The 54,102-nt window shown below is 50.8% G+C and overlaps 1 protein-coding gene and 1 long non-coding RNA gene across 4 annotated transcripts; both read left to right on the top strand.

Annotated features, from left to right (window-relative positions):
• Positions 1 to 524: 524 nt before the first annotated feature.
• On the top strand, positions 525 to 26,517 carry ATP8B2 (ATPase phospholipid transporting 8B2). Of its 3 annotated transcripts, none has more exons than XM_084769890.1 (28): positions 525 to 879; positions 3,435 to 3,502; positions 5,573 to 5,631; positions 6,015 to 6,128; positions 6,252 to 6,350; positions 6,776 to 6,837; positions 6,936 to 7,008; positions 7,453 to 7,523; positions 7,996 to 8,075; positions 9,834 to 9,992; positions 10,140 to 10,228; positions 11,834 to 12,030; positions 14,867 to 15,075; positions 15,862 to 15,905; positions 16,511 to 16,676; positions 16,785 to 16,973; positions 17,133 to 17,248; positions 18,467 to 18,631; positions 18,718 to 18,829; positions 19,233 to 19,338; positions 19,480 to 19,624; positions 19,892 to 20,075; positions 20,582 to 20,805; positions 22,014 to 22,097; positions 22,353 to 22,598; positions 22,713 to 22,851; positions 24,189 to 24,319; positions 24,566 to 26,517. In XM_084769890.1, the coding sequence occupies exons 2-28, from the start codon at positions 3,472 to 3,474 to the stop codon at positions 24,842 to 24,844; spliced, it is 3,573 nt and encodes a 1,190-aa protein (XP_084626016.1). In that variant the 5' UTR covers positions 525 to 879; positions 3,435 to 3,471; the 3' UTR covers positions 24,845 to 26,517. The 3 variants fall into 3 exon arrangements, with proteins under 3 accessions (XP_084626016.1, XP_084626015.1, XP_084626014.1); XM_084769889.1 differs by lacking the exon at positions 525 to 879 and adding an exon at positions 1,090 to 1,284; XM_084769888.1 differs by lacking the exons at positions 525 to 879; positions 3,435 to 3,502 and adding an exon at positions 3,531 to 4,309.
• Positions 26,518 to 39,259: 12,742 nt separating this feature from the next.
• On the top strand, positions 39,260 to 43,286 carry LOC311590694. Its single transcript, XR_014776959.1, has 2 exons — positions 39,260 to 41,988; positions 42,101 to 43,286. It is a non-coding gene; the product is annotated as an uncharacterized lncRNA (long non-coding RNA).
• Positions 43,287 to 54,102: the final 10,816 nt, after the last annotated feature.

The following is a 54,102-nucleotide window of genomic DNA, read 5'->3' as shown; positions in this document are numbered from 1 at the left end:
TCCTATCATCCTGAGGGGTAGGGCCCGGGAGCTTCTGGAGTGGCTTGGTTTCCACTGCTCTGACTCCTTTCTCCTCCCTCCCTCCCTCCCTTTTAACCCCTTAAGACAAGGTCCCTCCATGTAGCCCTGTAGCTTTCTAGGTAGACCAGAGTGGCCTTGACTTCAGCCAAGGGAGTACAGCCAGTGACCCAACACACTCAACAAGGATGATTCTTTTAAACAAACAAGCACAACAAAACCCAACAAAACCCAATTTCAGTTTTGAGTTGGGAGTGGAGGAGCACGCCTTTAATCCTAGCACTAGGCTCTCTGAGAGCTCCAGGCCTGTCAGAGCTACATAGTGAGACCCTGTCTCAAAACAACAATTACACGAAACACACCCAAACCACTTAAATTTGGCGGTGCTAGGGATATCAGGGCCTAGGGGAGTGCTCTGCCTCGGAGCTACCTCCCATCTGCTGGCTGCCAGCTCGCGCAATCTCAGGGCTTCCTACCTTTGGCCTGACAGGGGCGCCTCCCTTATACTCCAACGACCCCAGCTGGTTCTTCGAGGGTGTGTGTGTGTGTGTGCGCTTGTGTGCGTATTTGTATGTGTGTGTGTGCGCGCGCGCTTGTGTGCGTATTTGTATGTGTGTGCGCGCGCTTGTGTGCGTATTTGTATGTGTGTTTGTGTGCGCGCGCGGGTGTACCATCCAGGAGGCGTGGTAAGGGGGCAGAGCCATCTTCTCAGCGTCAGGAGAACGAAGCAGAGAAACTGAGGCACAAGCCAAAACCCACTCAATGCATAGCTGTGCCTTTTCAGGAGGGTGAAAAGCCATGAGATGAGCCAGAGCGAGGAGGGAAGGCAGAGCCGAGACTCGGGCTAGAGAGAGAAGCGAGGTATGGGGCTTCATCGCTTCTCCCGCATCAGGCTCCTCCCGCCAGATGGTCCCTCGGTTGCTGGCTTCCGAAATAAAGAAACAGCACCCCGGCGTTCTCCAGCCTCGCCGAACGCCTGCGTGCCCGGGGCTGGAGCGTGGGACCCTCCCCTCCGCACCAAGATGGCGCACGCCGCGCCCCTCACATCCCCAAAACCCCTCCCGCCCCCCGCCCGCGGCCGCCGCCGTCACTTCCGCCCCGCGGCCGAAACTGACACAAAGTAGCGGGCCGGGGCCCCGAGGGGGAGAACCCGGGTGCTGCTGGGGGGCGGGAGCCTGCGGGCAGCGGAGCCGAGCGCCCCCGCCCCAGCCCCCGGCATGGACCGGACGGGGCGGCCGGGCGGAGCACCGAGCGCCGCGCGCTAAGGTGAGGCGCCGTCGCGGGGCCGGGGGTGTGGACCGGGAGGGCCGGCTGTGGAAGGCTGGAAAGGTTCCCCAGGATGGAGAGAGTGGGTCGCTTGTGCGCAGGCCGGGAGGATGGGGTGCTGAAGAGGCGTGCGGAGAGTTGGGGTGCGAGGAGTAACCCCGGTCCCCAGCCTTCTTTGGGTGCCGGGAGAGGCAGTTTGGGGCGGATAGGATTTGTCCCGCGAAGGTGGAGGTCTCTGTGCCCCAGGAAAAGCAAGAATGCCAGGGCTGTGAGCTTTGGGAGCTCAGGGCTGTGCAGTGGATACTGTCCTTGGCGCGAGAAGGAAGGTGGCCCCGGGTGTTACTGTTTTCTCGTGTCTCGCCGACCTGCTAGCTTCCTATGTAAAGACTTTTGGTTGGAAAGGAGCGGAGGCCAGACTCAGAGGAGGAGCTCTTTTTCTCCGTGGAGCGTTGCCTCCTTCCCAGGGCTGGCTATTTTTATCCCAGATGTGGCTGCAGAGGGGGCTGGGGTAGGGTGACGGGGCAAGGCGACGTGGCTGATGGGCCTAACCGGTTTAGAAAACCCAGGATATCCTGAGAAGGACACCGTGTCGCCAGTGATTTCTATTACTGCGCCCCCCCCCACCCCCTCCTCCTCGAGGATTGGGGCCAAACTTGTTTTCAGACTCCTCGGGGTCTTAGAGGTAAACGAACTTTCCTGATCCGTGTCCAGACTTGACTTTGGATGGTCAGCTAGCTTCACTGCCAACTCTTTCAAAGGAGGACCCCGAACGTAGGGCTCCCGCTGGGGTGGGGCTGGGTAGGAGCCAGCACTGCCCACCCTGCATCCTCTCCTTTAACCTCTGGCTCCACACCCCACCCTCCCATGACTCACACTCTCTAGATTGGGTGGAGACCCTGGCTGGGGCCCTGGAAGAGGGTTTGGCATCGCCAAAATGTGCATGAGGTTTTCTTCCTGAGCCAAAGGGGGGGGGGCAGCGCTCTTGCTTGCCACACTTGTGAAGAGCCAGGCGCGAAAAGGACTTGTTCCCCTCAGGACTGTCTGCTCTGAGGTCAAGGAGGGAGTGTGTGTTGTTGAAGGGAGAATTGGTGTGGATGCCTGGGCCCGGACCAGAGTCAGTAATTATAGAGATTGAGCAGACAGGCAATTAGTGTCTCTTGGGGTTGACAGGCTGGAGGCAGGGGAACTCAGAGGGGGGGAAGGCTTTCCAGCTAAAGGAAGAGGAGTTTCCTGTGGCCTGGACTTACACCTTTTTAGGAGAAAGTACATGGGAAACAGGGGGAAGCAGATGCTCTCTGAGCCCGCACCTACTGTCTTTTTTGTTTGTTTTTTGTTTTTGTTTTTCAAGACAGGGTTTCTCTGTGTAGTCTTGGCTGTCCTGGACTAACTTTGTAGACCAGGCTGGCCTCGAACTCACAGCGATCTGCCTGCCTCTGCCTCCCGAGTGCTGGGATTAAAGGCATGAGCCACCTAGTGTCTTACTGACTGACTGCACTAGACTTAGGTGACAAAGACAGGTGACTCCACAGCAGGTTTGGGAAGACCTCTCTGATGGCCCCAGGGGGGTGGCTGGACAAGATTGAGAGGAAGTGGTTTGGGGACTGTCTGCAGGAAGTGGTGGCCTCCTTTCTGATGAGTGGCCCCCCACCTCCCTGCAGGGAGTGGGGTGGAGGTGGTAATGGAAGGCCCAGTAATGAAAGTGGGGGTGGGGGAATTATGGGCTTTTTAGAAGGGTGGAACATCCCCCCACCCTCTTTCCTGATGCCCTGCCAGGTGTTTCCTGGCCCATGAGATCTCCACCCAACCCTAGTAGGGGAAATGCTGCTTTCTAGTACAGGCAGGATCCATAGCGACCAGGAGGGCACGCAGACATCCACTGTTTCTCAGGTGGATGCCTTATCTGGTCTCTCCGAGGCCCTTCCCTGGAGGCTTTTGGCTTTTGTAAATTCTCAGCCCCCTCATGTGTCCCGGCCAGGGGGAAGACCCCACATTTCTCTCAGGTATCCATGTCAGGGCAGGAAGATGAGTGTTAGTGGAGTTGGAGGTGGTGGGGAGGGCAGGGGGCAGAGCTGGGATAATCTTCAGAAGGGGTCTGGTGAGGGGAAGGAGGAATTCTCAACAGCGCGCGTCTGTCTCTCGCTTTCTTGCAGGGTCTCCCATGGGATTGCTGGAACCTTGCTGGGTGAGATGGCACTGTGTGCAAAAAAGCGCCCCCCAGGTAAGAGAGGCAAGAAGTGGTTTTCTGGGACCATGATGAAAGTGGCTTTTGTTACGACTTAGGGAGCCTAGGGAAGAGGACCGACTAGTAAGGGTCTGAGAAAAAGGGGATTAAGGCCTCATGGCGTCCTGAGCGGGTAGCCTAAGAAACCAAATTCTTCCTTTCATCCTTGGGCTAGTTCCCAGCCCTGTTAATCACCAGCCCCTTACTCAGAAGCACCTGCAGGTCCTACTCTTTGCCCTGGGCTCTTGGGCTCTGGCCTCCTTTGCCTACCCACCCAAGTCCTCCTCAGTTTCCCGCGGAAGGAGGGGGGCGTGTGGGATGAAAGCCGTTGCCCTGGACAACGCGGGCGGTCGGCTCTCCCGCATTGGCTGGGGGAGGGGGCGGAGCCGTGCGCTGGCTTTCGCCTACGCGGCGCTGGCAGGCTTCGGCTCTGCAGTGGGAGCCGGTGGGGCGGAGCCTGGGGCGTGGGCACCGGGTCCCCGCCACTCGGAGCTCGACTGCCCGCCTCTGTCCTGAGATTCGAGAGTGGAGCTCCTGCAGAGCTGGTGGTCCCAGGCGCAGGTGGCCGTGAGGATGGCTTGGGCTGCGGGTGGCGCGCACGCCCAGCGGCCGGGGCTCCCCTCTGCACGGCCGCAGCTCTTGCGCCTCCCCGGGGGGCCGCCCCGTAGGCGCCGCTGAGGCCAAGGACAGACAGTGCGCCTTCTTAAAACGGGATCATGACGGTCCCCAAGGAGATGCCCGAAAAGTGGGCCCGGGCCGGGGCGCCTCCGTCTTGGAGCCAGAAGAAGCCCTCTTGGGGGACAGGTAACGAACGGGAGGCAGAGTCTAGCAGCTCTCAGTCATCCGTGATTTGCCCTCTCTGACCTCCGAGTTCCCTTGTCCTCAGCATCCCTCCCTCTCTAGGCTCTTGGGGGTGCGGTATGGGGTTTGGGACCCTTCTTCCTTTGCATGGTCCTTGGTGATTAGGGTCTCAGTAGGAAAGGGGACCCTCTGAGGGAAATTTCTGGGTGCCAAATAGGCTCATTTGTCTGGGGACTCTGTGCTTGGGGGTTTGTTAGTGCTTTGTGCTTGTTGGGGGAGGAGGTCTGGGATTCTGTCAGATGTAAGGTGGCAAGCTTACTGCGTAACCAAGTTACTACTCCCTTTTAAGTCTGAAGAGGGAAGCTTTCGTAGCATGCCTCATATATCCTTGGCCCTGGAGTTGGCACCTGCAGCCTGGAGTCTGCAGGGTTTAGGTTAAGTGCAGCTGGGTGAGAGTCATTAACCGTGACATTCCTTTTAAGGGAAATGTCTCTAACTGGTAGATATTGCAGTCTCGCCTCACCCTCTCTGCATTTCTGCTCAGTCTGCATGACCCACATCTCTGACACACCCCCACACTTGAGGATGAGCTTTGCAATAGGATGATGTCATTGTCCACCAGTCAGAAGCTGCTCTCGGTGACATGTGACAAGAGGCTCCTTTAGAGACACTGCACGTGGGCCTGGGATGCTGCCGCAGGGCGCTTCCAGGGCACTGTGACCCTCTGCCTTGGCACCGCCCACCATGCTCCTGTGTGAGATGAGGGTGAGAGCGGTGCCATGCGTAGGTTTGCAGTGGTCTCCACAAGCAAGGGAGCTTTGTGCCTTCAGCCACTACCTCTCGATTATGGTGATGGATGTGTTACTAACAACAGTAAAGGGACCTGGGGATGCAAGCGGTAGGGGAGGGACCTGAGAGCTTCCAGCGGGCACCTTGACTGTTGATAGTTAGAAACAGAGGACGCGTCCTGTGCTCAGGGTGTCACCTCCAAAAGTGGTAACACAGCCCTTGGAAAGCTGGGGAGGATGGAGGCTCAGCCTGCACCACACACTGAGACTTTGTCTCAAAAAGGGAAGTGGGAGAGTAGCGTGCAGGGCCATGCGGCCTAAGCGGTCGGCAACTGTGGGCTAGAGCGAAGAGTTTAATGACACCAGAGCTGTGATCTGTGGAAAGAAGCAGTTGCTGGGCGGGACCCTCACTCACAGAGGCTGACCTGACTTGGCTCACTCCTCCTGACCGGCTGTGCCTCCCCTTGTTCCATTGCAGAAGAAGAGCGGAGGGCACGGGCTAACGACCGTGACTACAACGAGAAATTCCAGTATGCTGTAAGTGTCGCCTCTAACAGAGCCGGAAGGGAAGAGCGTTGGAGGGTGCGGGCCTGAGGCTGGGGTGGCTGACCGGGAAAGGTGCTTGCGGGAGGCAGAACGACGTCTTTGGCCACTTTCCAGCTGCTGCTGGCCCGAACTTTTCAGACTTTCTGTCACCGAAGCAAAATGAATAGAGGACGAATGCATTGTCCTGGGAACGCTTTCTTCCCCTCCCCCCCGTGTCCCCCTCCCGTCCCACACCTCCGCTTGCTGGCAGGGGGTGGGGTGTATGCGAGAAGAAGGTTTGGGAAGGTACAAAGATGGAAGAGGGAGCCCCCCCCCACCCGCCTGTAGGTTGGGGTGACGGGCGCCTTGTTTACCCCCCCTTCCTGTTTCCGTAGAGTAACTGCATCAAGACCTCCAAGTACAATATTCTCACCTTCCTGCCTGTCAACCTCTTTGAGCAGTTCCAGGAAGTTGCCAACACCTACTTCCTGTTCCTTCTCATTCTGCAGGTAAGTGACCTCTCTCTTCTGCCTTCTGTAACTCACAAGGCTGAATAAAGCCAGAGAAGAGGAAGGGTCGGGGCGCCCCTGGCCTGGGGCCTCAGGAGCACGTCGCCTCTCTGCTCTTTTCAGTTGATCCCCCAGATCTCGTCCCTGTCTTGGTTCACCACCATCGTGCCTTTGGTCCTTGTCCTCACCATCACAGCAGTTAAGGATGCCACAGATGACTACGTGAGTTGTTTATCTTCTGCTTTCCCTGCCTGCTGCGGCCCCTCCCCGGGCCGCTTTATTCAGCACATGTCCTCAGTAACTTTGATTTTTGTTGTTGTTTGTTTGGTTGGTTGGTTAGTTGGTTTTTTGAGACAGGGTTTCTCTGTGTAGCCTTGGCTGTCCTGGACTCACTTTGTAGACCAGGCTGGCTTCAAACTCATAGAGATCCACCTGCCTCTGCCTCCTGAGCGTGCGTCACCAGTTGCCCGGCACGTTGATGTTCTTTATGGTCCAGCTAGATCTGTGTAGTCCCTAGGGTGAGGGCTAGGCAGGGCCATGGGGGTAGAGTTGGTCTGTGGACAGGTATATGCAGCGTGTTCCGAGGCTGCTCTGAGATCCACCGGTGCGTGTGGAGAGGTGTCTTACTTTTCTTAGTTCTCTTTCAGTTCCGCCACAAGAGTGATAACCAGGTGAATAACCGCCATTCTCAGGTGCTGATCAACGGAGTGTGAGTGACTGTTGGAACCAGGGCTCTGGGGAGGAAGGAGGTTCCCATGGGAATGCCTGTAGTTACTGACGGCCCCTACCGTCTTCTCTGTGCCACAGCCTCCAACAAGAGCAGTGGATGAATGTCTGCGTTGGTGATATTATCAAGCTAGAAAATAACCAGTTTGTGGCGGTAAGAGACGAGGTTCCTTCTCTGTCTGCAGTGTTCCTCTTTCGTAGAAAGGGCCAATTCCTCCCTGGCTTTCTGTTGCCTCTTAGCAATCATGAAAGAGACTCTCCCAGCCGGTGGGCTTCTGTGTCACGCTGACGTGGCCGGGACTAGTGTCTCATACTTTTCAAATTCAAAACAAAAAGAGTACACCTCTACGCCAACCATAGTGGCATGAGCCTTTAATCCCAGAACAGAGCGGAGGCCAAGGCAGGTAGACGTCTGAATTCAAGGCCAGCCTGGCCTCCATAATGAATTTCAGACCAAACAGGACTTTATAGTGGAGACCATCTCAGAACAGCCCCAAACAAAAGAAAACCTCGTCTGCTTTGCTGGAGGGTGACCCCACTAAGAGCCCACCAAGGCCAGGGTCTGTGGATGCGACTCCTTATTGGGCTTTCTGTGTAGGCGGACCTCCTCCTCCTTTCCAGCAGCGAGCCCCATGGCCTGTGTTACATAGAGACTGCGGAACTGGATGGGTGAGTGACGTGCTGGCAGCTTTCTGCGTGTATCTTCAGTGGAGAAAGGTTTTTGTTTTTTTTTTAAGGAGGTTCCCAGGACTGGGGTCTGCACCTTTTAGAAAATTGTGGAGTAAGAAAGATATGCTGGGGGCTCAGAGGTTGTGGAGTAAGAAAGATATATTGGGGGCTCAGAGGTTAAGAGCACTGTCTGATTTTCCAAAGGTCTTGAGTTTAGTTCCCAGCATCTACATGGTGGCTCACAACCATCTATAATGAGATCTGGTGCCCTCTTCTGGACTGAAGGCACACATGCTGGCAGAGCACTGTATAAATAATAAGTCTTCAAAGAAAAAGAAAGGAAAAAAAAAAAAAGGAAGAAAGACATGTCAAACTTTTGCTAGGCCAAGCTGTTGGGGGTCAGGTGCCCGAGGATTGATCCCAGCTGCTGGGGGAGAGGCCAGGACTCAAGGGCATTGGCTTGTTCTTCCAGAGAGACCAACATGAAGGTGCGCCAGGCAATTCCAGTTACCTCTGAGCTGGGGGACATCAGCAAGCTGGCCAAGTTTGATGGTGAGTGGTCCTGGCGCAGCTTGGGTGGAGAGGGCGCCCGGGCTTCAGGTCCAGACTGCGTCTTTTCTTTTGGCTTCCGGTTGTGATCATGCAGTTGGAAGGACAGGTCTGGAGCGCCCGGGGTGCCATTGGCTTTTGCACCTATGGTCATTTCAAGGGCGCCTGTGGCTTATCCACTCAGAACGTTGGCTTTGTTCCTCATGACAAACCAGCCTGTGTAGCTGTGTGTGTGAGAAGCCAGGGCGCTCTCTCTCCCTCTCCAGTTCCGCCCTCCTCCTGTAGCCGTGTTAGCTGACGGTTCCCACACGGATTCGTAAGCCTACGTGAGGGCTGTCTTAGTGCTTACCCTTTTTGCCTGTTAAATACATCCTAAGCTTTTTTCTTTTTTTGGTTTTTCTAGACAGGTTTTCTCTGTGTAGCCTTGGCTGTCCTGGACTCACTTTGTAGACCAGGCTGGCCTCGAACTCACAGCTATCCGCCTGCCTCTGCCTCTCAAGTGCTACATCCTAAGCTTTTTGTCTATGTATTTGTTTTGTGGTAGTCTCGCTGTGTAGTCCTGGTTGGCCTGGAACCCACAGAGATCTGCCAGCCTCTGCTCTAGGACTGCTGGGACTGTGGGTGTTACACTGGCACGCCCACTCATGAGGAGCAGCTTATCGCACGACATGCAAGGGTTTCGCCTTGTCCTCTTTACTGAGTGTGCCATAGGCTGGCGCTGTTCAGCCACCCCGAGGCCATTTGCCCTTCTGTTTCAGTGATGCTTATCGTAAAAGGGTTGCGACCTGTTCTGTGTGTGTGGCCTCAAGGTTGTGAGTTTTCAGAGCGGAGGAGATGGATCAGTTGTCCTTACAGGACAAGCCTGAGGGCCTGAGCCCAGGTACCCAGCACCCATGGAAAGCCATCCGGGGAAGCACAGCTGTAATCGCAGTGCCAGGAGGCAGGCACAGGAGGATTCTTAGGCGTTGCAGGGCATTTAGGTTGGCCAGTCTGTGAGCGCCAGGCTCAGTAAGAGCCCTATCCCAAACAATAAAGTAGAGGCTGGTTAGATGGCTCAGCCGATAAGGGCGTTTGCCTAACTACTTGAATTGAATCCCTGGGACTCATGACGTGGGAAGAAAATTCTGCAAAGTACCCTATGACCCCCACATGTGCACCCTGGCACATGCTTTACATGCATGTGTTTGTGCATGTACACAATGCACACATACACACAAGTGTAATAGAGAAATAAAGTGAGAATGATAGAGGAAAATGCCTTGTGGTGACTTCTGGCACCCACATGCATGTATCACTTGAAGTTTAAGTGTGTATACTTAAAAAAAAAAAAAGATTTATGCCGGGCGGTGGTGGTGCACTCCTTTAATCCCAGCACTCAGGAGGCAGAGGCATGTGGATCACTGTGAGTTCGAGGCCAGCCTGGTCTACAAAGCGAGTCCAGGACAGCCAAGGCTGCACAGAGAAACTCTGTCTCAAAAAACAAACCAACCAACCAAACAATCAAACAAAAAAATTTTTATTTATTTATTTATTATGTATACAGTGCTCTGCCTGCATGTACACCTCCACACAAGAAGAGGGCATCAGATCACATTATAAATGGTTGTGAGCCACCATGTGGTTGCTGGGAATTGAACTCAGGACCTCTGGAAGAGCAGCCAGTGCTCTTAACCGCTGAGCCATCTCTCCAGCCCTGTTCTGCAGTGTCTGTCTCCTTACGTGACTGAACCCTAAGCGGTGGCCCCTTTGTCTCTCTTCCAGGAGAAGTCATCTGCGAGCCCCCCAACAATAAGCTGGACAAGTTCAGCGGCACCCTATACTGGAAGGAGAACAAATTCCCCCTGAGCAACCAGAACATGCTGCTGCGCGGCTGTGTGCTGAGGAACACCGAGTGGTGCTTCGGGCTCGTCATCTTTGCCGGTGAGCCTCCTGGCGTCCCTCAGGTTCCGGACAGAACACGGGAGGCACTGCACCCCCGTCCCTGGGTACAGCCTCTTGCCCGCCGAGGGCCTCTGCTCTGACTGACGGCCCTCAGATTTGTTTATTTGGCTTCCCGTTGTTTTCGAGGTCCTGATACTAAGCTGATGCAGAACAGTGGCAGGACAAAGTTCAAGCGAACGAGCATCGACCGCCTGATGAACACGCTGGTCCTCTGGGTGAGCCCCCTGACGCTCTCCCTCAGGGCCCTCCGCCCCGTTGGCTCTTCTCCAGGCAGTGGCCAGGCTTGGCTGCTGGGGGGGGGGGTGGCGTAGGGGGGGCTGTGTTTATTTCAGACTTGCAGATACTGTTTTTTTTAAAGCCTTAGGGACGTGTATAAACCACCAACTTAAAGAAAGCTAAAATAGGGCTGGGCAGTGGTGGCGCACGCCTTTAATCCCAGCACTCGGGAGGCAGAGGCAGGCGGATTGCTGTGAGTTCAAGGCCAGCCTGGTCTATAAAGTGGTTCCAGGACAGCCAAGGCTACACAGAGAAACCCTGTCTCGAAAAACAAAACAAAACAAAACAAAAAAAAAAAAAAAAAAGAAAGCTAAAATAAACCACCACTTCTGTGCTCTCAGTTATGACGGCGTCTCAATATGCGTGTCATCTGTTAGCTTTTGCTGGGGACAAGGAGGCCCTTCTTAGAGATGGAGTCAGAGTTAAGGGGGAAATTTCCATGGGGAAGATAGTTAGCAGGGTCTTGCCCCAACTTCTAAGGATGAAGGATCCCAAGGGGAAAGTTGTGTGCCGCTCTGGTAGTCCCTGAGGCATCATCCTGTTTGTCTAGAATTGGATTTCCTTGTTGGGTTTTCCCCTCCCCTTTTTGTACCCCTTCTGAGTTTTCTACCTTAGCCTTACAGGGTTTGCAAAAACCCAGGCTGAAGAAGGGTAATTTTGCACTCAGATGCTCTTCTCGCCCCCTGGTGGCCGCTGAGCGGGATGGCGTCTGCTGTTCAGAGCCTCAGCCTCAGACTGTTCCGGAAGCAGTTGGTGGAGACCAGACAGTGGTCTCCATTGTTCCCGCCCTGCCCTCTTTCTGGCTCAGATAAAGTCTTGATCTGTGCCTTGACTGGCCTTGGACTCGGGATCCTCCCTGGTGGCTCATACCTATAATCTCAGAGTTTGGGAGGCCAGGCAGGATGATTGCTACAGGTTTGAAGTCAGCCTTGTCTCCAAACAAAAAAGTGAAGAAAGGCCTTAGGGTGTAACTCAGTAGTAGATTGCCTACCATGGAGGGGGCTCTGGGTTTAAATCCCAAGAGGGGGAAAAAAGGCATTCTGTACAATACGTACATTCTGTTGGCTTTCTGTGGGTTAGCACAGGCAGATAGATAGGTCAGTTACAGTAAGCTTCTAAAAAAAAAAAAAGATTTATTTATTTATTATTATGTACAGTTTCTGCCTGTGTGTACCCCTGCAGGCCACAAGAGGGCACCAGATCTCATTATAGATGGCTGTGAGCCACCAATGTGGTTGCTGGGAATTGAACTCAGGACCTCTGGAAGAGCAGCCAGTGCTCTTAACTGCTGAGCCATCTCTCCAGCCCTACAGTAAGCTTTTAATCGTGTCAGAAGTAGCTTACTCCAGCCTCACCCTCCCACTTCTCTGTCACAGGGGTGAGAACATGCACAGAGAGACGGCCGCACGCTACAGTGGCAGAGCTGCCACCCGTCCTGGTCCCTTTCAGTAGCAGAGTGTAGCAATGCTTGAGCCTTCAGGGAGCAGGAGGCCTTGAGAGCTCTCCAGGCCCCAGCCTCATCTGTGTGTTTCTTTCCTTCTCAGATTTTTGGGTTCCTGGTGTGCATGGGGGTGATCCTGGCCATTGGTAATGCCATCTGGGAGCACGAAGTGGGGACGCGCTTCCAGGTCTACCTGCCCTGGGATGAGGCTGTGGACAGTGCCTTCTTCTCCGGCTTCCTCTCCTTCTGGTCCTACATCATCATCCTCAACACCGTTGTGCCCATCTCACTGTACGTCAGGTGAGTGCGCTCTCTGCCTGCTCTTCCAGGAAGATGACTCCCTTGAAAGGGAATATGGGCGTTTTCCATACTGTGACTGTTTTATGTTACCTGTCTGTTTTTCTATCAAAGTCTCCTAGCATCTGGAGTATAGTAGATATTGTTGTCGGGTAGTGATGCACACCTGTAATCCCAGCACTTGGGAGGCAGAGGCAGGTGGATCTCTGTGAGTTTGAGGCCAGCCTGGTCTACAAAGTGAGCCCAGGACAGCCAAGGCTACACAGAGAGACCTTGTCTCAAAAAAACAAAAACAAAACAATCTCTTCTATAGTGAATATTGTGCATATATATAGTGGGTATAGATAGCGATAAATCTGTTGATTTATTCAGCACCACATGCTATTGCATGCCTGCTCTGGGAAGTGTGTGCAAAGATAGCCATTGGTTGCCTTAAGTCACAAAATACAAGTTGCTCTACCTTGAGTCTTCTGAATTATGTAGGTTGCCTCTGCCTTCAGAGTAGCAGGTTGGCTGAGGTGGCATGTGATAGGTGCCAGGTTCTCTGAGCAGTTAGTTAGGAAAACTTCTTAGATGAGGAGATGGCAGCGTGGGGTGGGTGAGGGTGGGGCCAGGGAGGAGGAGGGGGAGGAAGAGGAAGAGGAGGCCAGAAACAAGGACAGAGACCGCAGGCAGATGAGAAGCTGGGAATGATGTAGGGCCAGGGCCGGGGGGTGGGGTGGGGTGGGGGGCGGTCTGGGCTGCTAAGGGCCTTCGGTCTTTGTCTGTGGGCCTGCAGGAATGGTTCTCGCAACCACCTGAAGAACAGACAGTCTTTAGGAATGCTTCGGCGGTCGTTGGCCGGCTGTGGTGTGCAATACGCGCAGGACAAGCAGAGGCCAGTGAGGACAAAGGAAGGAGGGGACGGGAGAGCGGGGAGAGGGCCCAGAAGAGTTTCTAATCACAGCGCCTTGCACCTTGCGTTTGAGATAAGGGAGCCGGTGACTTCTTGCTTTTGACTCAGTCACTGAATCAATCTCCTGGCGCTGGCGCTCCTCCTGCCTCGGCCTCTCCAGTGCTGGGATTGCAGGTCTGTCAGCAGGCTTAGCCCGCAGCATCTGATGGAAGTCCTGACACAGCCCCAGAACTCCTTCTAGCCTTCATCGTTGGCTAATGGAAATGCCCCGGCTTGTGCTCAGCTCTCCTCACTAGTCCCGCCCTCCTGATGATGGCTGAGAAAGTGATGCGCTCTGCACGTACAGGTTGGGCTTCCAGAGCAGGAAGGAGGGCGTGGAGGTTCTGGGTGGACTGCTGCCTACTGTTAGCCACGTGACCTCAGGCTAGCCCACAGTCACCGAGGGTTTCACATGCTGTCTTCATATATGATCCCCGTGCCCCTTCCTTCGTAAGGAAAGCGCTGAATTAGAGAGTACATGTAAAACATTAAATTACCATGTCAGCCTGGCCCAGTACCTTTCGCCTGTATTCACAGTAGGGGAGAAAGCTGAGGTAGGCGGACTGCCACAAACTTGAGGTCAGCCTTGACCCCAAAACAAGGCTCTGCCCTCACCTCACCCAACCTCCAAAACCAACTGCAGCAGCACCAACGAATTCCCTTGCGAACATGGGGTACTGCGCCTAGCATTGTCTCAATCACTAGGCTGTTACTTAAATCTTTTCTTTTCTTTTCTTTCTTTCTTTCTTTCTTTCTTTCTTTCTTTCTTTCTTTCTTTCTTAAAAATGTTTATTTTATGTATATGAGTGCTCTATTTGCATGTACACCTGTAGGCCAGAAGAGGACATTACAGATGATTGTGAGCCACCATGTGGTTGCTGGGAATTGAACTCAGGACCTCTGGGAGAGCAGCCAGTGTTCTTAACCTCTGAGCCATCTCTCCAGCCCCTTGAATGCTTTCTTGATTACGACCTCATCTTGTTTTCCCACTTTTGTGCTTTACTGTACCTGCTCTGTCTTTAAGTTCACTTGGAGCCCTTGGGAGCTGCCTGAGAGCGATTTTTCCTGAGTTACATCAGCATTCACGTTTGGGGAAAGGGTGGGAGTGGGCTGATTGGCTGCCTGGGGAAAGGCTGTGACAGCATTCCTAGGTACCTCACTTTTCCACCTAGTGACAGGATCCTGATGGGGCCGCAGTCAAGTTGAAGTAGGCTTCCAGATGTGTGGCCCACAGCCTGGCCATCCTGGACCCAAAGGCAGGGTTGCTTTCTGGGAATGTTAACAGCCTAGGTCCTAAAGGCAACGGTTAGCTGAAAGCCCCATGCTCTTGTCATGTGGTGTCACTCCCACGTTCCCTAGGCCTCGGCTTCCCAGTGTGGAAGCAAAGCCTTCACCTGTGCTGGGCCATGAGGGATGACGGGGCCCCGGAGCCTCTTGGGCTTTTCCCCAGCGTGAGCATTTGGAGCTGGCTCTGTGTTGCTGCAACATGCACAGCACTCTCATTATTTTTCTCTTTTCTCTCCCTTCCCTCTTGCATTTTTTATTTTTCCTTATTTTTCTCTGCATGGTTTCTGTATCTAGTCCTGAGGTAAGAACTGGCCGAGTGCCTTGTGTGCGGCCCCTCTTCCTTCTCCACCTGTGCCTTCTGTCCTGCCTGCCCAGAGCCTTTGCGCCTTTCTGTGTGGAGAGCGTCAGGAGGGTCGGGTCGGGGAGCTCCTCTGTCGGTGGTACACGGAGCTGTGCCTGCAGGCTTCCCTGCCCCCTTCCCAGCCAGGCTCCTGTGTCCAGGCGTCTCCTCCATGTTCCTGTTTCTCCCCAGGCCACATGCCTGCAGCCAAGGCCCGCGTGGGTGGGACATCTCCCCTCCCTGCCGCCCGGGGCCTCAGCTCCTTCTACCTGTTGCAGTGTGGAAGTCATCCGTTTGGGCCACAGCTACTTTATCAACTGGGACAAGAAGATGTTCTGCATGAAGAAGCGGACGCCTGCCGAGGCCCGGACCACCACGCTGAACGAGGAGCTGGGCCAGGTGGAGTACATCTTCTCTGATAAGACAGGCACCCTCACGCAGAACATCATGGTGTTCAACAAGTGTTCCATCAACGGCCACAGCTATGGTGAGGCTGGCTGCTGGGGGCTGGGGCTTACACCTTGCCTGGAAGGACAGCGGAACTTAGTTGTCCGGACACTGGGTTTTGTGTCTTTCCTGTTGGGGTGTGAAGGGCCTTGGAAGGCTGTATCCGTGCCAGGGAGTGTTCTGAGAATCCTTTCCTTGCCGTGATCCCAGCTCTCGCTCCAGGGGAATGCCTCGGTTTTCTGAAGCGAGCCCCAGGGCACTGGCATCCCAGCCAGGCCGTACCTTGGCTGCCCAGTGAAGTACAGCTTTCCTTGTTGCTGCAAGGGGCCCTTGTGAGTCTCCAGAATGTACCTGCAGTCTTTCTGGTGTGGCCCTGTCATAGTGATCTTGACACTATGGGTTGGGGCCGGGTGTGTGACCCTGCAGTAACTGGGGTTTTTTGTTGTTTTTTGTTTTGTTTTTGTTTTTGTACTAACCTAGCCTTTATGGCCAGGGTGTAAGGCTTTATCTGCTTTCTGGGCCTGGAAGGTGCCAGGCGCCCAGCAGGTCTGGGGTGCTGGCAGAGGCAGGCAGAGAACTGCCCTTGTGGGGAGAGCTGGCAGGTGGCTGGGGTGACATGGTGAGCAATGGGCTCTAGGCCACTTGTGCCCAGGTTCCTGGATTCTGGGATCCCGGGTACCTGCAGGATGAACGTGGGTGGCATCTACAGGATGAGTAGGCCTGCGGGCACCACATACCTGTGGGGTCTGCACTAGAGGCTCTTCCTGTGCTGCTCTGGAGAGTCGAAGCGCTGACGTCATCTTTCCTTTTGTTTGGGTACATGTAGGTGATGTGTTTGACGTCTTGGGACACAAGGCTGAGTTGGGAGAGGTAAGATCCAGTCTCCTTGAATATTGTTTATGTCAGTCCGACACAGCCTGGGCACCTGGCCAGCAAAGGCTGGCATGGATGGGAACAGTGTGCCATCTGGGCAGGAAGTGGAAGATCTCGGAGAAGTGGGTGTTTAAAGGAGAACTGTAGAGGCAGGGGAATTGCTGGGTGAGGTTCGGTGTGCACCTGCAAGCTTGGCTTATATAGAGAATTCTAGATCATCCCAGGCTACATATTGAGGTCCTATTTCTTTTTTCTTTTCTTTTTTTTTTTTTTTTTGGTTTTTTGAGACAGGGTTTCTCTTTGTATCCTTGGCTGTCTTGGACTCGCTTTGTAGACCAGGCTGGCCTTGAACTCACAGCGATCCGCCTGCCTCTGCCTCCCGAGTGCTGGGATTAAAGGCGTGCGCCACCATGCCCGGCTGATGAGGTCCTATTTCAAAAATAAGGGAAAAAATAAATAAAAAATGTAAATAAAAAGCCTGGCTAGACTTTTGAGGCCCAAAGTGTTGGGGCTCCTACGAAGAGGTGGGAAGAGGCGGGCGGCTGGAGCGTGAACTTCCTGGGGTGTGGCCGGGCAGCTCACAGTCTCCTTGTCTGTTCCAGAGACCAGAGCCTGTTGACTTCTCCTTCAATCCTCTGGCTGACAAAAAGTTCTTGTTTTGGGACCCAAGCCTCTTAGAGGCTGTCAAGATGGGGGACCCTCACACACATGAGTTCTTCCGTCTCCTTTCCTTGTGTCACACTGTCATGTCCGAAGAAAAGAACGAAGGTGAGCTGAGGAGCTCCTGGGCACTGCTGCTCTGCCGTGCTGCCGCCCTGGGGCTTCACGGCGAGGCAGTGGCCACTGACTGCCCTGCACACTCCTTTTCCCCACCAGGAGAGCTGTTCTACAAAGCTCAGTCTCCAGATGAGGGGGCTCTGGTCACTGCAGCCAGGAACTTTGGTTTTGTGTTCCGCTCTCGTACCCCTAAGACAATCACTGTCCATGAGCTGGGCACGGCCATCACCTACCAGCTGCTGGCCATCCTGGACTTCAACAACATCCGCAAGCGGATGTCAGTCATAGGTGAGGCCAGTCCCGGGGAGCTGAGGAGACTTGGGGCCCTGGGTCCGGAAGGCGTGCTGGGGCGGTGGGGGGGGGGGGAGAGGGGGGCTCTGGTTGATATATTTAGTTTGGATTCCATCTGAAAATTTCTGGCACGTTCCTCCCTTTTGCCATTCACAGTGCGGAATCCTGAGGGGAAGATCCGGCTCTACTGCAAAGGGGCTGACACAATCCTGCTCGACAGACTCCACCCTTCTGCCCAGGAGCTGCTCAACAGCACCACTGACCACCTGAATGTAGGTGTGACGGCCTGGGGCATCCTGGCAGGGCAAGGGCATGTTGTCCTTTTTTTTTTTTAATGATTTATTCATCTTTATTTTATGTGCATTGGTGTTTTACGTGTATTCGTATCTGTGTGTGGATGTCAGATCCCCAGAACTGGAGTTACCGACAGTTGTGAACTTCTGTTGGGTTGCTGGGGATTGAACCCAGGTCCTCTGCAAGAGCATCTCTTAACTGCTGAGCCATCTCTCCAGCCCCATGTTATCCTTTTAAAAATAAAAGTGTAGCCAGGCGTGGTGGCGCACTCCTTTAATCCCAGCACTCGGGAGGCAGAGGCAGGCAGATCGCTGTGAGTTCGAGGCCAGTCTGGTCTACAAAGTGAGTCCAGGACAGCCAAGGCTTTTTGGTGGTTTTTTATTTTGTGCTATTGAATACATTTCAGATCTTTTGTTTTTGTTTTTGTCTTTTGAGACAGGGTTTCTCTGTGTAACAGCCTTGGCTGTCCTGGAATTAACTCTGTAGACCAGGCTGGCCTTAAACTTAGAGATCTGCCTGCCTTTGCCTCCCAAGTGCTGGGATTAAAGGTGTGCACTGCCACCGCCTGGCTTACATTTAAGGTCCCTGTAGTTTCTTTTTGTCTGTGGTGAGAACTACTAAATCAGCCAGGCCTGGTGTTGCATTATGCCTGTGATCTCAGTATTTGGCACATGGAATCAGGAAGATCAAGAGTGGGGCTAGTCTGAGCTGCATGAGACCTTGTCTCTACAGACCAGCCAGGACGGTCATCAAAATGGCTCATCACATAAAGGCGCTTGAGGCTGATCTTGATGACATTAGTTGGATCCCAGAGCCCATATGGTGGGAGGATATAGCCAACCCCCACGGTCCTCTGCATGTGTCACACATAACAAAGTAATGTTAAATGTTTTTTAAAAATGCAACCAAAGATTATTTGAGCTATCTGTTGAGATTTGAGTTGCAGTCCTCTTGCTATGTTTTGTTTTTGTTTTTGTGTTTGTTTTGTTTTGTTTGTTTGTTTTTCAAGACAAGGTCTCTGTGTAGCTGTCCTAGACTTGCTTTGTAGACCAGGCTGGCCTCCAACTCACGGCAATCCACCTGCCTCTGCCTCCCAAGTGCTGGGATTAAAGGCGTGCACCACCATGCATGGCGCTGTGTTTTCTAATATTTTAGAATTTCTAGAACTCATTTGATTTTCCCAACTCTTCTCCCAGGAGTACGCAGGGGACGGGCTGAGGACCCTGGTGCTGGCCTACAAAGACCTGGATGAAGACTACTACGAGGAGTGGGCCAGGAGACGCCTCCAGGCCAGCCTAGCCCAGGACAGCCGAGAGGACAGGCTGGCCAGCATCTACGAAGAGGCTGAAACAGATATGATGGTACGGACAGGGCAGGGCAGGCTGAGGGTGGGGCCCGAGGGTGTAGCGCCCACAGCTCTCCTCAGTAGCCCTGTTGGTATTTTCAGCTGCTGGGTGCCACAGCCATCGAGGATAAGCTTCAGCAGGGAGTTCCAGAGACCATTGCCCTCCTCACCCTGGCCAACATCAAGATCTGGGTGCTAACTGGAGATAAGCAAGGTGAGAGCGCCTAGCAAGGCAGGAGCGGTGGCACACGGGTAGGTGAGAGCGCCTGGCAAGGCAGGAGCGGTGGCACACGGGTAGGTGAGAGCGCCTAGCAAGGCAGGAGCAGTGGCACAGGGGTAGGTGAGAGCGCCTAGCAAGGCAGGAGCGGTGGCACACGGGTAGGTGAGAGCGCCTCGCAAGGCAGGAGCGGTGGCACACGGGTAGGTGAGAGCGCCTCGCAAGGCAGGAGCGGTGGCACACGGGTAGGTGAGAGCGCCTAGCAAGGCAGGAGCGGTGGCACAGGGGTAGGTGAGAGCGCCTCGCAGTGGCACATGGTGTGGCGCTGGGCCACCAGGTGGGAAAGCGCGCTGACCGACCCTGGTGGATCCCTGCCTCAGCACCTTTGCTCTCTTGGCAGAGACAGCTGTGAACATTGGCTACTCCTGTAAGATGCTGACTGATGACATGACGGAGGTGTTCATAGTCACAGGCCACACTGTCCTGGAGGTGCGAGAGGAACTCAGGTAAGCGAGGTGCAGATGCCCTGAACTGTGCCCAGGACTGGCAGGCTGGATCCTTCTTCCCTGCTGCAGTCCTGGGGCCCCTCCATCATCCCCCCACCCCGGCCCCCTGCACACAACATAGTTTCTTCCCTGCCCTCACAGGAAAGCACGAAAGAAGATGGTGGATTCATCCCACACTGTGGGCAACGGCTTCACCTACCAGGAGAACCTTTCTTCTTCAAAGCTCACATCTGTCCTGGAGGCTGTTGCTGGGGAGTACGCCCTGGTCATCAATGGCCACAGCCTGGTAATGCTTGCCGTCCCTAGCTCGGAGCAGGCTACCAGGCAGGGGGATGCTCAGGCCTTGTGGAGTGTTTGCCATAGCTCCTCTGTTCCCTGTTGGCAGAGGTACCTCTGGACACTGGTTATGCGTTCTCTCAGTGTGGCCTTGAGTCTTCTCTTGCTCTCAACATCCCTTGACTTGAGGGAGGGAGGGTCGTGAACATCAAGGGACCGGAAGAGCTGAGGCGGCTCCTGGGAAGACCGTGACTCTTCTTGTTTCTCTGTGATTCAGGCCCATGCCTTGGAGGCTGACATGGAGCTAGAGTTTCTGGAGACAGCATGTGCCTGCAAAGCTGTCATCTGCTGCCGGGTGACACCCTTGCAGAAGGCACAAGTGGTGGAACTAGTTAAGAAGTACAAGAAGGCAGTGACACTTGCCATTGGGGATGGGGCCAATGATGTCAGCATGATTAAAAGTGAGTGTGGACTGGGCAGCTGTGTTCTCAGGTGGCAGGACCAGGGAGGAGTGACACACGGGTGGGATCTGTAACTGGGTGGGAGGAGTGAGTGGGGCGGGGATGTACCTGGGTGGGAGGAGTGAGGGGCGGGGCTATACCTGGGTGGGAGGGGTGAGGGGCGGGGCTATAACTGGGTTGGAGAAATGAGGGGCGGGGCCATAACTGAGTGGGAGGAGCGAGGGGCGGGGCTATACTTGGGTGGGAGGGGCTATAACTGGGTTGGAGAAATGAGGGGCGGGGCTATAGCTGGGTGGGAGGAGTGAGTGGGGCGGGGCTGTACCTGGGTGGAAGGGGTGAGGGGCGGGGCTATACCGGTGGGAGGAGTGAGGGGTGGGGCTATACCCGGGTGGGAGGAGTGAGTGGGGCGGGGCTATAACTGGGTTGGAGGAATGAGCCAGGCTATAACTGGTAGGATCTGATGTATATGGTCGTCCTCACCTTCACGTCACCTTTTGTCTCTGCAGCTGCTCACATTGGTGTGGGCATCAGCGGGCAGGAAGGGATCCAGGCCGTCCTGGCTTCCGATTATTCCTTTTCCCAGTTCAAGTTTCTGCAACGCCTCCTGCTGGTGCACGGGCGCTGGTCCTACCTGCGCATGTGCAAGTTCCTCTGCTATTTCTTCTATAAGAACTTCGCGTTCACCATGGTCCACTTCTGGTTTGGCTTCTTCTGCGGCTTCTCAGCCCAGGTAGCAAGTGTTTCTACTCCTCTCTGTACATATCCAGAAACTCCGGAAGGGAGGTGGGGAGAGCCTGGTGCTTGTTGCATAATCGCGAAGGCTTGAGTTCAGATCCCTAGAGTCCGTGTAGAAGTCAGATGCAGCCTCTGCCTGTAGGAAGGCCCGACACCCAGTGTTGTTGTTTGATCTTCATGCACCCCAGCACACCGTGGCACACACGTGCCCCCAGACGGGCACATTCTCACACCTCACTCATAGACCTGATGAGACCTTATGTCTGTCTTGATGTTGGTATTTCTTTTTACTCTTTCTTTCTTATGGGGGGCAGGAGGGAGTTGTGGTTTCATGTAACACAGGCTGGCCTTTTTTAAAAAAATGGAAAAAATAAATCTTTTTTCAATTCTTTAGAAAATATTTATTTATTATGTATACAGTGCCCAGATCTCATTGTGGATGGTTGTGAGCCACCATGTGGTTGCTGGGGATTGAGCTCAGGACCTCTAGAAGAGCAGTCAGTGCTCTTAACCACTGAGCCATCTCTCCAGCCCCTTCTAATGTATTTTTTAAATATAGGAGTACTCTGCCTGCATGTACACCTACATACCAGAAGAGGGCATCAGATCCCTTTATAGGTGGTCCTGAGCTACTTACTATGTGGTTGCTGGGAATTGAACTCACGGCCTCTGAAAGAACAGCCAGTGTTCTTTGCAGCTGAGCCCTCTCCCCAGCCCCCAGGCTGACCTCTTATTTACTGTGTAGCAGCACTCGGCCTGCATCAGCCTTCACCACGCTGAATCTGGGCATTGGCTGTGCACACTCATCCCAATATTCAGGAAGTAGAGACAGGGGATTGAAAGTTTGACGTCAGGCTCACGCAATGGCACAGCCTTTAATCCCACCACTTGGGAGGCAGATCTCTGAGTTTGAGGCCAGCCTGTTCTGCAAAATGAGTTCAGGCCAGCTAAGAATACACAGTGAAACCTTATCTTGAAAAACAATACAAAACAAAAAATTCGAGGTCGGTTTGGGCCACATAGGGTCCACCCTAACTACATAGGAAACCGTGTCTTGATATAATAAACAACCTAAAAAGCAAGTGTTTGTTGGGAGAGTGTTGCTCTCAGGACCTGAGGGGGGCTGATAGGCCGCGTGGTGGCGTGACGCTCTCTTCCTGTGCCTGAAGGTTGATTCCCTCCTTCCTGCCTGTTCTCTTCCAGACTGTATACGACCAGTATTTTATCACCCTGTATAACATCGTGTACACGTCCCTCCCAGTCCTGGCCATGGGGGTCTTTGACCAGGTAGGCAGAAGGTCAGTGGTCAGCCCGGCAGGGGAGAATACTGCTGTGAAAGGTGGTGTGCCACCACAGCAGGGGTGGGACCGCGCCCCCATGCCGGGTGGCCCTGCACTGCTCAACACACATAGATCGGGAGAACCTAGCTCGAGCCTGGGTCTGTTTTCTAAGACATTAGAAAGGGAGAGCCAGGGAGCAGTGCCTGCCTGCCCTTGACTGAGGAGCATCAGTGTGGCAGCTTCTGGGGCCCCACCTCCACAGGATGTCCCGGAGCAGCGAAGCATGGAGTACCCTAAACTGTACGAGCCGGGCCAGTTGAACCTCCTATTCAACAAGCGAGAGTTCTTCATCTGCATTGCCCAGGGCATCTACACCTCCGTGCTCATGTTCTTTATCCCCTATGGGGTGTTCGCGGAGGCCACGCGCGACGATGGCACCCAGCTGGCAGACTACCAGTCCTTCGCAGTCACCGTGGCCACGTCGCTGGTCATTGTGGTCAGTGTACAGGTACGAGGCTGCCTCTCCGGAAGGAGGGAGTGTTCCATCCCCAGGGCTGCCTCAGCATCACATCTCTGTTTTGGGGGGTACTCCCACCTGCCATCACTACATTTTTTCTTGCAGATTGGGCTGGATACAGGCTATTGGACAGCCATCAACCACTTCTTCATCTGGGGCAGCCTCGCCGTTTACTTTGCCATCCTCTTTGCCATGCACAGTGACGGGCTCTTTGACATGTTCCCTAACCAGTTCCGGTTTGTGGGTAAGTATCTGTGGCATCTTTTTTAGTCAGCAATGAGCTGCATCTGCTCTAGCAACAACAGGGTAGATGGCTAGCACTTACCAACACTTTACGCGCCAGGTACTTTGCAAAGGTACATGTAATACGGAGGGGTAGCTGACCCAGGCCCTGCTGCCGAGGAGCGTCTGCGTCCGTGAGGGTAATGAATAAATAGCATCGCCTGGCTGTGGAAGGTCAGGATCCACGGGAATCAGAGGTGGCAGGCGTCACGGTCCCGTAGAGACTACTGTTAGTGAGCAAAGCCAGGGGTGTGTAGGAACCCTGGGCTCTTAGCTACTGTTGGGCAAGAGGCCTGGGGAAGTGGGAGGGGAGGTCGCCGACTGCCAGGCCACCAAGCGTGCCTTGCCAGATGTCTACACTTACTTCGGGAAAGGAATCACATGACATCAAACGGTTGTCTTCTTTTGCTTGTTAGTTGTTTTCGTCCTTTTCACAAGATTGCTTTAGAAAATACATAGGCGGCCACATGCCTCTAATCCCAGCACTCGACAGTTGGAGGCAGACGGGTCAGGAGCCCAAGGCCCTTCTGTGCTGCATAGTAGGTTTCTGAGTAGCCTGGACTACACAAGTGGCTGTCTCAAGGAAAAGGGGTGTGTAGAAAAGAGGATTATGTGTTTGGGGGCAAAACTCAGCAGAATGCTTGTTTACCATGCACAGAGGCCTTGGCTCCACTGGAGAGTTTGAGCAGGAAGTACATAAGCCAGTTTTTTTTTATTTTTTATTTTTTGGTTTTCCAAGACATGTCTTCCCTGTGTAGCCTTGGCTGTCCTGGGATCACTTTGTAGAACAGGCTGGCCTCAAACTCACAGAGATCTGTCTGCCTCTGAGTGCTGCGATCGCATCGTACCCAGCTGGTTTTTGTTTTTTAAAGGGCCAGTGTTACCGTATTTGGATTGTTTAGGACCTCAATCAGTGAGCTAAGTAGGACCGTGGGCTCTTGGAATTGTTTAGATTTTTAGAAAATGGAGCCAACAGATTAGATTGTGAGTGTGAAGAAGAGAAGGGAGTGAGGTGGGCGTTGTAGTTTCAGCCTAGTTGAGTGCTGGTACTTCCCTAGCTTGAAAAGGCACAGAGCACATCTGGGGTAGAGGAAACAGTTCATCACGTGGACCACATTAGCCTGGAGATTCTTTGAGACCACAGACAGATTTGGAGATAAGCATATTTGGGTGGCAGACAAAAAGAAAGAAGTTAAAGATGGCTTGGGTTTTGAGTTTGAGGACGTGGAACCATCAGAAAAGTAGCAGTGGGGAAGTGAGACGATCCCCTCTGTCAACTTCGTGACTCCTGTCCCCCAGGGAATGCCCAGAACACCCTGGCCCAGCCCACCGTGTGGCTCACCATCGTGCTCACCACGGCGGTCTGCATCATGCCTGTGGTTGCCTTCCGCTTCCTCAGGCTTAGCCTGAAGCCGGATCTCTCCGACACGGTGAGAAGCCCGGCAGAGCTGGCGGTAGGCCTTGGGGGGCAGCTGCAATGTGGCAGGAAAAGCCTCTTCTTGCTTGGGTGCTGTAGAGCTTTGTCTGGGCTGCGGGACTCTGGGGGCTCATGCGGCACAAGGCTACAGACAGTCCTGTGTTGACCCGCCATGGTACTCTGGGTCCTTGCACACCATGGCGGTGCCTGAGGTTGTGAGCGGACACTGAAGGACTCTCCTTCCCTGTGCCCTCCTCAGGTCCGCTACACCCAGCTGGTGAGGAAGAAGCAGAAGGCGCAACACCGCTGCATGCGGCGGGTGGGCCGCACCGGCTCCCGGCGCTCGGGCTATGCCTTCTCGCACCAGGAAGGGTTTGGGGAGCTCATTATGTCTGGCAAGAACATGCGCCTCAGCTCCCTGGCCCTCTCCAGCTTCAGCTCGCGCTCCAGCTCCAGCTGGATCGAGAGCCTGCGCAGGAAGAAAAGTGACAGTGCCAACAGCCCCAGTGCTGGAGCTGAGAAGCCCCTCAAGGCCTGAAGAGCTGGGCTGGGACCCCCCTCTGCCAGGGACCGGAGCTCACGGGGCCAGCCAGCGGCTGGAAACTGCTGGTCCTCCCTCCGTGCAGCCTGCCTCCTGCCTGGTGAACTGCCCTGCGGGTCTCACCAGTTTGTAGAAGTGGAGAGAGTGGGCCCCAGGGGCAGAGCAGGGGTTCGGGCCTCAGATAGGGGCCCCGCAGTGAGGGGCCGGATGTGGAACCAAAACACATGGAAAACCCCTATGAGATTGGGTCCACCCCTGCCCTGCCTGGAGTCCACAGGGAGACGGCAATCTCCGTATTTTTCTACTCCTATTCCCCAGCGGGGCCGTTGCGCCCCTGTTCCAGAATTACACAAGAATGTATCACGCCGGGAAGCCAGAGACCTGCTGGGGCCTACAAGCCCCTCACATCATCGCGTGCCCTCTTGGTTTATGTTTGTGTTGTTCGGTTCTGTCTTTTTTTTTTTTTTTTTTTTAACTTTGGTAAGTGGAGGAAGCTTTCGTGTGAGTTTATGTTGCGGTTAGTGTCTTAACTCTCCTGGGAAGAGGAGACTGGCACACACTGGGATGCCCTCCCTGGTGGAGCAGCCTGGGAGGGGCCACGTCTCATGCGTCACCTTTAGGGTACCAATGTCCTTACGGGGTATACAGAAGCTACCAGATAGGGAAGAACTGTGAGAGGAGGTTGGGAAAGTGGAAAGAAGAGTGGGCCTGGCTTCTTCCTCACCTGTGCTGTGGCCTCCCCAGGGCGCACATGCGGGTTCTCGGATTTCCTAAGTCCTGGTGCTGGGCTGGAGCCCGGATAGTGGCCCCATCATTCTCGGTGAGGTAAAGCTGAGTGTGAAGTGCTGAGACAGGGGATTTTTTGGGATTTTAAGTTGAGTCCCCAATTCCTTAGGATACTCGCTTCCCACTCCCTCACCCCCCCGCCCCCCCCCCCCAAATCCGGTGCTTTTTCTACCTACCCCGAGGTGGAACTGAAAGTGAAGCTAGCCACAGCTGCTTTGGCCCAGTAATAGGGCCCTCTCTCTTCTGGCTAAGCCTTCAGCAAGTGGTAGGAGGTGGGTGAAACCCGTTCAGCCGGGAGACCGCTTGCTTGGTCTGGACAGGACACCTCTGGGCTCTCTTCACGGCCTGGCTTCCTGAGTCGGGTACCGCTACCTTGTCAGCTTCCAGAAGAATCCCTTCCCCTTGTTTGGTAGCAGCAGAGTAAGGGGGTGGGGGTGGGGATAGTGTGGAGCTTGGAGTCGGGGCACAAGAAGCTGAATGTTCCATATAGGAGCCTCAAAAGAGCCGGAGGTGGGCTGCCAGTGTGGGGAGGAGGAGGTGGGAGACGTCGGGGAGCCCCTTTTGGCCACGCAGTTTACAAGCCCAGTATCATGTCTGTCTGTGTGTCTCTTAAGAGGAAAGTGATTTTTATACCAAAGAGGAAATGATTTTTTTCATATTTGGTTTGTCTATATTATATAAATACATATTATATATATATAGCTATATATATATTATTTTTTGGTTCTCTCTCATTTTTTTAGGGAGGGAGGAAAGTACCACGTTGCATTGAGCTGTAATTAAGGAACATTCTGTATAATTTATGACATTTCTATAATTGCAAAAATTATATCATTTTATGGATATAAAAGAAATGCCTTTTTATAAAATTCCAATTTCTGAGAGGTGGGTAATTTGTCTCTTTTTTGATGTTTAGACAAGACCAAGGGTAAAAGCACAGACACAGATCCGCCAGTGGGGTTTTGTGGGTGAATCTGGGTGGAGGCTGACCCTGTGGGGGCAGCAGCTCTGTACGCTCCAGTGTCCTCAGTTTCAGTGGACCGTGCACAGTGCTGAGACGGCAAACACGGGTCTGTGATTAGCCAGTGGCCACATGACACTTAGGACCTTGGCTTACTGCTGTTCTAAACACAGGCCAATGTGTTCTGTATGCGTGCCAGACATGTTACCTGCTTGACATTTTAAAGTGTTATTTCTCTTGTACCAAGGATGACTGAACCAAGGTTCTCAGCAAGGCAGGGAAGTGCTCACTTATTTTATTTATCTTTAAGAGAGGTCTAGCCGCGCGCACACGCCTTTAATCCCAGCACTCGGGAGGCAGAGGCAGGTGGATCACTGTGAGTTTGAGGCCAACCTGGTCTACAAACTGAGTCTAGGACAGCCAAGGCTACACAGAGAAACCCTGTCTGGGGGGGGGGGGAAGAGGTCTAAAATTTTATCTTGCACACATCCATATGAGCGCAAGGGCCTGGGGACTACAGAGACGTTGGATCTTCTGGGACTACAGTTAAGGTGACTGTGAGAGAGTGTGGGTGCAGGGAACTGAAATCAGATCCTCTGGAAGAGCAGCAGTAACCGCTGAGCCATCCCCCAGCCTAGATTCTTGGTTCTCTTTGCCCACCCTTCATGTTCCCTGAGGCCTGGAGGGGGTGATAACAGATGTCCTCCTTAGAGCCGTCCACCTGTCTGTCAGTCTTGACATGTTAGCCAATTGGGAGTTTCTGTATTAACCACCATATTTTAAAGAACAAACCCAACAGGATCTCACGTACCCAGCCTAGGGTATATGATGACACTGAACTTTGTCCTGCCTCTACTTCCCCAGTGCTAAAATATAGGCCATGCCACCATGACCGGTTAATGTGTGGGGACACCCAGGGCTTCGTGCCTGCTAGACAAGACAGTCAGCCAAGCCGAATCCACAGCCCCCAATCTTCCTTTTTACTTCTAAAACATTTTTATTTTGAGATAGAATCTTACCAAATTTCCCAGATAACCCTTATGCTTGCCTTGTGCTCACGTCTGTCTTGGACTGTCACTCTTCCTGCCTTGGCCTCAGAGTAGCCGGGATGGCAGGCATTCACAGACGTGTTCTCAAGGTTTTTATTTTTAATCTCCCCCTCCTTACGTTTCTCTTCCTCTGAGAGAATCTTGTAGCCTCATAGCTTCCTGGCTTCTCAAGTGAATATCAGTGACCCCAATGAAGCCTTCTAGACCATGACTTCAGACTGATGCGGTAGGCCAGGGGGCTGGGCACTCTGACCTGCCACAGGACCCAGCCCAGGTCAGTGCAAATCTATCTTTGCCCTGAGGCAGTGCTTATCTTCCTGCTCCTGCTACTCCTCCCCCTCCTCCTCCCTCTGCTCCTCCCCTGCTCCTCCTCCTGCACCTCTTCCCACTCCTGCTCCTCCTTCTGCTCCTCTTCCTCCCCCTGCTCCTCCCCCTGCTTCTCCTCCTCCCTTTGCTCCTCCTCTTCCTCCTTGCTCCTCCTCCCTGCTCCTCTTGCTCCTCAGGAGTTCCAAGCAAATGTTCCACCCAGAGGGAAGACATGAAGAGTACCCCCTCCCTCAAGAGGGGAAAGAAAGGCAGCTGAGGCAGGAGGAGTGCCTTGAGTTTGAGACCACTTTGGCAAAACAGAGAGATGTTACAAATAGTCCAGGGCAAGAAGAGCACCACAGACCTGGGAACTCCCTGGGTCCTTTGCTTTTTGTTTGTTTGTTTTGTTTTCAGCTATGGTGGTTTTATACAGACGGGCTGACCTTGAATTCAAGGACATCTAGCTACCTGTCTCTGCCTGCTGAGTGCTGGGATTAGAGACCCAGGCTGACCTTGAATTCAAGGACATCTAGCTACCTGCCTCTGCCTGCTGAGTGCTGGGATTAGAGACCTGTGCCTGCCTCCAAATGGGACCAGCCTACCCAGGCCCAAAGCTTTAGGTCGCTCAGAGGGCACCAGGCCTTATTCCCTCCCCTTCCTCTGTAACCCCTACCGCTAAGGCTAATACTCTTCCCATGACCAATGGGGGCCCTCACCTCTACCTATTCTTCCTGTCCCTTGAGGCCTCTTACCAACCTGTGGTGAGGTTTTCCAGGACAGAGGCGGGTCAGGCAGGCACGGAGAGAATCTTCCCCTTCCTTTTTTTTTCTCTTTTTTTGGTGAGGGTATCTAAGCTGATCTTGAATTTGTGACCCTCCCACTTGGCCTCCCAAGTACTGGGATTACAGGCATAAACCGCCATACCTGGCTTTTGTTTGTTGAGATAGGTTCCTACCATATAACCCAGGCTGCCCTGGAACTCCCTGAATAGACCAAGGTGACCTTGAACTGTGTACCTCAGCACCTGTTTTCCCTCCTTGGTGTAGGCTTGCTTCCTGTGAGCTGGCTCCAGGATGCTGCTGCCTTCTCTCCTTGCCTCAGCCGCACCGCGGTCTCCAGGTCCTTTGTGGAAGCTGATGTCCACCAGGTCCTTAGCGTCTTGTCCTGCCATGGCCTCAGAGCCAGTGGGTGCCTCCTTTGTGTGACCTGTGCACTGTTCTTCAGCGACAGCTGTGTAACTATTGGTCATTATTTTATTTTTGCGTATATATTTTTTGAGGGAGGGGGAGGGAGGGAGGGGAGAGGTGGGTCCTACCCTGTAGCGGAGGCTGGCCTCTCTGCAACATTCATCTCAAACAATCAAATGCGCACGCCTGCCTGGGCACCACCCTGCCCTAGAATGGTTTCCATCTCTGAAGTTTCAAGTCTAGAATGTGATTAGATTCTGTATCCTGTGGTTGCTCTGCTTTTTACTACTGTTCTCGGCGGACCTCCCCCTCCCCTCCCCCTTCCAAGCACTTCCTTTTATCTTCCTTATTTTGTTACACACACACACACACACACACACACACACACACACACACACACTTCTGTCAGTGCTGGGGATATAAACTCAGGCCCTCAAGCCTGCAGAACACAAACTCTGACCCAGGGAGCTCTCTGACGAGCGCCTTTGTTTTGAAAGGGTCTTACAGTGCTGCTGGGCTGGTCTTGACCTCATGGGCTGTAGCGTCCCTCCTCCTTCAGCCTTCAGTGCGTCAGTTATTTGCTTCTTTCCTCTGAGCCCTTCCCGCTTTCCCATCCCGCTTCTAAGGTGGGACCGTGCATTGTCAAAGGAGAGGCACCCCCCCACGGTGGGCAGAGGAAGCCCCGCCCCCCTGTGTTCGCGCACGCTTCCCCCCCCCCCCACGCAACAGTGGCGCTCATTCTCCGTTCTCCCGCTTCCTCCCCTCCTCCTCCTCACGCTTCCCACTCTCCCCTCAGCACTCCTGTCCCCTACTTTGCAGAAATCATTGTGACAATTCCTACACCACTATCTCATTGATACAGACCCACTAACACATTTCTGTCCTAAAGATGGCACTCTTAGGGCTGGAGAGATGGCTCAGCGGTTAAGAGCACTGGCTGCTCTTCCTGAGGTCAGGACTGAGTTCAATTCCCAGCAACCACATGGTGGCTCACAGCCATCTGTAATGAGATCTGGTGCCCTCTTCTGGCCTGCAGGCGTACATGCAGGCAGAGCACTATATACATAATAAATCTTAAGGGAAGCCGGGTGTGGTAGGTTAAGGTTAGGGTTAGCGTTAGGCTCCCAGTGTGATCGGCTGAATGCCGCACAAGTAGATACAAACCCTCGCATCAAGGCTGGCCGAGGCACCCCAGTAGGAAGAAAAGGGTCCCAAGAACAGGCTAAAGAGTATAGGACACCTCCACTCCCACAGTCGAGTCCCCCAAACCGTCAAACCGACAACCATAGCATATATGCAGTGGGCCTAACACAGCACCCTTCTTGGTGGCCACTTCAGCCTCTGGGAGGGCGCTCCTGTGAGCTCTGCTTTGTTGGTTCCCAGAGCCATGTCCCCCAGGTGTCCTCTACTCTTCTGGCTCCCATAATTATTCTTGTTTTCTGCATTCTTCCCTGAGGTCAGGGGGCGGGGGAGGAGCCGGTTGGGAACCTCCAACCTGGGCTCGCTCTCCGCTTTGGCTGTGGATCTGGCACCCACTCCCAAAAGCCTCTCTCAAGCTGATGCTGGGGAAAGCCAGAGAGGCTTGAGACCTTAGGAAAGGCCTCTCTTTTGTCTCCCAGGCCTCTGCAGGACAGAGATAAGGGGCAAAATTGCTAGGTTTACTCAATATCCCCGGAGGAGGTGAGATTAAGATCAGAAGGTGAAGAGGTGGCTGCTGGTGGAAGGAACCGACCTGTCCCTCCCTCTGCCACACTGCAGGGCTTCTGGGCAACCCCTAGGCAAGCCGTGGGCGGGGGGAGCTGCTGGCCTGGCGCCGGGTGGCTGGTGGAACAGGAAGAAGTGGGCAGCTGGTTGTCCACCTGCAGTGCTGCAGGGGTGGGAGGTCCGTGGCTCTGGTTTCCCCAGTTTGATTCCCGGACTCTTCTCATCCTCCCGCCCCCCCTCCCCCTCGCATGTGGCACTGCGAGGCAGCCCTGCCCCTGCACAGCCCCACCCTAGTCCGGAGGTTCAGGTCAGCCCCACTCAGAAGCATCTGTGTCTGACTCCTGTGGTTGCTACGCGTCCAGGCCGCAGAGGCCCTGAGCATGGGTACTGGCTGTCTGGGCACACAGTCTCAGAGTCTAGCCTTGGGTGAAGGCTGGCTGAGGTGTGGCAAAGAAGAGGCGCCATAGCTCCCTGGTAGAGCGCTTTTCTAATATGCACTAAGCCTAGAATTCCATTCTCAGCACTGAGGGAAGGGGAGAGGGAGAAGGAGGAGAAAGAAAAAAAGTTTCGCCAGCCTTGGTGGCGCACGCCTTTAATTCCAGCACGTGGGAGGCGGAGGCAGGCGGATCACTATGAGTTCGAGGCCAGCCTGGTCTACAAAGAGAGTCCAGGACAGCCAGCGTTACACAGAGAAACCCTGTCTCAAAACAACAACAACAACAAACAAAACAAAACAAAACGTTTCAGGTTGTGATGGGATGACGTAAAATGATTAAGAGAAATATATAACCATACCCCTCCCTGCAACACATAAACACTGGGCTTGTCACTGGTCTGTAATCCCAGAACTCAGGAGACAGAGGCAGGATCAGGAATACAAGGCTAGCCTGGTCTACATAGGGTGTTCTAAACCAGCCAGGGCTGCATAGTCAGACTCTGTCTCAAGAAACAAAACACCTCCCCCTCAAATAAAGTCTAGGGGGCCTGAGTTTGTGGCTCAGTGGTAAGGCACTTTCACAGCATACGCAAGGCCAAGGCCTCAGGTTCATTTCCCAGAGACCTAAACAACAAAACAAAACAACACCAGATTGGACTTGGGAGGGGCTTCCAATTTTGCCTAGTATAGCTTTGAGCTTTTTGTTTGTTTGTTTGTTTGTTTGTTTATCAAAACAGGGTTTCTCCGTGTTAGCCTTGGCTATCCTGAACTCATTTTTAGACCCGGCTGGCCTTCAACTCACAGCAATCTGCCTTCCTCTGCCTCCCTAGTGCTGGGATTAAAGGCATGCACCACCATGCCCTGCTGCCTTGGACTTGCTTTGTAGACCAGTCTGGTCTCAAACACACATCCATCTGCCTGCTTCTGCCTCCCGAGTGCTGGGATCACAGGCATGTGCCACTACCGCCTGGCTCATTAATAATAATAATAATAATAATAATAATAATAATAATAATAATAGTGATGATTGAGTTTATTTCACAAATGAAAGCGTCCCTGAACTTGCCCTTTCTCCCAACAGTGGAAGACAGTCCCGATGTAGGTTGGCACGGCAGATGCTCCCTGCGTAGGGGACGGGCGGTGTGCAGTGTGGGTGCATGTCGTACAGAACCAGCTACCGTGAGTCAGTGCATGCGCACCATTGTTTCACACCCAATCCAGTGCACCAGAGGATGCGCTCCTCTGAGAGCTTTAGGGTGTGGGCCTCTCTGCGGGTTTACCCTTCGAAGTGCAGCTGCACCTGGCCTCATCCTGGATACCCCGGACAGGCATAGCAGAGTAGTGGCTTTAAAAATATTGCTGGTGTGAGTGGCCACAGTGCAAGGTCACCTCTGAAAAGGTAACATCCCTTCCACTCTCCCCAGCAGTAGTGACTGGAGGGAGAAGAGACTCCCCGTTAACCTGGGCCACTTCTGGGGACAGCCTATACACGGGACACAAAAGGAGGAAACGTTGGCTCTCTGCCTGTTTGCTCTCAACCTCCAGGGCTAGCCCACCTCATCACTGGCATTGGAGCCTACGTCTTCAGGATACTGGCGTAGACCGTGGACTGAGAACTTACTGGACTCTCAGACTCTCTGCTGGCAGCGAGGCATTGTTGGCCTAGCTGGACTGCAGCCTGTAAGCCACTTGAGTAAATTCCCTTCCTATAACTGTATCTAGAGTCATTCTATCAGCTCTGTCCTCCTAGAGGCCCCTCATACAATGTCCCTGTCTACCTCCGGCTCCTTCCACCCTTCCCTGCTCCTTTCTCTTTATTCTAAGAACCACAGTCTTCCTCACGGTCAACGCTGACTGCCTGTTACCGTCAGCTCACACACTAGCCTTGCTTCCCTCTGGCTCATCGTGACATTCTTCTTGTGATAGTAGCGAAACTGGCTTCACCAGTGGGAAACCCTTAGGAGGGTCGCCCTGCGTCTCTCCATTGCTCCTGACAGTGAGAGATTAATAATTATAAAAAAAATGAAATGAAGCAATGAAAACATTATAGGTCGGGCGTGGTGGCACAAGCCTTTCATCTCAGCACTCGGCAGGCAGAGGCAGGGGGATTGCTGTGAGTTCAAGGCACTTGGAACCAAGGCAGGTGATTCTCTGTGTATTCCGGGCCAGCCTAGTCTGCATATTGAGTTCAGGCTAGCCAGGGAAACATTACAAGTCCCTGTCTCAAAACCAGCAAAAGCAGACAGCCTTGGTGGCCCAGGACTGTGATCCCAGCACTTGAGAGGCAGAGGCAGGTGGATCTCTTTAAATTTGAGTCCAGCGTAGTCTACAAAGCAAGTCCAGGACAGCCAAGGCTACACAGAGAAACCCTGTCTTGAAAAACCAAACCAACCAGCCAAACAAATAAACAAAACAAAAAGCAAAGGAAACCGTGGTTGTGGAAGACATTCTGATATCAGTCTTTGGTTTCCACATGTGCTTGACTGAGTGAATTGGTGGATTCATCTGCCTCTGCTTCCAGAGTGTTGGGATTTTTATTTTATTTATTTATGTATTTTTTTTAGGGTCTCTCTGTATTATCCTCAGCTGTCCTGGACTCCCTTTGTAGACAAGACTGGCCGCTAACTCACAGCAATCCACCTGCCTCTGTCTTCTGAATGCTGGGATTAAAGGTGTGCGCCACCATGCCCAGCTTTTTCGTTCTTTGTTTTAAAAGACTTATATTTTAGGCCGGGCGTGGTGGCGCACGCCTTTAATCCCAGCACTCGGGAGGCAGAGGCAGGCGGATCGCTGTGAGTTCGAGGCCAGCCTGGTCTACAAAGCGAGTCTAGGACAGCCAAGGCTACACAGAGAAACCTTGTCTCAAAAAACCAAAAAAAAAAAAAAAAAAAAAAAAAAAAAAAAAAGACTTATATTTTAGTTTATACATATGAGTACTCCTGGGTCCCAGAAGCCAGCATCAGATGCTAGTATAGATGGTTGGGAGCCACCATGTAGCTGCTGGGAATCAAAGTCAGGGCCTTTGGAAGAGCAGGCAGTGCTTAACTGCTGAGCCATCTCTCCAGCCCAAGAATTCTTCATTCTTGGAATTTCCCTTTTAGCACTTTTTCCAGGCAACAGAAGCTGCAGGAAGTGAAGCTGTGGCCAATGGCAGTACGTCCCCTTAGCTAGAAATACCCGTAATAGTTTTCTTTGTTTTATCACAGTTGTGGGGAAGGAATGCGGGCCTCCACTCACTGCTTAGGTGAATTACCACACAACAGTTGGACAGTTTCCCAGGTGCTGGGTCCCTTTGCCACTGCTGCGAGTGTGGTGACTAGACGGGTGGACACAGAGTGCTGTCCAGAAAAGATGGAATAGTTGTCCACACTCCCAGAATCCTTTTTGCTCATGCTGCTGCTTCTGCTCAGAGTCTTTCTGTCTCCTCTCCCCACTGCTGCCCACGGGAACAGTCTCTTTCAACCTGTCCCTACCTCAGCTCCACTCAGACTCTGCCATTGCAAGCTGAATAGCAATCTCTAAAATCTGAAACTTTTGCAATGGCCTTTCTATCCCTACCTCAATTCCTGGGGTTGGTCTAGGTTCTGTAGAGAAACATTATACACACACAGACACACATACTCACAGACACACGCACACACAAGACACACACACATACACAGACAGACACACACACATACATACACATGCAGACACAGACATACACACACACACACATACAGACACGCACAGACATACACACACACGTTCACACAAGAGCTCAATAAATTGGCTTATCTGATTTCAGAGGCTAAGCCCAGATGTCTCTAGGCTGAGTCAGCAGCACAGCATAGGACACAGGCGGTGTGATTCCAGGCGGCCCAGAGACCCGCGCCATGAAGACAGACAGTCCCTGTCTGAGGACATCAGGCTTGAGACCCTGAAAAAGCTCCTGAGCTTTCAAGGCTGTCAGCAGTGGAAGGAGTCTTTGTCTAAGGTGACAGGCAGGAACAATTCCTTCTTCCTTGGGAGGGGCTCAGCTTCCTGCAGTGCTGAGGCCTTCCAGGGGTTGGAAGCAGCAAGAGCGGCTTCTCTCCTCCTGACTCATGGGTGCACATCCCCAAAAGCCCCACAGAAGCAGTCAGAACAGTGCTGTGGTCTGGGCGCCTCAGGACCTGCTCGGGTGGAGAATGAGGGCCAGAGCGCCAAGCTGCCAAGCTCGTCTTTGCTGTCTTTGCTGTGGTGCGAGGCGGGAACTGGGAGCCTGTGAGCAAGTTCCCCTTGAGTCTCCCCAGCTGACTTCCTCTTTAGCCCTGATGGTGGAAGTCGTGATGGGAGACATGCTTTCATCTCCTTTTGCTTGTGGTGTTCTTGTGCTCACAACCTTGACCAAAGCATCTGTGGTGGTGATGGCGGCAGGGAAGTGTGTCCTCAGCACAGGTGCCACAGAGGCAATGGCAGTTGGTGTCCAGGAGCACAGTGACCGTGTTGGGGTCCCAGGCCTGAAGGAATCAACGGTGGCAGGGGTTTGGGGTCCTGTGTTTTGGCAACAAGAGCCAGAATGTAGTGTAATACCCTGCGAGGTGACAGCCAGTGACTTCATCAGAACCAGTAGCCGTGGAGGCCACGGCAGCTTTGATGGTACAAGCAGTACTGGCTTTGGCTAGGACCATTTCATCTTCATCCCTGCAGTCTATATGGTAACACAGGGGCTTTGTTACAGCCGTCTCTCTTAAGCCAGAGTACTGAGACCTCTTAGGTACTGAGACCTCGTAGGTACTGAGACCTCATAGGTACTGAGACCTCGTAGGTACTGAGACCTCATAGGTACTGAGACCTCATAGGTACTGAGACTTCATAGGTACTGAGACCTCATAGGTACTGAGACCTCACAGATGCCTAAAAGTCCATCCTGTATGTGTTTTTCTCTACATAGATACTCATGAGACAGTTTAACCTATGAATTAGGAATCCAAGTAGCACAAGGAGGTAACTCAGGGAGGAGAAGCTGCAGGTTACAGCTCCTCAGGGCAAACTGAGCTAGGAACTCAAGGTTGGAATCTGGAGACAGGAAGAGAAGCAGAGAGTGCTGCTTACAGCTGGGCGTGGTGGCACGTGCCTTTAATCCCAGCACTCAGGAGGCAGAGGCAGGTGGATTGCTGTGAGTTCCACGCCAGCCTGGTCTACAATGTGAGTCCAGGTCAGCCAAGGCTACATAGACAGACCCTGTCTTGAAAAACCAAAACCAAACCAAACCAAACCCAAAAACCCCAAAACCACCGAAGCTGTCTCCTGACAGTGTACTTACTCATCTTCTTGTGAGTCCATCTCCCCGTGAGGAGATAAAGTGACTGAAGAGACAGAGCCCCAGGATGTTGCCTGAGGTTTGAGCTCTGGCCTCTTTGAAAGTACGTGCTGTAGCAGGGTGGTGAGTACGCAGCTGGGATCCGTTCCACACAAGGGCAGTTCTTAATCAGAATGGATGGCGAGAGACGGAGAGATTCATTTTATTTAATACTCAAGAGTTATTTGTTGCCTGAGCAGTGGTGGTGCACACCTTTAATCCCAGCACGTGGGAGGCAGACGAAGGTAGATCTCTGAGTTCAAGGCCAGCCTGGTCTACAGAGTGAGTTCCAGAACATCCGAGGCGACACATAGAAACTTTTCCTCAAAAAAAAAAAAAAAGGTATTATTTATTCTTGGAATTTTCCGTTTAGTATTTTTGGGCCAAGGCAGAGTTCAGGCCACAGAAACTGTGAGAAGTAAATCTGTGGATTGGGTAGAACTTTCTTTGTTTGTGTGAGTGTGTTCTAAGGGATCAGATCCAGATCTTACACACACTGGACAATCCTCTCCATTGGACTGCACCCTCAGCCTAGACTGGTTTTTTGGGAAGCAGAGTCTCTCTGCAGTTCAGGCTGACTTCCAATGTGAGAAAATCTTGCCTTTGCCCCCCAAGTGTGCAGATTACAGGGTGAGGTGCCATACTCAGCTGGGTTATCTTCTTACATACATATATACATACATATACATACACACACACACACACACACACACACACACACACACACACACACATATATATATATATATATATATATATATATATATATATATATATAGTATGGATGTTTTGCCTGCATGCAGGTTGGTGTACTAGATACATGAGTCACATCTCCTGGATCTGGAGTTACGGATGATTTTGAGCCACCAAGTGGGTGCTGGGAAGTGAACCCCAGTCCTCTGCCAGAACAAAAAATGCTCCTAATCATTGAAACATTGCTCCATCTCCATGGATTTTTTTTCCTTTTCTTTTCTTTCTTTCTTTCTTTCTTTCTTTCTTTCTTTCTTTCTTTTCTTTTCTTTTTTTTTTGAGACAGGGTTTCTCTGTGTAGCCCTGGCCGTCCTGAAACTCACTTTGTAGAACAAGCTGGCCTTGTACTCAGAGATCTGCTTGCTTCTGCCTCCCAAAGTGCTAGATTATAGATGTGCACCACCATGACCCAGGGATGATTATGTTCTTAATGATAAGGCTTATAAAAAGTAGACTGATTGGGCTGGAGAGACGGCTCAGTGAGTGGAGACCCTTGCTGCTAGGCCAAAGGGGCTGACTGTGACCCCCAGAATCCACGGATACAAGGAGAGCCAATCCTCACAAGTTTCCTTCTTTCTTCTACACATCAACTATGGCATGTACACACACAAATACACACACACACACACACACACACACATGCAGGCGTGTGCGCATACACATGCACAGGCACAGATGCACACCCACATGTGCGCACACACACCCGTGCACATGCATATATATACACACACACAGGGAGGAGAAAAGAATGAAAAAAATTGAGAAGAAAATCAGATATATTGAGGCTGGTGGTGTAGTTTTAGGAAACAACACTTGTCTGGCATATTAAAAGCCCTGGTGCGCTGTGTGCGGTGGCGCACGCCTTTAATCCCACCACTCTGGGAGGCAGAGGCAGGTGGATCTCTGTGTGTTCGAGGCCAGCCTGATCTACAAAATGAGTCCAGGACAGCCAGGGCTACATAGACAGACCCTGTCTTGAAAAACCAAAACCAAACCAAACCAAACCCAAAAACCCCAAAACCACCGAAGCTGTCTCCTGACAGTGTACTTACTCATCTTCTTGTGAGTCCATCTCCGCGTGAGGAGATGAAGTGACTGAAGAGACAGAGCCCCAGGATGTTGCCTGAGGTTTGAGCTCTGGCCTCTTTGAAAGTACGTGCTGTAGCAGGGTGGTGAGTACGCAGCTGGGATCCGTTCCACACAAGGGCGGTTCTTAATCAGAATGGATGGCGAGAGACGGAGAGATTCATTTTATTTAATACTCAAGAGTTATTTGTTGCCTGAGCAGTGGTGGTGCACACCTTTAATCCCAGCACGTGGGAGGCAGACGAAGGTAGATCTCTGAGTTCAAGGCCAGCCTGTTCTACAGAGTGAGTTCCAGAACAGCCAAGGCGACACAGAGAAACCTTGCCACAAAACAAAACAAAAATTATTTATTCTTGGAATTTTCCGTTTAGTATTTTTGGGCCAAGGCAGAGTTCAGGCCACAGAAACTGTGAGAAGTAAATCTGTGGATAGGGTAGAACTTTCTTTGTTTGTGTGAGTGTGTTCTAAGGGATCAGATCCAGATCTTACACACACTGGACAATCCTCTCCATTGGACTGCACTCTCAGCCTAGACTGGTTTTTTGGGAAGCAGAGTCTCTCTGCAGTTCAGGCTGACTTCCAATGTGAGGAAATCTTGCCTTTGCCCCCGAAGTGTGCAGATTACAGGATGAGGTGCCATACTCAGCTGGGTTATTATCCTTTTACACTTTAAAAAATATTTTTATTTTGTGAGTATGGATGCAGGTTAATGTACTAGATACATGAGTCACATCTCCTGGATCTGGAGTTACGGTTGATTTTGAGTCACCGAGTGGGTGCTGGGAAGTGAACCCCAGTCCTCTGCAAGAACAAAAAATGCTCCTAATCATTGAGACATCTCTCCATCTCCAAGGATTTTTTCCTTTTTCTCTTAAATTTTTATTTATTTTTATTTTATATACATTGGTGTTTTGCCTGCATGTATATCTGTGTTAGGGTGTCAGATTTTGGAGTTACAGACAGTTGTGGGCTGCCATGTGGTTGCTAAAATTGAACCCAGGTCTTTTGGAAGAGCAATCAGTACTATTAACCTCTGAGGCCCCGCCCCATCTTTTTGGAGACAGAGTTTCTCTGTGTATCCCTGGCCGTCCTGAAACTCACTCTGTAGAACAGGCTGGCCTTGAACTCAGAGATCTGTCTGCTTCTGTTCCCAAAGTGCTGGATTATAGACGTGCACCACCATGGTCCAGGGATGATTATTTTCTTAATGATAAGACTTATAAAAAGTAGACTGATTGGGCTGGAGAGATGGCTCAGTGACACTGTTAAATGTCTGGTTTTGGCTTCTAAAAATATGGTTTTACTCTATGACTTCAGTCTTAAACACATGTAAGAAGAACCATTTGAATTAATTATGCCATTTACAGTCAATACAAAGTACTAGTGACTTAAAAGAAACCTCTGCAAATTATGAGTTAAGTATGTAGTAACAATGATAAATTTTCTTTTAAGAAAACCGTTGGATTCTATAATGACATGCCATGTGGGAGTCAGAAAAGTTTCCAGCCCCTACATTTAGAGATCTCGATGCTGAAGTAAAGGAGCTCCAATCCAACGGTTGCCATCTTATTGGTAACTGTTAAAAGTAATTGACATGTGCAGGTTATCGGTTGCTTCATCAATGATTGTATTCTTAAAGGCTCTTTGCCTATGTTTATGGTCATGAGTGATTGTCAGGATGGGATTTATTTGGCTTCTTATGTTTGTCTCAAAATTAAACAGAGGTAAATAACTACATTATTACGTATACCTGGGAGATACAAATTGATGGTCAGCTGTCAGTTAAGGTAGATTATATTTTGACTACAGCATACTATATATCAACTCTTTTAAGGTATTATATGTAATTCCTAAAAATGGCATGTGAAGTTCTAATCCTTTTAAGAGCTACTATGACAAACTGTTTAGGGTAATCACAACTTATGGTTTAACTAGGTGCTGGCTCAGTTAACCATGGGCGTTTTCCAAATTAATCAGTCAATGTAAACAATCCAGATATACTAAAAATAGACAGATTATCCTATAGGCAGACACTGATCTGCAGATTGTAAGTCACGACATCCAGTCTTATGTTTGTAAGATGTATTGTACAACAGACAGGTAAAGATAGACAAGGATTCAGCTTAGATATGCTGGCCCTCAAGCTTGTCAGAATCTGCTGAGTATAGTATTAAAAATATTTAAACTAATTAGGATAGAGATTACCATATACTAGCGGTAACTTCCTAAGGTCTCTGAGAAGCCTTTTGGCTTGGCAGGTGACTACACGGCTGGATTGTGGTTTTCTAACCACTGGGCAAAACTCCCCCAATGCTTCCCCCACTGCTAGGCCCGGCATGGACTGTGGACAACAAGCTGGACACATGGAGAGTTATTGTCCCAAGTTGTTGAAAACGAGGTGAGGTCAGTCTCTCGTGTTCTACTTCCACAGAAAGGGCCTCTCGTCTTCAGTGCCTGATGGCCAGACTGCCTTTGCACATGATACCAGGAAGCCACAGGAGCCTGGTGAGACAGCTGTCTTGGTGGCAGACTGGCTGGTCATCGCTGTCATTTTAATTGATATAGAGATTAATCTAGGTTACAATTTTTCCTTCTCAGGTCTCTGATCACATTGACGGCTAAGCTAAGGGTAGCTTGACCACTGGACGACAATTAGAGCCCCTGTTAGTTCATCAGGCAACTCGCTAGCTAGTTAACACTGCGAGGTACCAGGCCTCTTCTCTTATTTAAAAAGACAGCCAAGTTTGCCTGCCTCACAGGCTTCATGTTAAAAGGTAAACGGATTTTCGTGTCACTTTTTACTAATCCTTCATTTGGATGACTGCTCCCAGGAACCAACTGCATGTGTCTCTTGGTGAATAACTGGAGAAAGAAAGAATAATATGAAGCATATGTAAGTTCTGATGATGTGAACGTTTAAGTTAGGAGAATCTAAAATATTAGAAGGCCTGAGAAGGTGTTCTACAAATGCTAGAAGGCCTAAGGGGATATTTAAAAGTCGGTAATGAAGAAAGTATTTGATGGTCTAAGAAACTGTTTAAATGGGAAGTGCAAGTGATGAAGGTTACAGGATGTTAGGAAAAGTTTTAAGGTACAAGTTGTAGAGCTACAAAATGACTCGAGGCCTATAAAAATGAGATCAATAGTGTTCTGATACCTGGTGACACACTGACTGCCTATTTATCTGTCACAAGCTCAAGATCCTAACTTCCCTTTGATGTCTGAGTATAGACTTTTTATTTTTGAGTATAGACTTAAGGATGCTTCTTCTTCTTCTTCTTCTTCTTCTTCTTCTTCTTCTTCTTTTTTTTTAAAGGATGCTTCTTATTATGCTAAAAACAAGTCTGTCCAGTCCGTATATCAAGGCTACTGAAATTGAGAAAAAAAATTGTTAATGCTTTTACTGGGTCTCAAAGGTATGAGTCTACTGCTGCTGTCTTTTACAACTGTAATATTAATTTTCTTCCTTCGGAAGCTAAAACCTGGATAAGCCTCAGAAAAGCAAAAAGTCATAAGAACTGGATCCACCTGCCACAGGCCAAGCGAGCTCCAGGTAAGCGCACCCACCTCTTTCTGAAAATGGAGATTTTCCCTGGCTTCCGGATTCTTCACCTCCTTCAAATGCTAGAAAAAATTTAGTTCTGTCCCTATATTTGTCTTAGCAGATATTTTACCTGGCTAACAGACTTCATCCAGAAATCACCTGTAGATTACGAGCTGCTGAGATCTGGACCGGCTGGAGGCTGATGTTAACCAGCCCTGCAGACATGACCGCTCCCTGTCTCTTCAACTAGATTGGCTAAGCAGATGCTCTGATAGGTGCCCCACTACCTAGCCTTTGACCAGCTTTTCAGCCTTCCTGGGTCATGTGATAACAATGTCGTAATGTCAGCTTGAAGGAGCTACAGAAGAGACTACAGCCTCCGTTATCCCACCTAATACTGAATGCTACTTAAAAACAAAAGGACTCTAGCATAAAGGACAAATGGATCCTTGGTTCTGTTTCTCCAAATAATGCTTTGTGCCCCTTATTTGATAGACTTTAGATTATGTTTGTCCAAAGCCACATTAATGATGGTTTGAATCACGGTTCAATTCCTATCCACAGATAACCACCTTGATATCCATGGTTTTGGGTCCTTTGTTCATTCTATTTCTCCTTCTCACCTTTGGGCCTTGTATCCTAAATGAGATAATACAATTTGTAGAAGAAAAACTAGGTATCACCCAACTGGTGGTTACCAACCCCTACAAAATGTAGACCTAGTCAGTTATGAAACCCAGAGAGCACAGAGGCCCACGGTTGAGATTCTCCAGTCACCAGGAGAGGGGAAATGTAAGGACCAGGTATCTCCATTTTGAAATAAAGGTACTCCATTTTGTGTTAAACCTCTCCAAGGGCTGAACTCAGATCCAGAAAAACCGCAAACTAGTCTAAACAGAAAAATATTCCCTAGCAACACAATCAGCTCCCCTTAGGAAATCCAAATCTACTCGCTGCTAGTCAAGCTGACCAGCAGGTGGTCTGTCACATAGCAACAACCAATTAGGAGAAGTCAGGCCAAAGTTCCTAATGCCCCCATGATAACTTCAGCCAATCTTTTCTATAGGCCAACTTGCCCCTACACCTATTACCCAACTATGAAATGCTAAGGCTTGTAACTTTCTGCTTGCAGCTTTTCTGCCCAAATGTCATCCAATCATATACTGTAAAGCTCATTTCTTTGTCTAAAACTTATACAAACTCCTCTCAATTGAGACTCGAGGCCACTCCCCTGCATCTGCTGTGCCAGTGCATAGGAGGGGTGGCCCAGGTTAGACCCTGCAATAAAGACTTCCTTGCCACTGCAATTGGACTCGGCTTTCGGGTGGTCTGTTCGGGGAGCCTCTCAAAATTTGGGCATACCACTAGAAAGTGAGTCCAGGACAGCTAAGGCTACACAGAGAAATCTTGTCTTGAAAAAGGCAAGACCAAAAAACCAAGAAGAGACTTGATACCCTATGAGCATATAAAGGGGGAGGAGGTCCCCCTCAGTCACAGTCATAGGGGAGGGGAGTAAGGGGAAAATGGGAGGGAGGGAGGGAGGAATGGGAGGATACAAGGGATGGGATAACCATTGAGATGTAATAAGAATAAATTAATAAAATAAAATTTAAAAATAAAAAAAAGAAACACCAAAGAATAAAAAATAAAAAAAAGAAGAAGAACATTCTATCATCATAGAAGTTACATGAAGCAGGAGAGATGGCTCCGTGGCGAGTTCCAGGTTCAATGAGAGACCATGCCTCAAAACTGAGAAGGAGGGCCAGCTAAGGTGGCTCATGCCTTTCATTTCTGCCCTTGGGAGCAGGGCAGGTGATTCTCTGTGTATTCCAGGCCAGCCTAGTCTGCATATTGAGTTCAGGCTAGCCAGGGAAACATTACAAGTCCCTGTCTCAACAACAGCAAAAGCAGACAGGCGTGGTGGCACACGCCTTTAATCCCAGCACTCAGGAGGCAGAGGCAGGTGGATCTCTTTGAGTTTGAGTCCAGCCTGGTCTACAAAGCAAGTCCAGGACAGCCAAGGCTACACAGAGAAACCCTGTCTTGAAAAACCAAATCAACCAGCCAAACAAATAAACAAAACAAAATGCAAAGGAAACCGTGATTGTGGAAGACATTCTGATATCAGTCTTTGGTTTCCACATGTGCTTGACTGAGTGAATTGGTGGATTCACCTGCCTCTGCTTCCCGATGCTGGGATTAAAGGCTCGTGCCACCACGCCCTACTTCTTCATTCTTTTCTTTAAAGACTTATTTATTTAGTTTATATAAATGAGCCGGGCGGTGGTGGCGCGCGCCTTTAATCCCAGCACTCGGGAGGCAGAGGCAGGTGGGTCACTGTGAGTTCGAGGCCAGCCTGGTCTACAAAGTGAGTCCAGGACAGCCAAGGCTACACAGAGAAACCCTGTCTCGAAAAACAAAAAACAAAAAACAAACAAACAAACAAAAAATGAGTACTTGTGGGTGACAGAAGATGGCATCAGAGCCCAGTATAGATGGTTGGGAGCCACCATGTAGCTGCTGGGAATCAAAGTCAGGGCCTTTGGAAGAGCAGGCAGTGCTTAACTGCTGAGCCATCTCTCCAGCCCAAGAATTCTTCATTCTTGGAATTTCCCTTTTAGCACTTTTTCCAGGCAACAGAAGCTGCAGGAAGTGAAGCTGTGGCCAATGGCAGTACGTCCCCTTAGCTAGAAATACCCATAATAGTTTTCTTTGTTTTATCACAGTTGTGGGGAAGGAATGCGGGCCTCCACTCACTGCTTAGGTGAATTACCACACAACAGTTGGACAGTTTTCCAGGTGCTGGGTCCCTTTGCCACTGCTGCGAGTGTGGTGACTAGACAGGTGGCCGCAGAGTGCTGTCCGGAAAAGATGGAATAGTTGTCCACACTCCCAGAATCCTTTTTGCTCATGCTGCTGCTTCTGCTCAGAGTCTTTCTGTCTCCTCTCCCCACTGCTGCCCACGGGAACAGTCTCTTTCAACCTGTCCCTACCTCAGCTCCACTCAGACTCTGCCATTGCAAGCCGAATAGTAATCTCTAAAATCTGAAACTTTTGCAATGGCCTTTCTGTCCCTACCTCGATTTCTGCGGTTGGTCTAGGTTCTGCAGAGAAACATTACACACACACAGACACACACACTCACAGACACATGCACACACAAGACACACACACACACAAGACACACAGACACACACAAGACACACACACATACACAGACAGACACACACAGACACACACACATACATACACATGCAGACACAGACATAGACACACACACACAGACACACACACATACAGACACACACAGACATACACACACACACACACACACACACACACACACACACACACACGTTCACACAAGAGCTCAATAAATTGGCTTATCTGATTTCAGAGGCTAAGCCCAGATGTCTCTAGGCTGAGTCAGCAGCACAGCACAGGACACAGGCGGCGTGATTCCAGGCGGCCCAGAGACCCGCGCCATGAAGACAGACAGTCCCTGTCTGAGGACATCAGGCTTGAGACCCTGAAAAAGCTCCTGAGCTTTCAAGGCTGACAGCAGTGGAAGGAGTCTTTGTCTAAGGTGACAGGCAGGAACAATTCCTTCTTCCTTGGGAGGGGCTCAGCTTCCTGCAGTGCTGAGGCCTTCCAGGGGTTGGAAGCAGCAAGAGCGGCTTCTCTCCTCCTGACTCATGGGTGCACATCCCCAAAAGCCCCACAGAAGCAGTCAGAACAGTGCTGTGGTCTGGGCGCCTCAGGACCTGCTCGGGTGGAGAATGAGGGCCAGAGCGCCAAGCTGCCAAGCTCGTCTTTGCTGTCTTTGCTGTGGTGCGAGGCGGGAACTGGGAGCCTGTGAGCAAGTTCCCCTTGAGTCTCCCCAGCTGACTTCCTCTTTAGCCCTGATGGTGGAAGTCGTGATGGGAGACATGCTTTCATCTCCTTTTGCTTGTGGTGTTCTTGTGCTCACAACCTTGACCAAAGCATCTGTGGTGGTGATGGCGGCAGGGAAGTGTGTCCTCAGCACAGGTGCCACAGAGGCAATGGCAGTTGGTGTCCAGGAGCACAGTGACCGTGTTGGGGTCCCAGGCCTGAAGGAATCAACGGTGGCAAGGGTTTGGGGTCCTGTGTTTTGGCAACAAGAGCCAGAATGTAGTGTAATACCCTGCGAGGTGACAGCCAGTGACTTCATCAGAACCAGTAGCCGTGGAGGCCACGGCAGCTTTGATGGTACAAGCAGTACTGGCTTTGGCTAGGACCATTTCATCTTCATCCCTGCAGCCTATATGGTAACACAGGGGCTTTGTTACAGCCGTCTCTCTTAAGCCAGAGTACTGAGACCTCTTAGGTACTGAGACCTCATAGGTACTGAGACCTCATAGGTACTGAGACCTCATAGGTACTGAGACCTCGTAGGTACTGAGACCTCTTAGGTACTGAGACCTCTTAGGTACTGAGACCTTGTAGGTACTGAGACCTCTTAGGTACTGAGACCTCATAGGTACTGAGACCTCACAGATGCCTAAAAGTCCATCCTGTATGTGTTTTTCTCTACTGATGAGACAGTTTAACCTATGAATTAGGAACCCAAGTAGCACAAGCAAGTAACTCCGGGAGGAGGAGCTGCAGGTTACAGCTCCTCAGGGCAAACTGAGCTAGGAACTCAAGATTGGAATCTGGAGACAGGAAGAGAAACAGAGAGTGCTGCTTACGGCTGGGCGTGGTGGCACGCGCCTTTAATCCCAGCACTCAGGAGGCAGAGGCAGGCAGAGCTCTCTGTGTTTGAGGCCAGCTTGTTTCTACAAGGGGAACCCAGGACAGCCAGGAGTACACAGAGAAACCCTGTCTCAAAAAACCAAAAATAAATAAATAAATTAATTAATTAAACAAGAAAGAATAGGTGTAGCCTCGTTGGGGAAAGCGTGTCACTGTGGGGCTGGCTTTGAGGTCTCATCTATGCTCAAGCCTGGCCAATGTCACACAGTCCACCTCTGCTGCCTGTGGATCAAGATGAAGAACTCAAGCCGGGTGGAGGTGGCACAGGCCTTTAATTCCAGCACTTGGGAGGCAGAGGCAGGCGGATCGCTGTGAGTTCGAGGCCAGCCTGGTCTACAAAGTGAGTGCAGGATGGCCAAGGCTACACAGAGAAACCCTTTCTCAAGGGGGGAAAAAAAAGTAGCACTCTCAGCTCCTCCAGCACCATGGGTGCTGCCATGCTCTCTGTCAGGACAACATGGACTTCCGCTCTGAAAGCAGCACCAGTGAGATGTTCTTCTTTATAAGAAGCCATGGCTTTGTCGTGGTGTTTCCTCACAGCAGGAAAGCCCTAAGACGTGTGCCTTCTTCACAGGCCAGGAAAAACTCGAAAGAGCCTGTTCTTTCCCACCTTGTGGGATCCAGCCATGAACCTCACATGTCATCAGGCTTAGCTGAGCCATAGCTGGGCCCAACAAGGCTTTAACCCCTGCACTCGGAAGGCAGAGGCAGGCGGATTGCTGTGAGTTCCACGCCAGCCTGGTCTACAATGTGAGTCTAGGACAGCCAAGGCTGCACAGATAGACCCTGTCTCAAAAAAACAAAAAACACAACAAAACAACAACAAAAAAAACCCGCCGAAGCTGTCTCCTGACAGTGTACTTACTCATCTTCTTGTGAGTCCATCTCCCCGTGAGGAGATGAAGTGACTGAAGAGACAGAGCCCCAGGATGTTGCCTGAGGTTTGAGCTCTGGCCTCTTTGAAAGTACGTGCTGTAGCAGGGTGGTTAGTACGCAGCTGGGATCCGTTCCACACAAGGGCGGTTCTTAATCAGAATGGGTGGCAAGAGACAGAGAGATTCATTTTATTTAATACTCAAGAGTTATTTGTTGCCTGAGCAGTGGTGGTGCACACCTTTAATCCCAGCACGTGGGAGGCAGAGGAAGGTAGATCTCTGAGTTCAAGGCCAGCCTGGTCTACAGAGTGAGTTCCAGAACAGCCAAGGCGACACAGAGAAACCTTTCCTCAAAAAAAAAAAAAAAGGTTATTATTTATTCTTGGAATTTTCTATTTAGTATTTTTGGGCCAAGGCAGAGTTCAGGCCACAGAAACTGTGAGAAGTGAATCTGTGGATAGGGTAGAACTTTCTTTGTTTGTGTGAGTGTGTTCTAAGGGATCAGACACAGATCTTACACACACTGGACAATCCTCTCCATTGGACTGCACCCTCAGCCTAGACTGGTTTTTTTGGGAAGCAGAGTCTCTCTCCAGTTCAGGCTGACTTCCAATGTGAGGAAATCTTGCCTTTGCCCCCCAAGTGTGCAGATTACAGGGTGAGGTGCCATACTCAGCTGGGTTATCTTCTTACATACATATATACATACATATATATTATGAGTATGGATGTTTTGCCTGCATGCATGTTGGTGTACTAGATACATTAGTCACATCTCCTGGATCTGGAGTTACGGATGATTTTGAGCCACCAAGTGGGTGCTGGGAAGTGAACCCCAGTCCTCTGCCAGAACAAAAAATGCTCCTAATCATTGAAACATTGCTCCATCTCCATGGACTTTTTTTCTTTTCTTTTCCTTCTTTCTTTCTTTCTTTCTTTCTTTTCTTTTCTTTGCTTTTTTTTTTTTTTTTTTGAGACAGGGTTTCTCTGTGTAGCCCTGGCCGTCCTGAAGCTCACTTTGTAGAACAAGCTGGCCTTGAACTCAGAGATCTGCTTGCTTCTGCCTCCCAAAGTGCTGGATTATAGACGTGCACCACCATGACCCAGGGATGATTATGTTCTTAATGATAAGGCTTATAAAAAGTAGACTGATTGGGCTGGAGAGACGGCTCAGTGAGTGGAGACCCTTGCTGCTAGGCCAAAGGGGCTGACTGTGACCCCCAGAATCCACGGATACAAGGAGAGCCAATCCTCACAAGTTTCCTTCTTTCTTCTACACATCAACTATGGCATGTACACACACAAATACACACACACACACACACACACATGCAGGCGTGTGCGCATACACATGCACAGGCACAGATGCACACCCACATGTGCGCACACACACCCGTGCACATGCATATATACACACACACAGGGAGGAGAAAAGAATGAAAAAAATTGAGAAGAAAATCAGATATATTGAGGCTGGTGGTGTAGTTTTAGGAAACAACACTTGTCAGGCATATTAAAAGCCCTGGGTGCGCTGTGTGTGGTAGGACACGCCTTTAATCCCACCACTCTGGGAGTCAGAGGCAGGTGGATCTCTGTGTGTTCGAGGCCAGCCTGATCTACAAAGTGAGTCCAGGACAGCCAGGGTTACATAGAGAAACCCTGTCTTGAACTACCCCCCCCCCAAAAAAAAGAAAAGAAAAAAGAAAAGCCCTGGGTGTGAGGAGAAGGGTTGTAGTCAGTTGGAGCCAACCCCAGCTATATGGTAAAGCTGTGTCCAAAAACAAAACAAAACAAGTAATACTTTATTTGTGAGAAAAAAAATATTTAGCTGGGCGTGGTGGTGCATGTTTTTAATCCCAGCACTTGGGGGGCAGAAGCAGGTGGATCTCTGTGAGTTCAAGGCCAGCCTGGTCTACAAAGTGTGTCCAAGACAGCCAGCGCTACAAAATTGATAAACCAGTTCACATGTATTCGGCAACTTTGGAGAAAGCACTCTATTATCTATCCTATCTTGGTGAGTCCAAAGTTGCATTCATCAACCTAAAATCATCTTTTTAGACCTTAAAACAACTTCTTACATCCTAAACCACTTAAGCTTAATTGTGGTACTATTACTATCTAGTCTTCAATCCCGTTAGAGACCTGAGAAGGATAAATATTATCCAAATAAACAGGAAGTGTAGAGCAAGCAGCTTCCAAAACTATAGAAACTGACAGAGACTGATGGCAGCCTGGACAGTCACCCAAGAATCCTCTGCAACATGGTAGCATCCATCTCTTAGGCCTGCTGACCCAGAATCTCTGACAGGTGTTTTTCCCAGCGGAGCAGGAATTATGAAGGACTTGCGGTAGGCTTTGTCCTTGCAGATCTTGGCGGTTGGCTTTCCTTTATCCAGTCTGTCAAGTATTCTGTCTGCAGTTGAGGCAGGGACGTTTCCTTGCCCAGCGGCTAGCTTGCCACATATAAAGCAAATCTCGTGTTCTCACCGTCATCTTCTTTGAAGTAGGATGGAATGCTGCCAGGGACTGACATGTCTCATTGTCAGGAAAGTCTTCAATTAGTAAAGTATCTTTAAACGCCACATTCTATAGATCTCTGGGGTTTTTGAAAACTGTCTGTTTATCTCAGTATATCTGAACAGGCGACTTGCTTGTCTCTAGCTACTTTACTGTCTAATTAACTTAGAAAACATCTGTGGTTAACTAAACTAGTACCTAACAAAAGCCACAAGTTTGATTGACTATTAACTTACATTTCTTAATTATCCTTAACAGTTAATAGTAGCTTAATAGTATCCTTAATAGTAGCTTTCGAAAGGACTAGAATTTCACATTGCATTTTTAAGGATCACATTGGAAAAAAAAATTTTTTTTTTCTGAGACAGGGTTTCTCTGTATAGTCTTGGCTATACAGCCTATGTAGACCAGGTTGGCCTTGAACTCACAGCAATCCATCTGCCTCTGCCTCCCGAGTGCTGGGACTAAAGGCATGCGCCACCACTGCCCCGCTGGAACAATAGTTTAAAAAGAGTTGATTCATGGTATGTTGTAACAAAAATATAACCTTTTTATACTGTGGTTTTGTTTTGTTGGGTTTTGTCTTTTTTGTTTGTTTGTTTTGTTTTTGTTTTTTTGTTTTTGAGAAAGGGTTTCTCTGTGTAGCCCTTGCCTGTCCTGGACTCATTCTGTAGACCAGGCTGGGCTCGAACTTACAGAAATTCGCCTGCCTCTCCCTCCCTGAGTATCAGGATTAAAGGTGTGTACCACCTCTGCCCAACTAAAAATATAACCTTAATTTTGTATCAAAATACAAACATCTGCCGATCAGGAGTTCAAGACTATTCCAATAAAGTTAAATTAGTTAAGCAGTTAAGTTTAACTTTATTGCAGAAGAATAAAGAAATTGTTTATTTCAAATACATTATTTGGGCGAATGTCACACTATCACTTTAAATACAGTAACAAATCAGCCTGTATGGAATCCGGATTATTCAATATTTATCTAATGATTATGAACTATTTTCTTTTTTGTTTTTGTCTTTTGTTTTGTTTTTTCAAGACAGGGTTTCTCTGTGGAGCCCTGGCTGTCCTAGACTCCCTTTGTGGACCAGACTAGCCTTGAACTCACAGAGATCCACCTGCCTCTGCCTCTTGAGTATTAGGATTAAAGGTGTATGCCACCACCACCTGACATGAACTATCCTCTTAAGAATTATGCTGGGCATGGTGGTACACGTCTTTAATGCCAGCACTTGGGAGGCAGAGGCAGGCAGATCACTGTGAGTTTGAGGCCAGCCTGGTCTACAAAGCGAGTCCAGGACAGCCAAGGTTACACAGAGAAACCCTGTCTCAAAAAACCAAAAAAAAAAAAAAAAAAAAAAAAAAGAATAATTATATGAAAAAGATTAGCTTTTCCTGTTGGTCTACTTTGAGATGTAAATGATCTTAGGCTGTGAGAATAAATCTGTTTACTGATATCTTACACCTGGACAGAGACAATTCATGGTGGACCGCAGTAGTTGGCTGCAGGCAGCAAACAAATCTGAACACTGCTCACTCCTGCCCAGCGAAACACAGGGGCACACAAAACTGTAATGCAACACATAACCCAATGCTAAATCTAGTTCTGAGAATTATAGCACATCAGTTACTGTTTTCACTGCTGTCACCAAGGCCTGACAAAAAAGCACTCAGAAGAAAGAAAAGAAGAGATTTTCTTTTTCTTTTTGTGTAAGGCTGTGTAATAGGCCTGCCTGTCCTGGACTCACTTGTAAACCAGGCTGGCCTCGAACCGCCACGCCCAGAAAGAAGGGCTTTTCTTTTTTTTTCCTCTCCCTTTGGCCCCGGTTTGAAGGTACAGTCTGCCGGAGTGTGGGAGGCATGGCGACAGGAGTGTGAGGCGGCTGGTCACTTTGTAACCTTAGCCAGGAAGCAGAGAGAACAGCCAGGAAGGAACAAGAAGGATTTCTCCGTTTCATTCAACCTGGGATCATCCCGTGTGGGATGTCTTGGGATGCTGCTGCCACAGCTTAGCGTGGCTCCTCCTTTCTGGAAATGCCCCGTCCTCACAGCCACGCCAAGAGGTGCTTCTCCCAGGCCATTCTACATCTGGTCCAGCTGACAGTCCAGATTAGCCATCCTTGGGGCCTGGGATGAGCTTGGTACCCACCCTTCAGGGGGCCCTGGGGTCTGTGCCCCCCCATATGGGAGACAGAGGCTTGGCGATCAGAAGTTCAAGGTCATATTTTCCTACATTGGGAGTCTGAACACGTCTGCTGAGCGACCAAGAGTGACCATCATACACGGTTAATTCAGCTTCCAGGCCAACAGAGCCCAGGACTCTGCGTGCTCCGACCGATCAGATCGTCACGGCCTGTGCAGGACGCAACGCCTGCGCAACCAAAGCCCCTTGCAAAAGCAGGCATTCTTTCTCAATCGTTGGGAGTGCTGGAAGACACGTGGGATGCTCAGATCCACAATGCAAAGGTAGGAGATACAGAAGAAGCCTTTAAAAAAGAAAGCATTTGCGGATCGAGGTGGCGCATGCCTTTAATCACAGCACTCGGGAGGCAGAGGCAGGCGGATCTCTGTGAGTTCGAGGCCAGCCTGGTCTCCAAAGCGAGTCTAGGACAGCCAAGGCTACACAGAGAAATCCTGTCTCAAAAAACCCAAAACCAACCAACCAACCAACCAGAAAGAAATGGCTTCTTGAACTCTAAGATTCTCAGGGTCTAGTCTAGAACTCTATTCAATGAGTCAACATAGAGTTACAAAAAAAATTACTTTTTTAATTACAAAATATTTTTTTAATTAGACTTACTTTATGTATATTGTGTTTTGCTTGCATGTATGTCTGTACATCACCGTCCCCCTGCCTCAGCCAAGAGCTGGCCTCAGCACCTACCTCTCCAGGCTCTGAGATGGGCTTTCCAGTGACTGCTCCACAGTGGGGAAGCATGGAAGATTAGCTGCTGGGCCTGTCAGCTTTGGTGTGAGCAGTGCCTTCCCACCGGCTGCTGTGGGAGGCAGGCCCTGGTCTATGGTCATTTCTGTCGTCATCTTCACAAGAGAGAAACAGAGACAGGCTCTTGCATCTGTGCAGCCGGAGCCTGGCAGACATCCCACTACCACACGAAGACCAGAGATGGAGAGGGGCGGTCCAGGAGACAGCTCCCAGTGGTGTGTGCACCGGATCCCACATCTGTTGGTATGGCAGCACCGAGAAACAAGATCGAGGTAGCCGGGGAGTCGATCCCGAGGACAGGGTCAGGAGAGGCAATGATAAGCCGAGGCCTTGGCGTTGATTGTCCCTGAGTGGCCGTCTGTGGGGACAGGGACCTGGAGAATGTCCCTGGGCTGCGGTGGCTACACGCCTTTAATCCCAGCATTCGGGAGGCAGAGACAGGCGGATCTCTATGGGTCGGAAGGCAGGCTGGTCTACAAAGAGAGAAAAAGAAAGAGAATTGCCCATTGGGACAGAAAGGTCAGAGATAGGAGAAAATTCCCAGCTGGATGGCGTATTGGCAGTCTAACCCTTGCCTAGACACTGGGGAGTCCTTACCTGGCCCTGGCCCAGGGAGAAGGCAGGGCTGGCGAGGCTGCAGGGAGTAACACCAGCACACCCTGGGCCCCGGGATCAAGAGTCTGGACGGGGCTAGGGAAGGGAGAGCACATGCTCATGTGGGCTAAAGGTGAGATGTAGGGATGGAGCCTAGTGTGTGTGTGTGTGTGTGTGTGTGTGTGTGTGAAGATTTATTTATCATATATACACAGTGTTTTGCCTGCATGTACACCAAAAGAGGGCACCAGATTTCATTACAGATGGTTGTGAGCCACCGTGTGGTTGCTGGGAATTGAACTCAGGACCTCTGGAAGAGCAGCCAGTGCTCTTAACCACTGAGCCATCTCTCCAGCCCCCCTAGTGTGTGTTTTGTGGGTTAAAGATGACAATGAGTACTGGACTCCTGGTCCT

The sequence above is a fragment of the Acomys minous genome (assembly GCF_964271855.1).
Source record: "Acomys minous genome assembly, chromosome: 19".
Taxonomy (NCBI): Eukaryota; Metazoa; Chordata; class Mammalia; order Rodentia; family Muridae; genus Acomys; species Acomys minous.
This window is presented reverse-complemented; position numbering and strand designations above follow the sequence as displayed.

What these genes read in the sequence shown, in the direction of transcription:
- ATP8B2 (XM_084769888.1), top strand. Translation starts at nt 4,222, where the DNA reads ATGACGGTCCCCAAGGAGATGCCCGAAAAGTGGGCCCGGGCCGGGGCG. An exon ending in AAAATAACCAGTTTGTGGCG is followed by an intron (nt 7,009 to 7,452) that starts GTAAGAGACGAG and finishes CTTTCTGTGTAG; the next exon opens with GCGGACCTCCTCCTCCTTTC. An exon ending in GAGACTGCGGAACTGGATGG is followed by an intron (nt 7,524 to 7,995) that starts GTGAGTGACGTG and finishes TTGTTCTTCCAG; the next exon opens with AGAGACCAACATGAAGGTGC.